This window comes from Neomonachus schauinslandi, chromosome 3 (assembly GCF_002201575.2).
Source record: "Neomonachus schauinslandi chromosome 3, ASM220157v2, whole genome shotgun sequence".
NCBI lineage: Eukaryota > Metazoa > Chordata > Mammalia > Carnivora > Phocidae > Neomonachus > Neomonachus schauinslandi.
This window is the reverse complement of record NC_058405.1, coordinates 55503830-55575918: the sequence shown is the minus strand read 5'-3', so window position 1 is coordinate 55575918 and position 72089 is coordinate 55503830. Positions and strand designations below refer to the sequence as shown.

The 72089-nt window shown below is 44.5% G+C and overlaps 1 protein-coding gene across 1 annotated transcript; it reads right to left on the bottom strand.

Annotated features, from left to right (window-relative positions):
- Positions 1-25121: 25121 nt before the first annotated feature.
- SLC25A30 (solute carrier family 25 member 30) lies at positions 25122-38353 on the bottom strand. Its single transcript, XM_021697859.1, has 9 exons — positions 38290-38353; positions 36961-37108; positions 33724-33818; positions 32390-32475; positions 30527-30622; positions 29725-29849; positions 27893-28031; positions 26437-26517; positions 25122-25273 (listed from the first exon to the last, which is right to left on the bottom strand). The coding sequence occupies exons 1-9, from the start codon at positions 38351-38353 to the stop codon at positions 25232-25234; spliced, it is 876 nt and encodes a 291-aa protein (XP_021553534.1). The 3' UTR covers positions 25122-25231.
- Between the last annotated feature and the right edge of the window lie 33736 nt (positions 38354-72089).

The following is a 72089-nucleotide window of genomic DNA, read 5'->3' as shown; positions in this document are numbered from 1 at the left end:
AGACATGACCACCAGTTGACCTGAGAGCTGGACTTAGGTCATCAAAGGCTCCTCACCTCTTCCCCTGTCCTTGGACTGTAACTTCTGCCCACCACTCCCACAGTGGGAGCTGTTTTCAAGGATGCAGCCTTGAGAGAGCAATATGTTTTTGAGACCACCTGGACTGAATACATGACTGAACCCAGTGAAGGTCTCTATATAAACTTTAAGATTCTGTCAGGCAGGTGCAGAGATCTACTCGTCTCCCGGCTGCCTAAGACAAGCCTCATATGTAAGTTCCCTTTCTTTTTTTTTTTTTAAAGTAATTTTCTTTTTTTTATTTTATTTTATTTATTTATTTGACAGAGAGAGACACAGTGAGAGAGGGAACACAAGCAGGGAGAGTCGGGGAAGGAGAAGCAGGCTTCCCGCCGAGCAGGGAGCCTGATGCGAGGCTCGATCCCAGGACCCAGGGATCATGACCTGAGCTGAAGGCAGACGCTTAACAACTGAGCCACCCAGGTGGCCCATGTAAGTTCCCTTGCTTATTGAGACAGCCACCTACTGACCTGGAGTGGCCTGCCACCGTCTTCGGTCTCTCATTACCCTCTGAATGTGGGTGCCAGTTTCTAATTTCACCTGCGGAATTTCTGAGGCTTCAAACCGACATAAAGGGATGCAATGCAGGTCACGGTACCCATGGAAAAGATTTGGGTCAAGGCTGAATGTTTAATCAGCTGCTGTGAGATCAAATGAGGGGAGAGGAAAATAGATATGCAACACGATAATGCTTGATCTATTCTTGAATCAAAGAACTGAGAGAGCTGAGGAAGCAGTGCCTGGAAGACCCAGCAGTCTCCAGCTGGCCCTGCAAGGGTGGGAGGGAGACAAGAGCAAGGAAACAGAGTAGCAGCAGTTTGCATGGGGTGTTTTAATTTTGCAGAGCACTAGCATAGAAATATACACTTGTAAACAATGCAGCGGTCGCTCAAACTATACTAGAAATGTGGTATACAATATACTGAATTCTTCCGCTTCAGACGATAGTGCTCTTTTCTGTATGGATAAATATTGTCTAGTCCCCCCTCCAAAAAAAGTACAAAATTCCTAAAATGAATGAACTTTTATACTCTGTATTACAAGTCAAGTCATTTCCTGCTTTCAGCTGGTGATTAGCTTATTCCCAGAAGCACTAGAGGCCATGACAAATACAATTACAGTTTTATAATTCTTACAATGTATTTGATTCAAGAATTGCTAATCGTTCCCATAAATCATTCAAATTGATAATAGTGAATGTATATATACATATATACATATAAGATACACATATGTATTCACAGTGCGTGTGTGTGCGTGCACACACGTGTGTACAAGAGAAAATAAGAAGACAGCATTGCATCGGCTATCTTGGGAAAAGGACAGATTCAGAGGAATTTCATACCCAAATGATCAAGGTCCCACATCACAATAGATGACATTTTGTGTTATTCAGATTTCACTTTTGATCTCTTGACTGAAATCCTATGAGTAAGACAGCATAGGAGTTATTCTCTTTCATTTAGAGATATAAGCAAATGAAACACAAGATGGTGAAGAAAGTTGACAAAGGCATTTGGGAGCGTGAGGGGAAAAGGCCACTTTTATATGCTCTTTCTAGAGGGAAATTTGCCAACCCCTATCAAAACAGAGGCTAGAGAAATGGAGAGAGAGAGAAAGAAGAGAGCTTTTTTTTTTATTAATTTATTTATTTGAGAGAGAGCGCATGTGCGTGAGCGTGGGTGCCTGTGAGTGGGGGCAGGGGCAGAGGGAGAGAACCTCCAAGCAGACTCCCCACTGAACATGGAGCCCAACACAGGGCTCGATCCCATGACCCATGAGATCATGACCTGAGCTGAAATCAAGAGTTGGACACTTAACCCGATTTAGCCACCCAGGTGCCCCAAGATAGCTCTTTGATCTAGCAATTCTATCTCTGAGAATCTATCCTAGAGAAATTTTTACATATGAGAAAAAAAAGTACATATAGAGGGTAGTTGGTAATGGAGGAAAAATGGACACAACCTAAATATTTTTCGATAAAGGAATAGTTTTTTCCTGTTATCTATTGCTACCTAGCAGACCAAACCAAAAAAATCGTGCCCTAAAAAAACCCACCATTTTGTTATCTTTCATAATTGCTTGCATCAGAAATGTCTACAGGGCACATCAGAAAAGACCTATCTCTGCTCACCATGTCTGGAGCCATAGCTGGGGTGACTCGAATGGCCACTGGCTGGACCGCTGGGGACTGGCTACACGTCTCTACATCCTCACATGTCTCTCCAAGGGCCATCTCCAGCATGAAGAGTATTTGGACTTCTTACAGCGGCTTGAGGATTGGAGAGACCGTTCCCAGAGGCTTCTGACCTCACCTCAGAAGTCACAGATCACTTTTGCGGCACTCTGTGTCAGGCGTACGCCAGAGTCTAGAAGGCAAATGGACTCCGCTTCTCAATGGAAGGAGTCGGGCAGGATTTTGAATCTACCACACGGGTCCGAATTTGGTAACCATTAAAAAGAATGAAATGTTTTATCAATTCTGATTCTATGCAACCTATGGATTATCTAGAGGCATGAAGAAGCTTCTGAAAGTGATGGAAATATCCTGCTTTTACCAAACGTTATCTTGTTACCTATTGTTAAATGTTTCATCTCTGCTGTGGGCGTGGTCTCACAACTGTACACATATGTCAGAACGGGTCAAACTGCACAGTTTAAACATGTGTAGTATACATATGCACATGCAACATATTCATTACACCTCGATAAAATTGGGGCAAGGGAGAATGAAGTAGATATGTAAGCAATGACATGGAAGAAGATTGATCACATATTGTTGAATTAAGAAAGCAAGTGCCTGGGCAGGTGGGTGGCTCAGTCAATTAAGCGTCAGACTCTGGATTTCAGCTCAGGCCATGATCTCAGGGTTGTGAGATCAAGCCCCCTGTTGGGCTCCACCCTGGGCGTGGAGCCTGCTTAAGGATTCTCTCTCTCCCTCTGCCCCTCCCCACCCACTCTCTCTCTCCCTCTCTAAAAAAAAAGAAAGAAAGCAAGCTGCTGAACAATATAAATATAATCCCACATTTAGTTAAAAAATCACACACATGCAAAGGGGAAAAAAAAGGTTTGAAAAGATAAGTATAGCAAATTGTTAGTAGTAGCTATCTCCTATGAGTTGGATTGGCAGAGCAAATAGAAGGGTATTCATGACTTTAAGATTTTTTTTTAAGATTTTATTTATTTGAGAGAGAAAGAGAGAGAGAGAGATCACAGAGGCAGAGGGAGAGGGAGAAGCAGACTCGCTACCAAGCAGAGGACCCAATGCGGGGCTCGATCCCAGGGCTTTGAGACCATGACCTGAGCCAAAGGCAGACGCTTAACCCACTGAGCCACTCAGGTGCCCCCTTAAGATTGTTTTTTGAAAAAGAATTGTTAAAGAATGAACACAGACTGGGGGTGAGACAGAAAAGGGTGGAGGAGAAGAGATTTACAACTGCCCTCTGACATGAAGAATATTGGCATAGACGTGACAGCAGCCTGGGAACTGAGCGACAGCTGGGGAACTGGAGGGGAAAATAGGAACTAGAGGCATGTTAGGCCTTGGGGTGGGGGGTGGGGGTTAACCAAGTGCTCGAAACCCAATTCCAGTGCGCCTCTTTTCCTATTAATTCCGCACACGTACTCACTCAGCTTGCATTTCCACTGCCAGGGACCCGATCGATTATAGGTGTAAAACCTGCAAAAGTTGTTAACATGCACCCGTGCTAAATCTAAGATAAATGAGCCCTGGCCCAAGGTCTGAAATGGGGCCCTCCTCCCCCAACACACACCAGAGCAGGTCCCCTCCTTGCAGGGGACAGTGGGGAGGGGAGGTCTTGATGATCTGTGGAGGACTCCTATGGGTGGAGACAGGGTTTGGAGCTCTCGGTATTTTAAAACTAACAGCCTGCTGGGCGCCTGGGTGGCTCAGTTGGTTAAGCGACTGCCTTCGGCTCAGGTCATGATCCTGGAGTCCCGGGATCGAGTCCTGCATCGGGCTCCCTGCTGGTCAGGGAGTCTGCTTCTCCCTCTGACCCTCCCAACCCTCCCCCCTCTCATGTGCTCTCTCTCTCAAATAAATAAATAAAATCTTAAAAAAAAAAAAACTAACAGCCTGCTATGTGAACCTTTCTGTGTGTGAATAAAAACAAAACAACAAAAAGCTAAAACATATGTGCTCTTTTTCGAATTAAAGAACTTTCATGATTACAGCATGGCATAACATGCAGACAGCCTCATCTATAGCCTGTATTTTTACGTTTTCGTCTGCAAATTTCATTACGTGTGGCTGGCATTTTGTTGACTATAACCGACAACCCCAAGCAGGGGAAGGAGGAGAAAAACATTTTTTTTTAAAGATTTTATTTATTTATTTATTAGAGAGCGAGCGAGAGAGAAACAGCATGAGAGAGGAGAGGGTCAGAGGGAGAAGCAGGCTCCCCGCTGAGCCGGGAGCCCGATGTGGGACTCGATCCCAGGACCCTGGGATCATGACCTGAGCCGAAGGCAGTCGCTTAACCAACTGAGCCACCCAGGCGCCCAAGAAAACCACTTTTTAAGCTTTTTACGTATTTATTTATTTTGACTTCCTTACTGGGATATGAGCTTACTAAAGAAAATTCCCGTGGCCCTCGGGGCCAGGGACGCGGCGGTTTCTGCGGCGCTGGGTCCCGGTTTCCCTTCCCTCGCGCGCTCCTAAGCCCCAATTCTGCGTACTTGGGGTTAGTGGCTCGGGCGGAGACGGTGGCGCTGGCGCTCAGGGGCGCCCCCAGGTGGCGGCTGCTGATCCGCGGGCTCCGGTGCTTGCGCGCCGGGGCCCGCCGGCCCTTCCACTCGAGACAGCCGCGGGGAAGAGCGCGCGCTCCCCCCAGACCCCGACTGCGACTCCGGCCCAGGGCGACCCCGCCAAGTCTGGGTGAGGCGCGCTGAGGTAGCCCTTGCACATCGGTAATGGGCTGCCTGGGGACACTCCTGTCCATTTCTGGCCGATTCCAGGCAGCCAGGGCTCAGCTCCCTGCTGGAGAACGCAGGCCTAGGGTCTCTTTCTTGATTCCACAACTGTTGCTTGAGCCCTACCATTCAGAGCTGCCAGGCCTACCCCAGGGTCTGTGGTCCAGGGTGTGGACCAGCTTTTGCCTGTCCTTGCCTCTGTGCCCACAGCCCGACCGCCAAAGGGTGTACCCTGGATCTCTTCCACACATGAATATGGGCAACTTGAACCTCTGTGCCTCAGTGTTCTGATAGGAGAATGGGCACTAAATGAAATAATAAAAGTACTTGCTGCATAGGGTGTGTGGTGAGGATAAAATGAGATGTGTGTATACATATATATATATCAGGAATTTAGAAAATTAAGATATGGAGAGATATATATATATATGAAAGCCTTAGACTCAAACACAGGATGTGCACAGTAAGGTTTAGTTGTTGAAGGAGGGAGGGGAGAGAAGGAAGAAGAAAGGGAGGAGGGAGGAGAAACTTTCAAGTTGTTTAGATTTTAATCCCTCTGGAATTCTCCACGCTGACCTTCCAAAGCCTCCAGGACTTGGTCACAGCTGTACCTCTCCCTGTGAGCATCTTCCAGAAATGCACCGAGCACATTCCAAGGATAAATTCCTCAGCTGCTTGCCAGCCATTTTTCTGTGCCACACCCTGGAGAGATCTGATGCAGTCCAACAGCAAAGGGGGGGGTCTATTTCAACCTGGTTCTCAAGTGGGGTGGGGCTCCAGACAGGAAAGCTCACTGGATTGAGAAGCCCTGATTTTGATGACCAACCCCCGCACAAGGAATCATCGTGGTACAACAGGGTGATCCAAGGTGTGTGCCTTGCCCCTGAGTCAACAACAGTTATGGAGGCCCCTTCCTTCCTCCATGGAGGTCAGAGTGGCCAGAAGCAGCCTCCTGGTGGTCTTCACGGTTTCTGGCTAAATGCACAGCGACTTCAGCCTTCATTCTCAGAGTACAAATAGCACCAGCCAGTAGTTGGCCGCGTTCCTGAAGGAGGGCTTTGACCTCTTAAAGAACAGAATTTACAGCTGGAAGAGAGTCTAAAATCGTATCATCAAACCCCTCCCGTTCCACACAGGAGCAAACTGAGGCGTACAGAGGTGAGATGAGCAGCCCAAAGTCCTCCAGGTGACTAACGAAACTAACGAACATCACAGCCCAGCTAGAACTTAGATAACCTGACTTCTGTGGCTGATGCTCTCCGTACTACCTCAGAGCTCCTCCAAGTTGAGTGATGTGCAAAGCCCTTTTAAAAAAATTAGATTCCCAACGTTGATGTAAATAGTTGTATGATGTTTCTTAAGTATGTACAAGAAGAAAACCTGACATGAGCTTTGTATGTTTACATCAAAATAGACTTACAAGTTTCATATCAATAAAAGTATAAAACCAGTAACAGTCCAAGGAGCATCACTAATGACATGGATGCCATTGTCTTCCCGGGAAACTGAATTGCCCCTGGCAACATGAAGATGGTGCGGACTGCTGCCACACAGCTGTTTTGGGGTTCCCTGTGCTTACATCATACCAGCAACATGCTCCATTCCCCTGCCATCTGAATCACCAAGAAGCCTTCAGTCAGGCGATCCCTAATATCATGTGCCCTTAACTGGCTTGTATCTACCATGTGTATATGAACTCAATCCCTGTTTTTTTAGTAGCTTTTTTTTTTTTTAAGATTTTATTGATTTATTTAAGCAAGAGAACAAGCGGAGGGGAGAGGCGGAGGGAGAGGGAGAAGCAGGCTCCCCACTGAGAAGGGAGCCCGATGCGGGGCTCTATTCCAGGACCCTGAGATCATAACCTGAGCTGAAGGCAGAGGCTTAACCCACTGAGCCACCCAGGCATCCCCTTTTTTAGTAGCTTAACTATAATAGTCTATATATACAAACAAAGAGGGTGCAACCTGAAATTACATGGCAACACTAAGCTATACAATAGTCATATTGATGATCCAGAATATGTATATATTTGTTTAAATATATGAAATGAAAACACACATTTTAAAATTTTGTTCACAGGCTCTAGTTTGAGAAATGTTGCACCCATGTCCTCCTGCCCTAAAGGCATAGACAGTGATGAAACTTCTCTGTCATCTGCTGCAAGAATCTGAAACTCTACATTCCAGAGCCATGCCTTTGCTTCTTAAGGCTTTTCATCCATTAGTGTCTTAGAATGGGCCGCGGATGATGGAAAAATGTCTAAGGGACAAGCAGCAGGGTTTTTCCAGGTCAGGGAAGGGGTGGGAAAGCAGAAGAGATGGACCTAGGATCCAAAGACCTCCTTAAAGTGGGTACTGCGAAGATTCACCTTGGTCAACCCCACTCAATTATTAAAATCTGAACACTGAAAAGGACCCCTGCTCATAACGCAACATTGCAAAATTAGCCCATGTTATAGTTACAAAGTACCTCTCATCTGCTTCTCACTTTAACTCTAGGAGAAAGTTGGTGGATATCATCTCCAATGAATGAATGAAGAACTGAACCCCAGCGAGGTTTGTGAGCTACTTAAGCTAATGATTGGTAGAGGGCAGACCTATCACTGCAACCAGGATACCTGACAAGACCTTTTCTCTCCCCTCTACACCAACATTATGAAAGTGAGTGACATGAGGACATACATTTGAACCAGTTAGTCCTTTTCTGTAATGGGACATTTTAGCAAGGATGAGTCTTAAGGGTGAGCATTACAAGTTCAAAGAAACACCTCCAAGAGGGAAAGGCTTGAAGCTTTGGTATGTTCTGTTCTATCGACTATAAGGCAGGAGTAGTTCAAGTGCTAAAACACTAAACCATGACACTGAAGAGGAGGAAGGATAAAACACCAGGCTTCTCAGATCATGCCCCATTTGACTTCTTCATTTACAATAAAAGTTGCAAAATGGAATCATTGAAAAGAAAATTTTCTTATGCACACCGGCAACTCCTTCTTGAATTTTCAGAGCCCGTTAATTTAGAATTGCTGAATTTCTTCATGTATAATCCTCCAGCCTATTAGAACCACTTCTCTTGGGATGGTATTTGTAGCTTTATCAAGTATTTGAAGATCTGTTTGCTTTTGCAAGTTATTTCCTTGCTTACTCACTTTATCAATTTCTCATTCACACATCAGTGAACTGTATAAATCACCTTAAACTTTGATAATTTATTTAAACAGTAGCTAAGGCTTTATTTCATGTTAAAAGAAGAATTGCTGTCCTGGACCAGACAAACAGTCCCCCACTTAGAATTTAGAATCAATATTTAGAGTCAAGTCATATTTGAAGACAGACATAATTGCCTTCAATATTTAAACCTCAAAAACCTATGAGCTGCAACTTTGCTAGTCATAAAATTAAAACAAGTGCAATAAAATCATTATCACATGCTGGTGAGGAGAACAAACATTGGTAAAACATCTTTGAAAATATCTATCAGTTGTCTTTAAATTTTTAGAACTACTTCTTCTGGGCTTTTTATTTTTATTTTTTAAAAGATTTTATGTATTTATTTGTCAGAGAAAGAGAGAGAGAGCACAAGCAGGGGGAGCGACAGACAGAGGGAGAAGCAGACTCTCCACTGAGCAGGGAGCCCGATGTGGGACTCGATCCCAGGACCCCGGGACCATGATCTGAGCTGAAGGCAGCTGCCCAACTGACTGAGACACCCAGGCATCCCTCTTCTGGGCTTTTTAAAAAATTGGTAATCTTAAATATTTAAAAAAACTTTATGTACAAAGATGTTCATCATGGGATACCAACAAACATTTGGAAGAAATTTAAGTTTAGAACCATGGTAAACTTGTTTGATGGCCTATTAGACAGTCATTTTAAATTTTTTCCATTTTACTTGTATTTTCTGTTTTTTTAATATTGTTAAATGAGTGTGCATTATTTGTCACGGTGTGCATATATTAATTACTCCTATGTATTTTTGTTACGCATGCATGTTGTGTGTGTGTGTGCGTTATAGTGTTAGGGATCTCAAAACAGAACCAATTCATTCATGAACTCATCCACTTATTAAACATTTAGTGTGTACCTACTATGTGTCAGGTGTTGTGTTAGCGAGTCTGAGTAGTCAATACTAAATAAGAACATTCCCTGCCTTCAAGGACCTTACAATCTAGTGAGAGAGACAACAAAGTACTGAAAAGTACAATACAATATATGATTGTACAGATCATATATATTATTCTAATATATCACTGGAGTAACATGAGATGATATTACATAAAGCACAGAAGAAAAGCATCTAATCCATTCTTGGAAGATAAGGTTTATTTCCTGGAGGAAAGAACATCTAAGCACTGTGCTTGGCATACAGTAGGTGCTCAGTAAATGTATTTTGAATGAATTGGTATCAGAAGGGCAATGGGGCAAATAGAGTAGGAGAAACCCTTTCAAGACAAAGGAAACATCATGTGCTCATGCCTAGAAGCGAGAATATAGAACACTTGCAGGAAGTCAAAAATTGTCCAGTATGGCTGGAATTTGGAGTTGAGTTTAGAAAAGTGACAAGAGATGAAGCCCAAGAAGTGCATAGAGACAAATCTATGAAACCCTGGGTGCCATGCTAAGGAAGAGAATGAGCAGGGAGGACATTGCCAGATGGGCCATGGAGAAAGGTCCTGGACACAAGGACACATGCAATGACAGGAGGCCCGTCGGGAGGTGGGGACGCAGTAGAGACTGTTTCAGTTGTCTAGGACTGAATGCAGGAGAGTCCATGGAGAAAGGAGGATGCCTGGAAGAGACAGTAGGATAAAATCCACAGGGCTTGAGGTTTAACTGAGTGTGAAGTAAAATGAACAGGAGGCGGCGGGGTGCCTGGCAGTGGAACGAGGTACGTGGAGGTGCTGTGGTTTACACAGGATCACATGCAGGCGCTTGCTGGAGGCAGGACGAGGTGGCTCAGCCTCCCTTGCATGGCTGCCTCGCCCTCAAGCCACACCCACGGCATCACTGGGATTGCCCTGTGGCCAGAGGAAGAGAAGACTTAGGCCAGTTAACAGATGGTTTGAACAATACACAGGCACCAGCTAGAAGTGAACAGCTGCCGTGTGACAACCCCAATCAGGAGCATCACTGGAAAAGAACTGGGAAAGAAAATCTTCGGACCACTCAGACTTCTAACAGCACCTCTATACTGCCAGGCCTGGAAGTCTTGAATCCACGATCCCAGCCCAGGTGGTTAGTCTTCATTTGTCCCCCAGATGTTTTCCATCCCTTGTCTCGTGCTGTATTTGAAGAAATGTCTTTAAATCTGGTTTCCAGTGTACTAATTCTGGAAATTAGTACAACTCTTCAACTATTTGCCTTCTATTTTAATTCCAATAATATTTTTTCCGTTTTAAGGATTATATTTTTAAAGATTATTTTTAGGTATTTATTTGAGAGAGAGCGAGAGCACACATGAGCAGGGGGTGGGGAACAGGGAGAGGGAGAGAGGATCCTCAAGCAGACTCTGCACTGAGCTTGGAGCCCAACGCAGGGCTGGATCCCACGACTCCAAGATCATGACCTGAGCTGAAATCAAGAGTCAGACACTTAACCGACTGCGCCACCCAGGCACCCCAAAGATTATATTTTTTAAATATGATCATTTTTTAAAACTCAGATTATTTTTATAATCTGCCTAGTTCTTTTTCATAGTTTTTCTTTCCCTGTCTGGTATACTTCCATTTCATTAATTTATATCTGCATAAGAGACATGCTTTTACCTTTCTCTGAAAATTATCCTTTAGGAAGGGGAAGTACAGGGTGCCACAGAAGCATATGACGGCAAGCTGGACTTCACCCAGGGAGCAGAGAAGCCCTCCGCAGGAAAGATAACATAGCTGAGCACTGAGGGGCACCCTGTCACTTAGAGTTGTATCCAAACTGCCAGACCCTCTCCAGGCCCAACTGTAGCTCCACGACTTCTACAACCATTGGATACAGACTATGTGATTGCACACCACCACCACCACCCCCTCCTGCCCTGCACCATGCAGGGGTCACTATGAGGAGTAGAAGCTGCCTCCAGGATTTCACAGCTCTTTCCACCCCATTGTCTAACACTGCTAGGGCTTGAGAGTACTCGAGGATTGTTCCATTTTCTCCCATCATACTTAAAAAACGAGAGATCGTTTTCCTCTGTTCTCAGGGCTATCATGAGCCATCCTCATCCCTGCCATTCATGATGGGCAGCTCAAGCAACATGATCAAATGCTCAGTTTCTGGGGCACCTGGGTGGCTCCGTTGGTTAAGCGTCTGCCTTCAGCTCAGGTCATGATCCCAGGTCCAGGGATCGAGCCCCGAGTCGGGCTCCCTGCTCAGTGGGAAGCCTGCTTCTCCCTCTGCCCCTCCCCCTGCTCATGCTCTCTCTCTCTCTCTCAAATAAATAAATAAAATCTTAAAAGGAAAAAACAAAACAAAACATTGTTTCTGTCAGAGGCCAGTAACAACTCAAGAGCTGTTTCACACAGAAAAAAATAGTTATTTGCAACAAAGGGTCTGGCTTTGCCCTCAAACTCCAGGGGCGTGCACAGCAATTCTCTACTGGGGGTTTGGAGTTTTTTGAACTCTCCATACAGCATCCCTGTCTGTCCCTGTCTGTCTTCAGGCGCGTTCATGTGATAGAGCAGCATGTACTACAGCCCAGATACCCAAAGACCTTCTCTTGCTCTGGGCCTCACTCCAAACTGGCAGCCTTACAAGTTCCTTCCTAAGTAAGTCAGAGCAGTAAATTCAAATGTGCTGGTTGTTGTTCTCCAAAGAAGCCCATGGTCATGGCTGTAGGTCTCTTGGGGCTTGAAGAAAGATTCTGAGTATATGCTTGGAGCAGTGTCAAGGGTTCCAGGTCTGTAAACCAGCTCAGACCTTGGAACTGGGTGAGAGGCCAGGACTCTATGATTGTGACCCAAATTAGATCTCTGCTTACCTGGCAAGTTCCGATTATGTAAATCAAATTAGGTTTTTAGCAGGCTGACCATCGATTTCATTGCTAGGGACTCCATCGAAGATCCTCACAAGTCAAAGCATTCTATTTGCCACTCTGGGCCTGCCACCAATTGCAGTGACCATGCCTATTGTCTCTGGTATGAAACACTGTCACTTGGCCTCTGAGATCAGGAAGTCTACTTCAGTGGCAGCATTGATCATCGTCATTTTCAGCCTGCAGAGGACACCCACTGCAAAGTTTCTGAACTTTCTGATGCGGCTGTTCCCATCAGCACATTTCACAATACCACATTGAAGGGAGTATCTTCTGGGCCCTCCTCAGGGGACACAGTCGGAAAGAATTTTTTACAATCTTGGTGTGGAGGCCCCCACAGGATGCAAGAGAATGAGAAGGGCTGCAGTAGACTGTGTAATTATCTCTTAAACATTCGTTTCCTTGCCTATGATGGCCTTGTCTGGATGTTCCTGCCCCGGGAGGAAAATGCATGCTGCTCTTGTTGAACTCAAGAGCGTCCATGTGACTTGCTTTGGCCAATAAAATGTGAGAAGCCATGTGCACCACTTCCAGGTAGACACTGTGAGCCAGTATGTGCTTTACTATGATCTCTTCTCTGTGCCACAGACCAACCATATACCAAAATAAGTTCCATCAGCTTGGGTCCAAGGGAAGACAATATAGAACGGAGCTGTAGTTGACCTTTTATGCACATGTGGTGTGTTTAAGATATAAATTTTGTTACAAGCCAATTAGATGTTGGCGCTATTAGTTGCTGCAGCATCACCTAATCTATCCTGACTGATACAGCTGTAAACATTTACATAGAGTTTTTCCTATGTGCTCTACCACTTTACATATGTTAACTCTTTTAATTTTCATAAGGACCCTATGAGTCAACTCCTATTATTACCCCACCTTCCCAGATGAGAGATTGAAGCATAGAGAGGTTAAGTAACTCGCCCAGAAACATGCAGCACTAAGATCTGAATCTGAGCAGTTGAGCTCCACAATCCATGTTCTTAATCTACTACACCACAAAAACAGAAAAAATAAAAAAATTTGATAAATATGACTACATAAAACAAAGTTCTACATGGTTAAAAAAAACCCACGATATACAAAGTCAAAAATATTAGAGCAGAAGGAGACTCCCCACCAAGCAGGGAGCCCAAAGCAGGGCTCAGTCCCAGGATCATGACCTGAGCTGAAGGCAGACACTTAACCAACTGAGCCACCCAGGCATCCCTAATTGCAATTTTAAAAGATACTAAGTTACTCTCCACAAAGCCTGGGCCAATTAACCCTTCTATATTCAATACAGTAAGTAGTATTAGCAAGCTCCCTCTGCCCTTCCCTGCCACTCACGCTTTCTCTCGCTCTCAAATAAATAAAATCTTAAAACAACAACAACAACAACAACACTGTGGGGCACGTGGGTGGCTCAGTTGGTTGAGTGTCTGCCTCTTGGTTTCAGCTCAGGTCATGATCTCAGGGTGGTGAGATCAAGCCCCATGTGGGGCTCCATACTCAGCTGGGGTCTGCTTGGGATTCTCTCTCCCTCTCCCTCTGCCCCTGCTCATTCTCTCTTCCTCTCTCTCTCTCAAATAAATAAATGAATCTTTTTTTAAAAATTGCAATTACTTTGACCCAGGACTTCATTCTTTGGAAATATTTGTGGATGTGAAAAATGATAAAAATACAAAGATTCTTCATGTATTGCTTTTGAAGTAGCAAAAGAATTGGAAACAATCTAAATATTCATCAATAGAGAATTCGCTAAATAAATATGGCTCAACCTCAGAGTGATTTATAAACTGGTCTTCAAAAAGAATAGGTAGTTCTTAAAATGTCAATATGGATAAATTGTTGATAAATTGTTAAGTGAGACTAAGGCACAGAACATTGTATGCTATTATTAGTTTTTAGAAATAATCCATTGGGGGCACCTGGGTGGCTCAGTTGTTAAGCATCTGCCTTCGGCTCAGGTCATGATCCCAGGGTCCTGGGATCGAGCCCCACATCGGGCTCCCTACTCAGTGGGAAGCCTGCTTCTCCCTCTCCCACTCCCCCTGCTTGTGCTCCCTCTCTCACTGTCTCTCTGTCAAATAAATAAATAAAATCTTTACCAAAAAAAGAAATAATCCATTGCTCTGGAAGGATACATACACACACACACATACACACAAGGTAACCAGTTGCCTCTGCAGAAAAAAAATGGTGAGGGGCAGGGAGCACAGGGCAAAAGGATTTTTTATTGCATAACTTTTGGTATCTAGACATCTACATATATTACCAAAAATGATTTATTTTTATGAAGAATACTCTTTGCACCCTCACCCACTAGATAAATATCAGGTTTGTTCAGTGTTATTACTTCAATTGTTGAGAATTAAAGACAAATTAACCTTGACAAGATTAACTTCTATTTGGGGGCGCCTGGGTGGCTCAGTTGGCTAAGCGTCTGCCTTTGGCTCAGGTCATGATCCCATAGTCCAGGGATAGAGCCCCACAAAGGACTCCTTGCTTGGTGGGGAGTCTGCTTCTCTCCCTCTGCCCTTCACCCTGCTCGTGCACATGCTCTCTCTCTCTCTCCCTCTCTCTCAAACAAATAAATAAATCTAAAAAAAAAAAAAAAGATTAACTTGTATTTAATCCTTCTTCCTTATTCTCCAGGTAAAAATATTGATTTCTACCTATAAAGAGTATGGTAGTATGGTATATGGCATTCAACTATAATATCACACTAGTTGTCCTCCAAGTGAGGAATAAGTGAAGATATTCCGAGATAAACAAAAACTGAGGGAGCCATGACCACTAGATCTTCCCTGTAAGAAATGCTCAAGAGAGTCCCACAGGTGAAATGAAAGGACACTGAACAGTAACTCAAAACCATATGGAGGGCGCCTGGGTGGCTCAGATGGTTAAGCGTCTGCCTTCGGCTCAGGTCATGATCTCAGGGTCCTGGGATCGAGTCCCACATCGGGCTCCCTGCTCCTTGGGAGCCTGCTTCGCCCTCTGCCTCTCTCTCTCTCTCTCTCTGTCTCTCATGAATAAATAAATAAAATCTTTAAAAAAACAAAAAACCATATGGAAAAATAAGATCTCAATAAAGGTAATACATGAGCAATTAAAAGTCAAGTGTTATTAAAAATTTTTTTTTAATTATTAGTGTAAGAGCTAGTATTACTGTAACTTTGGTTTATAACTCTGTATTATGTTTTATAAACGATTTAAGAGACTAATGCATTTTAAAAATCTTTAGTTTGGGATGCCTGGATGGCTCAGTCAGTTAAGTATCTGACTTTGGCTCAGGTCATGATTCCAGAGTCCTGGGATCAAGTATGCATCGGGCTCCTTGCTCAGCGGGGAGCCTGCTTCTCCCTCTGTCTGCCACTTCCCCTGCTTGTGCTCTCTCTCTCTCACTCTCTTTCTCTCTGACAAAGAAATAAATAAAATCTTTAAAAAAAATTTTTTTTAAAGTTTGCATTTGTTTTGGACACACATAGTATAAAGTAATTTGTGACCAAAAGACGGGACAGAGCTGTAAAGAAGCAGAGTTTTTGTACATTATTGAAGTTAAGCTGGTACAAATTCAAATTAAAGTGTTACAATTTTAGAATGTAAATGTAATCCCCATGGTAACCACAAAGAAAATTTCTATAGAATACACATAAAAGGAAGTAAGAATTTGAACATATTACTACAAAAAGTCAAGTAAACACAAAAGAAGACAGTAATGCAAGAAATGACGGACAAAAAATTATAAGGCATAAAGAAAACAACATAATGACAGAAGTCCTTCCTTAATAATTGCTTCAAATGTAAATGGATTAAACTCTCTACTCAAAAGACAAAGATTGGAAGAATGGATTATAAACACAAAATCCAGGGCACCTGTGTGGCTCAGTCAGTTAAGCATCTGCCTTCGGCTCAGGTCATGATGCCAGGATCCTGGGATTGAGCCCCGCATCAGGCTCCCTACTCAGTGGGGAGCCTGCTTCTCCCTCTCCATCTACCTGCTGCTCCCCGTGCTTGTACTCTCTCTGTCAAATAAATAAATAAAATCTTAAAAAAAATAAAACACAAGATCTAAATATATGCTGTATATAAGAGACTCACTTGAGATCCAAAGACCAAACAAGCTGAAAATAAAAAGAAGATATTCCATAGGAATAATAACCAAAAGAGAGCAAGAATGGCTATATTAACATCAGACAAAATAGATTTAAGTCAAAAGAACTTACAAGAGAGAAAGAAGAACATTAAATATTAATAATAGGTTCAATACAACAAGACAATATATAACAATTACAAACATTTACACACCTAATGACAAACCATCAAAATTTTTGAAGCAAAAACTTACATAACTGAAGAGAGAGAGACAGTTCTACAGTAATAGTTGGAAACTTCAATATCCCACTCACAATAATGGATAAAACAACTAAACAGAAGATAAATAAGGAAATAAAGGACTTAAAAAAGGACCTAACACAATAAAGCAACTAGATCTAACAGGCATATACAGAACACTCTACCCAACAACAACAAAATACACATTCTCTTTAAGTTCACATGAAACATTTTCCAGGAAAACCAGTGTTAGGTCACAAATTAAGTCTCAATAGATTAAAAAAAAAATAAATGTCAAAGTATCTTCTCTGGCACAGTGGGATGAAATTAGGAACCAATAACAAGGGGTGCCTGGCTGGCTCAGTCAGTGAGTATGTGACTCTTGATCTCAGGGTTGTGAGTTCAAGCCCCAAGCTGGGTGTACAGATTACTTATAAATAAAATCTTTAAAAAAAAAAAAAAAAGGAAGGAAAACAGAAAAATCCACAAAATTATAGAAATTAAACAACACACTTTTAAGCAACCGATGGATCAAAGAACTCAGAAGGGAAATTAGAAATGCTTAGAGACGGGGCGCCTGGGTGGCTCAGATGGTTAAGTGTCTGCCTTCGGCTCAGGTCATGATCCCAGGGTCCTGGGATCAAGCCCCACATTGGGCTCCTGGCTCAGCGAGGAGCCTGCTTCTCCCTCTCCCTCTGCCTCTCTCCCTGCTCATGCTTTCTCCCTCCCTCTCTCAGTATCTCTGTGTCTCAAATGAATAAATAAAATCTTAAAAAAAAAAAATTAAAAAAAAAAAGAAATACTTAGAGACAAATGAGGGGCTCAGTTGGTTAAGCAACCGACTCCTGATTTTGGCTCAGGTCATGATCTCAGGGTCATGGGATCAAGGCCTATGTCGGGCTTCATGCTGAAGGGGGAGCCTGCTTTGGATTCTCTCTCTCCCTCTGTCCCCTCCCCCTGCTTGTGCGCACGCTTACTCTCTTTCTCTCGGAAGGAAGGAAGGAAGGAAGGAAGGAAGGAAGGAAGGAAGGAGGGAAGGACTCAGATAGAAATGAAAGTGAAAATACAACTTGCCAAAACATGGGATGCAGTGAAGGCAGTGCAAAGGGAGAAATTTATAACTATAAACACATTCAAAAACAAGAAAAATCTCAGATCAACAACCTAACTTTATAACTTAAAGTTATAACTAAACTCAAAGCTAGCAGAATGAAGGAAATAATAAAGACTACAGCAGAGATAAATGAAATAAACTCAAAGCTAGCAGAATGAAGGAAATAATAAAGACTACAGCAGAGATAAATGAAATTGAGACTAGTAAATGGGGCACCTGACTGGCTCAGTTGTGGGAGTCGCATGCTTGATCTCAGGGTTGTGAGTTTGAGTTCCACATTGGGTGTAGAGATTGTTTAAAAATAAAATTTTAAAAAATTAATTCAAAATGGACCAAGGGCTTAAATCTAACACAATAAAGACTAAAACAATAAGACTAAAAAAAATAGTACAAAAGCTTTACCACACTGGATTCAGAAATGATTTCTTGGATAGGTCAGCCACAACAAAAATAGCCAAATTGGATTTCATGAAAATTAAAAAAAATTTGTGTCTCAAAAGACACCAGCAACAGAGCAAAAAGGCAACTCACAGAATGGGAGAAAATATTTGCATATCATATATCTGATAAGAGATTAATATGCAGAGTATATAAAGAACTCCTAAAACTCAACAACAAAAAACAAACAACCTAATTCAAAAATGGGTAAAGGATTTGAATAAACATTTCTCCAAAGAGGATATACAAATGGCGAGCAAGCCATGAAAAGGTATTTGACGTCATTAATCAGCAGGGAAATGCACATCACAACCACAAAAAATATCAGCCCATACCCAGTAGGATGGCTTCTCTTGAAAACACAAAAAATAGCAAGTGTCAGCCAGGATGTGGAGAAATTAGGACCCTTGTGTACTACTGGTAGGAATGTAAAATGGTACAGTCACCACGGAAAACAATATGCAGTTCCTCAAAAAAAACCAGAATTACCATATGAGCCAGCAATTCTCCTTCTGGGTGTATACCCAAAAAAACTGAAAGCAGGGTCTCAAAGAGATATTTGTACACTCACGTTCATAGCATTACTCACAACAGCTAAAACATGGAAGCAACCCAGGTGTTCATTGACAGATGAAAAGATCAACAAAATGTGGTCTACACACATAATGGAATATTATTCAGTCATTAAAAGGAAGGAAATTCTGCAATATGCTACGATGTGGATGAAACGTGAAGACATTATGCTAAGTGAAATAAGTCAGTCACGAAAAAACAAATACTCGGGCACCTGTGTGGTGCAGTCGGTTAAGCAACTGACTCTTGGTTTTGGCTCAGGTCGCGATCTCAGGGCCATGAGATGGAGCCTCCTCTCGTTATCGGGCTCTGGGCACGGAGTCTGCTTAAGACTCTCTCTCCCTCTCCCTCTGCCCTGCCCCCCATGCGTGCACACTCTCTCTCTCTCTCAAATAAATAAATAATCTTTTTTAAAAATGCTGTATGATTCCACATATCAGGTGCTTAGGGTAGTCAAAATCACAAAAACAAAGTATAATGGTGTCTGCTGGAGGGTGGGAGGAGAGGAGAATGGGGAGTTTCATTTAATGGATATAGAGTGTCCGTTCTTCAAGATGAAAAGAGTTCTGGAGAGGGACGGTGGTGATGGTTGCACAAGATGAATGTACTTCATACCACACAATTATACACTTACATGGTAAATTCATTTTATGTGTATTTTACTATAATGTTTAAATATTAATCTCAGCCTAAATGGAACACGAGACACAGAGGTTTTGATTTCTTTGAGCATCACAGAGACTCGGTGAATAAAGCAATCCACAGGAAACCCCACCCACTGTGTTCTTATCCCAACTGTCACAGGCTCTTTGGTGACCTTGGGATAACACACATAAGCATCCCAGAAGTAATAAGCAAATCTTAGAAGGTTGCTTCCATTTAACACAAGTATTTACTGAATTATCTACCATGGGCAAATTATCAGGTTAAAAAAGCACACAGTAGTACAGCAAATTAAAGCAGGGATGTAATTAAGAATGAAGTCTGCCAGTGGCCTTAAGCAGTCCTTGGATGTTTGGAACTCTGGCCCTAACTGTAGGATGTGGATACCTTTTAAGTCTAGAGTATTCATCACTCACACACATTCAGTGGAGACAAGCAGTAACTTATATTCAGTCGGCTTCCCTTCCCATAAAGTACTGTGGAATGCTGGGGCGCCCGGGTAGCTTAGTCAGTTGAGCAACTGACTTTTGGTTTGGGCTCAGGTCATGATATCAGGGTCCAGGGATGGAGCTCCCATTGGGGCTCAGCGGGGAGCCGGCTTGAGATTTTTCTCTCTCCCTGTGCCCCTCCCCCAACTCATGCTCACACACACACTCTCTCTCTCTCTCAAATAAAATAAATAGGGGTGCCTGGGTGGTGCAGCCCGTTTAGTGGCCGACTCTCGGTTTCCACTCAGGTCATGATATTGGGGTCATGGGATTCAGCTCTGTGTCCGGCTCTGCGCTCAGCAAGGGGTCTACTTAAGTTTCTCCCTCTTCCTCTGCCCCTCCCCACCTCTAAAATGAATAAATAGATATTTTAAAAAATAAAATCTTTTTTAAAAAAAGAATTGTAGAGTGTTTCAGAAATATATTTGCAATGTATTTGTAATAATATTTGCAATATATTTTTAATAATTAATTACAATTAACGAAGCAAAACCTCTTAAGAATGTAGTTGTCTCTACCATATAATGCAAAGAAACAGTATAACTTGAAAGTCAGTATGGTCAGAGAAAGACTAAGAATTATGTAAAATAACCCAGGAGTTTAGAGGTTAAGTCCACAGCCCACATGATGCACTCTTTATAGAGGTGTCCCCCCACTGTCAAAAAAAAAAAAAAAAAAAAGGCTGAATTGTTTTTTAATCACAGAAGTATTCAGTGTGTTGAATAGAAAGCAAGTAGTTAAAAACTGAAGTAAACAGCAAAAGTTTCCCATCATCCTTATTAGCTTAATTTTAAGTTTGACAGACATTTAATATACTTTTAGAAACATTATATACTTAAAATATAAATCAAATATTATATATACTGCAACTCCCACTTTCCCCCACTTGCCATAAATCGGACATCTGTATCCCAAGCTAGTCCTTTTTGCATTTTGGGTTAATATCTTGTTTTAAATTACAAAACACAGGCTTTTGAGAAACCAAAACCTATAATTATGTATAAGGAAAATATTTCTAATTCTTTCTACCCTATGATGGTCAAATTTTGTGTCAAGTTGGCTAGGCCATGGTGTCATCGTATGGCAAACACTAGATGTCGCTGTGAAGATATTTTGTAGATGTGAGTACCATCCATAATCAGTTAACTTTAAGATTACACTCCATGATATGGTGGGCCCCATCTAATCAGTTAAAGGCTTCAAGAGAAAAAAAAACAAAACAAAACTGAGGTTTCCTGAAGAAATTCTACTTCAAGACTGTAACAGAGGGGCGCCTGGGTGGCTCAGTCATTAGGCGTCTGCCTTCGGCTCAGGTCATGATCCCAGGGTCCTGGGATTGAGCCCCGCATTGGGTTCCCCGCTCAGCGGGAAGCCTGCTTCTCCCTCTCCCACTCCCCCTGCTTGTGTTCCCTCTCTCTGTGTCTCTCTCTGTCAAATAAATAAATAAAATCTTTTTTTTTTAAAAAAAGACCATAACAGAAATCCTGCCTGAGTTTTCAGTCTGCTGGCCTGCTCTCCTGATTTCAGACTTGCCAATCCCCCACAGCTGCATGAGCCTATCTCTTAAAATAAATCATTTATGTATACACACACAGACACATACACACCCTGCTGGTTCTGTTTCTCTGGAGAACTCTAATACACACTCTTTAAATCCATTCCCTACAAGCGTTAAGTTTGCTTTTTCCCTAAGAAACGAGTCCACGGTATATACGGGAGCCTGCATCTTTTAACTTTTTCCTACTTAATAACCTATCATGGACATCTTTCCAAGTCAGTAGGCTGAGATCTAACTCATTCTTCTCAAGAGCAACATAGTAAGCCATTGTATGGATTATTATTTAAGCAAGGGACATACAGACATACAGGTAGTTTCCAGATTTTTTTTGCTCTTCATTCTATTATTTGCATCAAGCTTTCAAGAAATCTATTTATATATATACACTGCCCTTGTCTTGTATTCCTGTTTTGTTTCAGAATGGATCTAGTTATAATCTACCAAATAAATTGTGTCTTATTTTCCCAGCTGCCAGTTTAGAAATAAATCACCTGGATTAAAAGCCAAATGTGTCTTAACAGGTACCATAATGCACATGAGGGTTCTACTGTCCACAGGCCTTTGAGAAATGCCAGCAGCCAGTGGATCTCACTAACCTTCATATGAAGTCAATCCTGTACATCATTTAATCTCTCAGGTAAGAGAACTGAGAAAGCGCTCCTTTTTCCCCGACTCTCTTTTTTTTCAATAAACCACCATGTTTAATTCAAATGTTAATAAGACAGGCACCTAGAAAAAAATATGTATGTTTTTTATAATCTTATGGATGAGGTTTTTTTATTTTTTAATTTTAATTTTTGTTTAATTAAGCTTTATGCCCAACGTGGGGCCTGAACTCACGACCCTGAGATCAAGAGTCACATGCTCCACCAAGTGAGCCAGCCAGGCACCCCAAAAAATATTTTTCAGTGAAAAAATTAATGACCTAGATTTGCGTGTCATCCCCTGGTTCTTCTATGCCAACCAGAGGTGCCTTTGCCTGATCCACAGTTAACAAAACATCCCAGCCCGTCTCTAGCCAACACCAAACACTGGAAGGACTGAGGGAACCTGAAGGCGCAAGGCACTCATGTCATCACCCTGGTGTTCTGCATCTCTGAGGGACCTTGCCGAGCCAGTCCATGAATCAAAGTCACTGGCCTCTACTGGGCTACAGAGGATTTCATATAGTGGGAGGTCACACAGGTGTCCAGGCAATTAAGATGATGATCCTGGGGCGCCTGGCTCAGGCGGTAGCGCATGAAACTCTTGATCTCAGGTTGTAAGTTCGAGCCCCACGTTGGGTGTAGAGATTACTTTAAAATTAAAAAAATAAAAATAAAAAGATGACCCCAACAACTTCTCCACGAGGAGAAATGTCTGTAGCCACCTTTACAAGTCCCATTTATTTCTACTCCAACCTTCTGGACTCTTTGGAGCTTGTCTTTGTTTAAAGGTCTCTCTCCAAAATAACCACAAATCATTTGGATCATTATGTATTATTCCAGTTTATTAAACAATGAACAAGGTTTATGCCACATATTCCAACAATGCTTAAATAAAGAGCTTGAGATATAAAGGCTTATGAAAAATGTAGTCTTTACATAATACATACTCTTTCCAGCGCATGAATAAATATAGAGAACAGGAGCCATTTTTATATCACAGATCAGCAACCTTCAGCATCGATGATCACACAAATCCACAAGCAAACAAACAAAATCCATTATCTTCATTTTAGTCATAAAAGCTAAAAATCCTTTTGCCACATTTAAGCAATATCCAAGGGGGTTGGGGGACTTGTAGTCACAGCCCCGAAAATAAGGGGACTGAGTCTCCAAGTCCTTAAGTTCTCTCTTGCGTGAACTCCTTCAGGAAGCAGAAAAACCAGAACAGGTTAAGATCCTGTTCTATAGAACATGTTTAATAAATCGACACTGGAGAAAGACTCCATTTTTGTCTTAAAAACATGATCAAGTTTTATAGTGAGGTTTGAGCTTCTTTTCATCCTGGTATGAACATGTACATAATTTGAATAAATTGATACAATGAATGTTGCATGACGTTGACTCTTTACGTGGTTTTCAAAATGGACTTGCTTCTACTGTTTTAGAAATTATATGTACACTTAAAAAATATAATGTTTTCATTAAAAAAAAAAAAAGTGGTTCTTCAAAAGTAATCCTTTAAACTCAAGGAACTCAAAAGTGAAAGCCTTTCTGAGAAAGCCCTGACCAGGTTAATGGAATGTTTTGGTAGGAAGAAAAAAAAAAATCTCCATCTAAAAATACGGTTCAGTACCAGGAGCAGGGCCCAAGAGAGCTCAGCTCTGCAGTCACATCTAGAGTGGGCCCAGGGATCTGGACTTTCAACTAAGTCTTTAATCAATTAACACCTAGACACCATTCTACCACTTCTTCCTTTCTCTTCTTAATGACTTTGTCTCTAGTGTGGAAATAACAATTCTGCCCCGCAAAATCTTTTTTGAAGTAGACATTAATAAAGAAGGCAACGTGAAAGTGATTGGCAGGAAAATGGCTCGATCCCCCCAAAAAACCTACACTCCTTCGATTCTGGGTTCAAGGGAGGTGGTGACCCATGGTGAGAACAAACTGGGAACCTGCCTGGCTAATATTGCAGAAGGGTCCACCCCAGAGCCATTGTCAGTGTGTATTCAATGTTCTCAAACGGTAGAACCGAAGGTACCCAAGTAACTATGTCCCCTTCCCGGGGCTGTCTTCTAGAAGTGTAAAGTTCTTCAGGCTCTTGGAGTCACTTTTTATGAAGGCAAGAAAGAAGAGGGAGAATGATTTTTGTTGTCTTTGGAGAAAGAAAGGAAGAGACTATATACCTCTTTCAGAAACGAGAAAACAGGTGCAGCACTAAAGAGATAGTTTCTAAAATTTCAAGCAAGTGTTTTCCATCCAAAACCAAACAGCAAGTCCGAGACAGGACATATCTTAATAGAACCCGAACTAAAGTAAAAACTGAAAAATCTGGAAAAATCAACTCTTCTATTCACTCGCAACATCTTGCTAAAGGAAAACATAATAAAACTGTAGCTTAGACTGTGTTCTCTCTTTTCACAAGGCCTTTGGCGAGAGCCTTTGCTGGGGATTCCAGCGAGAATCCTTTCATGAAACCACTCTCTTCTGTACACCAGGCCGTTGATGCCAGGATTCTGGCGGGACGACAGCACGGCTGAGGTCCAACGTCTACCCTCCAGGCAGGTACTAGCAGCTACTCTTGTCTTCATTTGACCCTCAACATCAAGAGGCGTTATTATCCCCATTTTACAGACTGGGAAATAATAAACTTTGCTAAAAATCGGAGCAAATTGCTAACATTACCTAAGACTGAACCGCAGCTGCCTCAAAGATCTTCCACCAACGTGGATCCTGCCATGTTCAAAGCCAACACATCCCACCGTCATGGGTTTAGAGATCAATACTTTGTAACAACTCCTCACAAAGGTCCAGCCTTCAGAGGCTGAAAATCACTTACTGTAAGCGAAGGATCCTGCCGAAATCGGAAATTATAAAGCAGTGCAATATTCCAAGGATCTATTTCCTCCTGCACTGTTTCCACCTGGAGTTGAAAGGTTGTGAAATTTCTTCAGCTGACAAGAAGCGACAGTCCCCCACAAGTTCAGGAACAATAACACCCTCTTGGAGGCTCCATTCCATGGTTCCTGTGAGCTTCTCCAGAGCAGTCTGGCATTCTCAGCTGTGAGCTGAGACACAACAGGGGCTCCTCTCCCCTGAAGAAAACCACACACAGCTCCTGATCTTCTCGCAAGTTTTCTTTAGCAAGAAACATGCGTTCCACACGCGGTCGTGGAGTCGAAGGGCACTTGCATGGTAAGGACTAGCATTCGGATGCTCGTTTCTAGCATGAGACATCTGAGGCACGGCTGCCCACACACAGCAACCGGAACTAACCCCATCCTCATCTGTTGCTCACGCTTCAGAATCTGCGATGAACCAAGCAGTGAGAAGCAGCGTGACACGCAGGAAGCTTTATTGTTTCGGAAGGGAGCCTTTGCAGAGCGCCGTCTCAGGCAGCCTTGACTTGTCACAAATCCAATTTCTTCAACTGCTCATATGTCACAAAGAACTGCAGTTACTGGTTAAGGCTGACAAAGAAGATGCTGTCTTAACAACATGGACACGTGAAAACAGACTCACAGACAGCACATTTAACAGATACGTCTGGGCAGACCACGTGCCTTGGACAGGATTGAACATGAGGGGCTCCATCCTTACCCACCTCAAAAGGTCTTCCCATTAGCCTTCCCAAGGTTAGCCTGGAACAGAACCACCACAGCAGAGATATCTCTAAATCCCCTCACACCAGCTCCCAGAGCCTCTTCGAAGATGACATTCCCCCTGACTAGCTCTGGCGATCGCTGTGCTGGGCAGACTTTCCAGAACAGTGAATTCTGTGTGAAACAGAAAGACAGCAAGCCCTGGGAAGCTCTCCCCAAGGGTCACGGCGAGGCAGGCCTTCAGCAGCGGGGAGGCGCAGGTAAAGAGAAACGAGGATGGTGAAAACCACATTCCCTTCTTTATAATTCTGCCCTTCCATGTCTCGTGAACCGCCGCTTCTTTCCTCCCTCCCACTTTGGCATACAAGAAACAGTGCTGGGCGCCTGGGTGGCTCAGTTGGTTGAGCGACTGCCTTCGGCTCAGGTCATGATCCTGGAGTCCCGGGATCGAGTCCCGCATCGGGCTCCCTGCTCGGCGGGGGGCCTGCTTCTCCCTCTGACCCTCCTCCCTCTCATGCTCTCTGTCTCTCATTCTCTCTCTCTCAAATAAATAAATAAATAAATAAATAATAATAAAAAAAAAAGAAACAGTGCTAATCGGCCAAATAATTCAGGAGCTAATTCCTGTTTATCTGCAGGCACTCTCTAAAATAAGCATTCTAGAACACTGCTGCCAAACCGCATCCTTCCCAAGGGTGGCTAGGGATATCAAATCAATCCCTGTCTCTCTCTCTCTACTCATAAGTATTCTCAGCTTCGAAAACTGAGTCTGAATAGAAATCTGTATTGATGTCAGTCCCTTTCAATAACACCAGCACTAAACCAAGAGTCATATAGCCGAGCACAGAGATTTTATACCTGCTGAGATAGAAACTGAATCATTATTTCTTAGAATCAGAGGAACTCAAAAGAATAAGACGCCACTTCTAAATTATCATTAATAACATGACAGTTTATACAATCCTCTTTTAGCTACATCTTTCTTCAGATGTACTGCGACAGAAAAGGATACAATGATATTCCAAGGACCAAGTCTCAACCAATTTGGCCAAAATCCTTTATACAGAGCAAAAAACCCTTCATTCTTCCATGTCTGTTATAAGGCGGGGGGGAGGGGGGTAAGGGGGGGAGACAAGTTAACTTCCAACTTTCCAATTAAGTCAAATGCATTCATAATTCATTAGTAGCCAGACTGAATGATCTACTTTTCTTAAAAATAAAATCCTGTTTGAAAGGACTGTCTAAAACCTCATTGCCCTCTGCCTCTTCTTGCTCTTTAAAGGATTCTGCATGGGAGAAGACAAAGGCTCCGTGTCAGACCAACCCACGCCAAAGCAGGCAAACGGCCACTGAAGGAGTGAGAAATGAGACTGAATCCCAACTGGAGTCTCTTGCCTCCTGGTCCCATGCGCTCACAAGCAGGTGGGAAATAAAGAAGTGAAGCAATGGTGGTAAAGACCTAATTCGGACCACCACTACTTCACGTCGCTGGGTGGATAAAAACACGCATCTCTGCTCCGCTGAAGCAGCCCTTGAAATCTAGGCTGTGCCAGCATCATGCCCGAGGGCAGGAACAGCAAAGCAGGCCCGGATCCCCGGCTGCCGGCAATCTAGTCGGGGAGACAGCTGCAAACTTGCACCCCCTCGTGAAGAGGAGGCCCCACTGTTTAAACTGAAAATTACAGTAAGAGCGATGTGTTCTTCTGAGAGATGTCTGAATGAATGATATTTGTTGAATAGGACTCGAGAGGAGGGAGATACACTGGAAGGAGTTCCACTGTGATGGCAGAAAATCTGACTATTTTCTCTCCCTTTACAGCAGAGCAGCGGTATAAAGGAAATACACTTTCATTTCTAAAGATTCATTTAGATTCTGTATTTATCAAAGCTAGCCCCAGGGTGGCCCAAACTGGGTACTATCCCAGGGCTTTAGAGCATCATTCATGTTCGTTATAATAGTCCCCAAAATTTAGATACTTCTCCGGTTAAATAGATGTATACAAATAAGTGTGTGTGTGAATATGTATGTCTATATTCACACACAAACACACACACACACACATTTGGGGGGCAGTTTCGATGATTGAAACAAACCACTAGAATATTGAAGATTAAGTAAAATAAACTTGCTCATTTCATAAGTGTCCCTTATTATTATTAATTATACTAACAAGGCTTACTACACATGAATCCAAGCGCTACGCTGTTTGGTAGGCATCATCTCAATTTTTTACAATAATTCTATGACATACATGCTATTATTGTCCCATTTCACTTATGAGGAAACTGAGGTATAGAATCTGGTATCTTGACCAGTCACACAATCACAAGTGACAAACCCACAGGTTTGTCTTGCTCTAACCCTTGTGTCTGTCATCGTGATAAGAAAACTCTTCAGAGGGGAACAAGTAAACTAAGGAGCTGTGAAAGGACTTCAGGACCCTACCCAGGGGCACACCCACGCTCACCTGTAACAAGCAGTCCAGGGTACCTGTGTGGCCAGAACACCTGCCATCCCGAAGGACTCTCTGATTCATCATCCGTGTTCTCACAACATCGACGGGGTTGGAGGCCAGCGCCCCAGCCAGACCACAGGTGAAGCTTGAACTATGAAAAAAATACCAAGGGAAAAACAAACAGTTCGGCACCGCTCAGCCGCAACCACCACCATCAGAAGCAGGAAGCGGCCTCCTCCCAAATGACGCCAAAGTGACATGTAACAAGTGGAAAGGTTTCCAGGAGAAGGTCCGTCACTAGAGTGCTGCACGAACTTCTTAAATGTGGCACTCATTAGAGTGGCCTACAAATTCCGGCCCCGACTAAGAACACCTTTGAGGTTCCGGAATGTTAAAGAATCGTAGAAACATGAAGGAATGTCCTCCAACGATGATCTAGTGCATCTATTTGCTATAAGCAGGACTCAGAGTAATTTCAGCCCTATCATAACCGTACCGCTCTTGGAGAGCAGAGAAAAAGACGTCGTCACTGTAATGCCCTCCAGGGGCCTCTGGGTCTACGAAACCTTCAGTCGCACAAGACTAAGACCACACCTGGTATCAATCAACTCAGGGCAGGGTTTCTCAACTTCCACACTCCTAACATTTTGGGACCAGGCAAGTCTCTGTCGTGGGGGGCCGACCTGTGCACTGTAAGCTGTTGGCTTCTACCCAGCAGGTGCCAACAGTACTCCCCAGTCCTAACAATCAGAACAGTCTCCAGAAATTGCCAAAGGTCCCTTGAGGGGCAAAATCAGCCCTCAGTGGATGAAACCATGATACATCCATATTAACCTGCAGCTATTTAAAAATACATGAAATTTGTTTGTACTGACACGGAAAGATATTTGGAATATATTATTGGATTTAAAAAAGCAAGTAAGAACAGCAAATACTGCGTGGTACCACTTATATGTGGAATCCATAAACAAAAAACAGAACCCGTAGAAACAGAGTAGAAAAGTGTTGCAAGGGGTGAGGGATGGGGGAAATCGGAAGAGGCTGGTAAAGGGGCATAAACCTTCAGCTCTAAAATGAACAAGGTCTGAGGATTTAACATATTACAGGGTGACTATAGTTGATAACACTATCATATAACTGAAATTTGCTAAGAGAGTACAAGTTAAATGTTTTCACACACACACACACACACACAAAAGGATAAATGTGTGAGGTGATGGATGTGTTAATGAACTCTGGGGGCAGATCCTTTCACATTGTGTATGCCTATCAAATCATTATGTCATACGCTTTAAATAGCTCACAAGTTTGTCAGTTATACCTCAATAAAGCTAAAAATTTAAAATAATATAAATAAAAAGAGAATGTTAAGCATGATCTTGCTTGTGTAACATGTACACATAATATACGTTTATAGACATATTTGCATGTGCCTAAAAACCAAGCTGTTGACCATGGTTACCTATGTAAACAGATAAGGACTTTCACTTTTTCTTGGTTCACTTCTGAATTATAATTTTTCAAGTATGAGAATACTTTTATAATAAAACTTAAAAATTTCTATATATTTATAGCAAATTGCCACCCTGAACTCATGTATCCCTAAAATATCATTTTTTTTAAATCTCTAAACATGGGCGCCTGGGTGGCTCAGTTGGTTAAGCGTCTGCCTTCAGCTCAGGTCATTATCCTGGAGTCCTGGGATCGAGTCCCGCATCGGGCTCCCTGCTCAGCAAGGAGTCTGCTTCTCCCTCTGACCCTCCCCCCTCTCGTGCTTTCTCTCTCTCATTCTCTCTCTCAAATAAATAAATAAAATCTTTAAAAAAAAAAATCTCTAAACATACAGGAAGTGGGTATACACAGTGTCTCCCATTAGGCCCGAGAGAATCAGATGCTTCTTGGTGAGGTCATAGACCGGTAGCTCCACGCCGACAACGATGGCAGCCCTCTGGGCCGTAAGGGACACGCCCTGGGTAAAAATACGAATACCAAGATTCAGACATCTCTCCATGGAACAGGCCTTGAAAAAAACTACAGAGTGAGAGAGTAGAAAAGACCAGAGGGTAAAGAACTCAGAAGCTCCCATGCCCAGTTCTGATCTGGCACTGACTGTATGACCTTGGCCAGACCCTGGCCAAGCCAAGTCGCCTCACAGAGGCTCCGGTTTCCTAGTACATACTGAGAAGACTCTACTGGATGACCTTTAGGGTCTATTCTGTGAACTGACGGGTGACTAGACTACCAGGGAACAGCACTCCATACCAGCGCCTGCCTATTAACGGTCTTCACTTAAGGATCAGGAAAACACACAGATCAAAAAATCCAGCGTAACTATAACCTAGAAAACCCTTCTCCAACAGAATTTTTTTTAAGTAAACAAACGAAAAAGTGCTCAATCTTCACAGAATTTCTTATGCATGAATTAGTCAAAAGGCACTTTAAAACTATGACATATTCTTTGTATTCCCATTTCACAGGTAATGAAATTAAGAAAGAAAGTAACTTCGAGGGCGGACGTCACTCTTCTTCCCGTACACCATTTTGACATTCGGATTAAATAAGAGGATGGAAATAGGAAAAATAAATTCAAAGAAGGAAAATGGGGAAGAACTAAGTAAGGAAGTTGGCTCTGTTTTGCAGACTTACCTTCCACAGTCCCCTTGCTCCCTCTTGCTGGTAAATGTTAATGAAGTTGCCTATCATTCCACCTTGAAAGGTGCTGCTTTGTGCCTGCATCCGTATCTAGAGATTATTTTAAAGATGAACATGAGAAGGAAAGCACATTTCTCTCCGAATGTAGACTTCTGAAAATCATTCAATCCGTTGTTTACTAACCATTGAAAGAATCGCAGTATAAATAGGACTGTAATGCTAGTTTAAAATGCCCTTTGTAGGATTTATAAGGATTTAACATTCATAAGGATTGGTTCTGAGGCACTTTGGAATCAAAAAATGGATTTTTAAAAGTAGTCTTTTGAAAAGGAAAGAAAATGACATATTTCCTTGTAAGTTACTGAACAGGAAAGAGAATGTGATGGTATGCTAAGATTTCACATAACTGATAAGAGTATCCAGCACACTTGGCAGCACTAAGCATGGACAAGTATATTTCTTAAATTAGTTACTTCAAGCCACTACTATTTCCAACCAGCTGAACCAAAAGGTATGCAGGCGAGCAGAGCACGAGATGACCACATGATGCCCGTCACACTCTGTTACACTTGAACTTACAAATAAACTTGACAACGGCCGTGGAATTCAAAGGACCGAGATTCCAACATAAAAATAATGTTTGATGTAGCTCTCTACATTTTTTAAAGGGTTTTTTCTCACTAAAAATTGGTACCTTATTTTTGTTTAGGGAACAATTATCTCTAACTTCTAAAAGAAAGTGTTACTGCCATGCTAACATGGGAAAATAAACCAAACTACGGGAACTGCCTTTCTATGAGCCCCGACAAATGTTTCAGGTATTAAGAGGCGTACGGATATTTTTCTCCACTCTTCCCCAACGAAATCCTAGCAAAAGCACCTTCACCGTGCCGAGGTGTAGCATACTCCGCATACTGCTGCAAAAAACTCGGATGTTCGTCAGAATCTCCTATTGGAGTGAAGGCTCTGAGGGCAGGGTCCTTATCTTACTCATTTTTGGATTCTAAGCATGTAGTACATCAACTGTAGAAGCAGTGAACACTGGTTAACTAATAGGAACAAAAAAGGAGAGGGAAGGACAGAGACAAACATCCTAAGAGCACTGAAAAAGCAAATCCTGGGCACCTGGGTGGCTCAGTCGGTTAAGCATCTCCCTTCGGCTCAGGTCATGATCCCAGGGTCCTGGGATCGAGTCCCGCATCGGGCTCCCTGCTCAGCTGGGAGTCTGCTTCTCCCTCTCCCCACTGCTCATGCTCTCTCTCTTTCTCTCTCTTTCTCTCTCAAATAAATAAAAATTAAAAGAAAAAGTAAGTCCTGCCTAATTTCTATTTTGTTTAATTAGTTTATTTCCTTGTCTTTTTCCAGAAAGGATCTAAGGAGGCTGTATCCCTGGTATATCGGCAACAAGGTTGTCCAATGCGTTATATCTAACTGTGGTAAGGACATATTTCCATTCGTATTTCCTGAAATCAAGTTAACAGATAACATCACGCGTTCAGAAATGGTCATTAGGGAGCAGATTTGTGGAGAACTTGCAGCCCATCCATTTTTAATGAACCAATAAAACCTGGAAGATTTTCAATGAAAAATGAAATTCAAATGTATCCAAGCCCAAATTTTTTTTCTGCTTAATCGCCAAAAACCTTGTCTCCACAATGAGCTCTACTTTTGAGTTCCTCTGTATCAGTGGGAAATCCATCCAGTGGATGTTTCTAAGTTAGAGTCTTCATGGCACTTAAATTATAAACAAGTTCACACATACAGTGTATGTTATATTTGCAGCTTTTCATTATCTGAATGTTGTTCTCAATAAGAAAATGTGGGGTATGCCTATAAGATATGGATCGTACTGCTTACTTTCAAAACATCAGTTGGATTAGCGATGGTTGAGGATACGACTCCAGAGAGAATTCCACATACCACATTTATCAGTAGAGTTTCATCTATAAACAAACACATATTATTCAAATTTTCGTATACACAGAGCTTTTCATATCAGTCACTCAAATATAGGTGTAACTCGTTTACATGTCACTTGTACATCTTTAGAGAAAAGTAAAATTTCTGCTTTATGAATAAAGCAATTTTTTAAAGATTTTTTATTTTTTTTAAATAATCTCTATACCCAATACGGGTCTTGAACTTAAGACCCTAAGATCAAGAGTCGTATGTTCCACTGACTGAGCCAGGCACCCTTGAATCAAGCAATTTTTAAAATATCAGGAATTTTGCTGGCTCAACAGGATTTTGCCTAGCAAAATGACTTAATATCCAAAAAAGGAATGTGAATTATCATGCAAAGTGAACAACCATGTACCAATTCACTTTTGTGTGTGTAAATGCAGACCACTGTAGTAATTAAGATGAGGTATATCCCGCAGGAGAATAAAAAAGATACACTCCTGGGGCCCGTAGGCGGCTCATTTTGGTTAAGCGTCCAACTCTTGATTTTGGCTCAGGTTATGATCTAAAGGTCCTGGGATCGAGCCCCATGTCAGGGTCCATGTTCAGTGGGGAGTCTGCTTGAGATTCTTTCTACCTGCCCTTACCCCCACTCGTGTGTGTGCGTGCTCGCTCTCTCAAATAAATAAATAAATCTTAAAAAAAAGAAAAGAAAAAAAGGATACACTCCTAGGAGATACCGAGAAGATAAAAGTTTTAAAGCACACTGTATATATTTAATGTGAAATATACTGAAGTGCTAAAGCATCTTAGCTCCTGTTGACCACTCTCATATAACAGCTGACTAGCACTCATCCCATTGTAAAAAAAAAGAAAAAGTTCTACGGATTAAAGCAAAGTCACAGAGACAACTAGCAATAGAGTATTAGAATTCAGTTCTTAATACTAAGAAGGGTATTCACTGCTTTCCTGAAAAAACAGGTTATAATTCCTGATTTTAGAAATTTTTAAGTTGGCTCAAACTATAACAACACACCCTCTAGTCTGGGTGTTTTGGAGATGAGGATAACTAAAAATTTGTTAAGATTGCTCTTTTAACTGTCACTCCCCTAAGTTCAGCTAAGAACGATGTTCTTTAAGCACCATTCATTCAGACTTTACGTCCAGAGTTCTCCTCAGCAGTAGTAAAGTCCCAATCAGGCTCAAGAAATTCTGATCTCGCCTTGACTAAAAAGACACACAACCCCCCCACCTCCTGTCCACAAGTGGAAAAGAGATTCCCCACTCACCTTCTGGGTGTTCAACAAACAGCCGCTTCAAGCTCTGGTAAATGCCTATCTTGATAGTGCCGTAGGAAGCCTGGCGTAACATCGCAGGGGCAATTCTGTCAAACCAACGTACAAAAGGACAAAGTAATCCTAAAAATCACTTTAAATCCTCTAGACGCACACACACACACACACACACACAGAAGCAACCACATGTGCCTTCCACAATCAAACTATGCTAAACCAGATTTCTCACGATTCAAGATCCAACAAAAATACAGCTGGGTTCAGTTAAATTTGTGCCAGTTATTAGTTCACGAAGTGAAAGCTCAGCCCCTTGTAGTCATCCTTAATGAAAAGTTAAGTGAATGTGGAATTCTAATCTGCTCACCGGTGTTCAAGGGAAAAGGCTCTCCTTGCTCGGGACAAAGCGCCCGGTGAAATCTGCCCTCTGCAAGCATCTAGCATGCTTCCACTGCTGCTCTGGAGCTCATCTCCCACCCTGCTGGAGGCCCTGTTCTGGCATTTCCTCTCCCTCTCTTAGCCTTCGGGACACCAGAACCCCCCTGGGGCGTTATCCGCCTGCTGTTCCTGCACTTCCCACGTCTTCTCCAAATGCAGTCTGCCTTCCCTCCCCCTCTCTCCATCAGAACTGCCCTCAGTTGAGGTGACCGGGTGACATCTCTGTCACTAAAGTAAATGACGTGTTGCACTTAGTACCTTACACAGCCTCTCTGTGGTATTTGCTACTGCCCACCCTCTGTCCTCCACACAGCGACCTCCTCCCTGAGCTCCGTTAACATCCCCCTCTCCTGTTTGTTTCCTTTCCTCCACAGCCTCCTACTTCTGCCATCTGGGGGATCCCCAGAATTCCATCCTGTGCCTCCTTCTCTCCCCACTCTCCACACATTCGCATGCTTCCACCACCGTCAGAGACTCAGGACGCCTAATTCCTGCTTCCAACTCGGATCCAACGATGCACTTCCAACTGCTCCGTAGATTTCTCAATGCGCGTGTCCTATCCCCGGCCCACCTCTGGATCCAGAGTCCCACATTGAACTGACTATCCTCCCGCTCCAACCAATCAGCTCTCCTCTCTGTTGCCCAGACTAGGGAACGGAAGCTCCATCTACATTTTGGCCCAAACCAGAAATCAAGACATCAGCCTTGTCCCCTGCTTCCTCCACACCCCCCCACATATTAGGTCCCATAATGTGTCGACCCTACGCCCTAAACAGCCTGTCTTCTTTCTCTCTGTCCCCAACACAACACCTCTGTTCAGATCCTGCTTCCAGCGTGACAGCCTACTTCCAGTGTCATCAGTCTTTCATCCCGTCTCCCCGTGACAGGCCGGCTTCTCTTCACCATGGAAACCCTATCCTGTCAGTCTCGCACTTAAAGCCCCCCCCCAGTAGCTTCTGCCCACCACAGGCATAGCAAACTCAAGTGCCGACAGCGCCAGGCAGATGCCTTAAGTGAGTGACGCAGGCTGGGTCCAACTGCACACACATACACCGCGTGAGAGGCAGAGGTTTCAGGAAACCAGAGAAGCCCTCCTTGATGCCTGCTCCTATTATCCGAAGTGAATGAATGTGGGCCCAGATGTTGACTTTTTCCAAGAAAATGGAATCCCAGGTTTCTTTTTTTTTTTTTTTTTTTTTTTAAAGATTTTATTTATTTATTTGAGACAGAGAGAATGAGAGACAGAGAGCACGAGAGGGAAGAGGGCAGAGGGAGAAGCAGACCCCCTGCTGAGCAGGGAGCCCGATGCGGGACTCGATCCCGGGACTCCAGGATCATGACCTGAGCCGAAGGCAGTCGCTTAACCAACTGAGCCACCCAGGCACCCGGAATCCCAGGTTTCTGTGTGCAATTTCTCATAGCTGAAATATTGGCCCAAGTGAAAAACAAAAACCTTTGGTGATGGCGGGTGGGAGGGCTGTGAGGCCCGGATTTGGGACCTATGGTGTAGCAGAGGAGATCAGGATGCTTGGCCTGTCCCGAGGCTGTCCATGTCCTGACCCCTCATTAGGGCTCCAACCCCAGCTCTTACCGCTCACCAGCCCCCACGCTATACCCATGCCGAATTACTTGCAGTTCATAGAACGTACTGTGCTTTCTTGCACCCTCTACTGGCTCTGTATAAATACAGTTCCCTTCTAACTTCACCTGGCTAACTCACTCTTCTTGATCCTGCAAGCTCAGACCGGGCGCCGCCTGCACCAAGCAGCCTTCCTAAAACCCGCCCTCTTTCCTGTCCCCACACTCTGGGCTTGACGCCCTGCCTCTACCAGACTCTAGTACTCATTATCAGACTCCGCTGTATCCCCCGTTCCCATGTCTGCTGTCCCCACTAAATGACAGCTCCTTCACAACCGTGTGTTGCTGCTGATCCCTTATCTGTCCTCCCAGATCCAGTCTCTCAGCCTTCTCTGTGACGCTCTGCGCGCCGGGAGGGTGGTGCCCGCGGATTAGGTCATTCAGGTTCCCCTGCCAGCTGACTTCCAGGTGGATTCCACCAGTAGACGATGGGATGGAGGGAGGGAGGAAGAAGAGGGATTCTCCTCTCCCTGGGCACTACCGAAGCATCCCTCCACAATGACTGTTCGCTCCTTCAAGGCTCCAGTCTTAACAGGCTCTGCTAACACCATTCCCGTCCTTGTCCTTTTGGTCCTAGGGTTGGTACCAATTTCTCACTTTGATAGTTTCTAGGTACCTCAATATCCTTCCTTTGTTCCCTTAGCCCTTAAGCAGCCCCTTCATTAAGGTCTCCTCACTGAAACCACCCAAGCAAATTCTGTTTTCTGCAGGGACTCGGGCTGACATACTCACTTTCCCATCCCGCACCTTCACACTGTTCGATAAATGTTGGATTAAAGGAAAGTTGTTCACAACCCTTACCCATACAGGATACTCTGTCATTTTCCTTATAGCAAAAACCTCAGTAATTCAGAATAGCCAAGGGGAAGGGCTTTTTTCGGAGTGAAACACTGAATTATGGAATGTTTTTTGGAAACAAATGTAATTTTTGCATTAGTATTTGTATTTGAATATAATAAAAACATACGTTCACCACAACGTTCATTACATAAAAGATATATAGAAAATAAAGCTGAAATGAAAAACGAAAAACCTGCAAACTACTTTCTCTTTTCAAATATATCTCAAATTTCTAATTTTTCTCCATGAAGTCTTAGTTTTCAGTCTATTCATTTGGAAGGTCAGTAGTCAAATATAAAAACACAAAGGTCTACTTACCCTGAGTACAGAGCTTTCAGCCCTTCTTCTCTGCCTATCCGCACTAACGCATGCAACATTCCTCGATACCTGATTTCTTTAAAGTTTGCATCATTTGTCTGGCCTTGAATCTGGAGCCGTGTCTTCGTTAAGTCAATTGGAAAAGTACCTTAAAATTTTTTTAAAAAGAAATATTTCACTTGATAAAAAGAAATTCCACTAAATAAAGGATACATGGTGATCTATTACCGAGGAAACATTTTAACTATAATGTAAACTAAGAAATGGAATTAAGAAATAGCAGATACTTTGCAATCTTTTCTCTATTTAAAAAGAATTAGAAACCAAAACATTAAAAAGACCCCTATTTTCCTTTCTTTACATTTTTATGTAGTTCCCATCCTACTCTACCTAGGATCTCAGAAGCTGCACTGCTGTGAAAGACAGGTACACGGAATGATTTACACAAACAGGAAATTTTAAAATATGTTACTGTTTTTTGCATCTGTGAAAGCTAAAATCAGGTTCAATATGAACAAAGAGAGAGAAGTTCATTTTCCAAAGGAGCATTTCACTTTGTGTTCTGCAGTCTAAAAGTAAATCTGTTCACGCAGCTAAAAATGTTTACCAGTGCCCCACGGAGAGTCCACCCAAATATGTAACACTCATTCTCAGCACACGTGATCCACCGTGGCAATGGGAGAACCCACCTGCACGGGCAACCAAGTGGGTGGGTGGTTCCTGTGCCTTCACCCCTCAGCCCTGCTGGCTCCTCAGGGGCAGCCCCTGTCCCAGGACAGCAGTGACCGAGCCCTGGAAGCCCACGACGTGTCCAGCCTGGCACCTGGCACTCGGCAGCTGCTCAAGGAGGATTTGTTGAGTGAATTATGCCAGGAAATAGACAAAGATAACCGGGATCTGATGTGGCACTCCACTGAGGAGGAAGTCACAAATACGGTATGGCTAATGGGCAGGGGAGGACCTGGGAGCTCCTCCCAACTCTCGACGGCCCCAGGCGCTAACAGGGGCAAAGTGGGGGAAAGGACAAGGAGCACAGGGACAGATGTGATCTAAAAATGACTGATAAACCTTCTGTTTGACTAACAGGTTCCACTTTCCCCACACTGAACTTTGAACTCTAAACGGCTAGGCAGCCAAAATGACTCTGTGTTGGAAAAACATACCAAAAGAGGGCAATTTTGAAACCTGAGATTAACATTTCATGCTCTCACATGCTGTGCTCGAACCACAGTCACATCAAACTCCAAATAGCGACCCTAACTTCTCATCGATATCCCGACATCCCGAGCAGCAAGCAAGCGACCTGAGTCGGCCCCTTGGGCTCCTTACCGCATTCTGCTGTAATGGAGGCCAGCCCCCCGTACACAAAGGGCTTCCAGTTGAGGGCCGACATCTTCACCACAGTCCCTTCTCCTGGAACAGAGAAACATAGCCTCCGATAGGGTTTTTCCTGGACACAAAAGGAAGGCATGTCAAAGTTGTAACTCCGTGCACAAGCAGTTTCTTCTTTAAACTTGTGTTCCATTCGAAGAGTGCCATCAGATGCTATTGGTGAACAACGCCCCCCACCCCCACCCCAATTCCCCAGGGGAGCCTTGGCTTCATAAAGCAAACCTCACTTTATCACTTGCCTTAAATCTCATTCAGGCCTTAAGTAAATGCAACATGCTGGTCTGGTGATACGGTGAATGTATTTAGTGGAGCACAATGGAGGCTATTTTCTGGGTAGTGCATTTTATCTAAAATCCATTCATTTTCACTCAACAAATATTTGCCATTTGTTTGCCACTGTCTTAGTGAGTCCCTCGGGTGCACTAGAGCAAAAAAAAATGTTGCAACTCCGTGTACGAAGGCAAAATGACAATTACTTAAAAGTACCAAATGTACTTCTAGTTCACACTCTATAAATGTTAGTTTTCTCTTCTTATCCATATGCCATTAATAGCTGGGAAGCAGCTTGGTACAAAGGAAAGAGGAGGACTCTGGGGTCAGAGCCACGCCGCATCCTTCCTAGGGAAGTGCCTATTAACCCCTAAGCTTTTTCTTCATCAACATCATCACCATCGAAGCAGCCAACACAACCAATTAGGGGTGGAGCCCATACTTTTATTGGCTAAGCTAAATAAAATGCCTAGCTTTTACTCCTATTGTGGGGATTTTTTTTTTAAGATTTTTTTTTTCTTTTTTGACAGAGAGAGACACAGTGAGAGAGAGAACACAAGCAGGGGGAGTGGGAAAGGGAGAAGCAGACTCCCCCTGAGCAGGCAGCCCGATGCGGGACTCGATCCCGGGACCCTGGGATCATGACCTGAGCCGAAGGCAGACGCCTAAGGACTGAGCCACCCAGGCGCCCTATTGTGGGGATTAAATATACACTTTTAAACTAGCACAAAAACAGACACTCAACAATTGTCGTCTTCCATCTTCCTTTCACCTAAAAGGTGCTCACACATTCTGCAGTTTTATGCATTTTCAGTTGGTAAATCTGGCCTCTGCCCACTAACAGGAGAAACATGCAAATTAACAAAGATTTGCATATATACTATCAGCCATAATTATTGTGGTTTGAAATAAAATTTCTAATTTATTATAGTCATTACTGGTGAGCAATACGCCCAGGGTTTTTACTCTGCATGTTTTAGGAGTTTCTCAAGACTACCTTTCTCAAGAAAGGCCTGCCACAAGTCATTATTGCCAAAAATGTCAGTTTGCAACAAGGCCCAGGGGCTTGTTTAAACTAAGAAAAAACACAAGGAACCCAGAGGAGATTCTAAATACATCTACCAGTGGCTATTCTCATTTACAGACATTAACCGAATTCAGACTGGTTACAAGTGAGTATGGAACCTCTATGAACATGGAACCTGAAAAATCTTCATTTGCTTTATGTGTTTCAGGACCAAGAACAAGCCCTGCCCCCCAAAAATCATCTCAGCTCCCTATCATCCTTGCAAACATTTAATAATATCTGTATATAACTAATTCTTAGCCTTATAAGATTCATAATATAATGATTAATACTATAAGTTATATAGACCGTTAAAACACATTAATACTAAATCCAATAATTCATTAACTGTCCGCTAGTACCTTCCTTAATCTACTTTTGGATTCTGCTGAATTCAAGTTAAAAAAAACAAGGCAATAACTACGTAACAGTGACCTGTGGAAGCACTATAATTTGCCATTAGAAGAGTGTCTGATACAAATGATTTCCGTGGATCCCCCAACAAGTTTGGGATAGGAGGACAGAAAAACAGACTAGGAAATGGAGTCTCAGCAAGGTGCCTTGCCCAAGGCCACACAGCTGATGGGGCATAATTGGGCCTCCAACCCAAGGGTTCTAATTCCAAATACAGTGTTCTTTCTGCCACCACCTGAGGCTGTATGTGATCATAAAGGAGTAATGGTGTTTTAATTAAGGAGAAAATATTACTAAGCAGCTTCGAAAAAGTAGTACTGATAAGCTGCATCTTATAAACAACAAAAAATGTGCTTAATTTAAGAGAAAAGTCTTAAGAGAATATAATATTCAGAAGGTAGACAGTCAATCTAAACAGCAGTGATTTATTTTTCCAATACACAGTATACAAAGATAGTGTTCAAATAAACTTTTGGAGTTGTTCACAGTGGTGAAATTCACATCCTATAAAATAAGCCATTTTGGTGAACAATCCAGTGGCACTTCACACATGCAGGATGTCGTACTACCACCCCCTCTATCTGGTTCCAAAATATCTCATCACCACAAAAGAAAATCATTACCCAGTTGATTCCCCACTGCCCCCTCCCTGCGGCTTCCATCTGGTTCTTATTTCCTTGGCTGTGAAACTATGTAAGCATTAAGCATCTGTGTGGCACATAGGACTCCTTATTAATAGTTCCTAACCTGACTACAGGGCTTCGGAAAAGTACAGACATTAGGGTCCCACCTATGGAATGAGGATCTCAGGGACATCACAAGCATCTGTATTGTTACTATAAATCAGTGAGTTAAATATGTGGTGGCCAATTCACAATTTGGAATACTTACCACTTAAATTCCCATTTTAAGTACTTAATTCTCAGAGATGATATTAGAGTTGACCCTCCCTCTTACTCATCTTATTTAGTAGTGACTTTTTTTCTACACATACATATGCGTGTGTGTGTGTGTGTGTGTGTATATATATATATATATATATGTGTGTGTGTGTCTGCATATATAAAGACACACACACACAAGGTTTCCTGCAGAATGTCAGCAAAACTTTATGGGAAATGGAATCATAACTGATCTCTAATTTAAAAACAAAACAAAATATTTTTTAAAGACTCTATTGCCATATGGCCTCATGCCATCTCACTGATTAACTCTCTGGTTTCCTGCCACTACTTACTTGTTTTACTAGCTTAGTTTTTGGTTTTTGGTTTTTTTAAGATTTTATTTATTTATTTGACAGAGAGAGAGCAGGAACACAAGCAGGGGGAGTGCGAGTGGGAGAAGCAGGCTCCCTGCTGAGCAGGGAGCCCGATGCGGGGCTCGATCCCAGGACCCTGGGACCATGGCCTGAGCCCAAGGCAGACGCTTAACGACTGAGCCACCCAGGCGCCCCTACTAGCTTAGTTTTAACGGCTACTTTTGGTGACTTTGTCTTCTGTTTTTTTCTTTTTTTAAGATTTTATTTTTAAGATTTTGAGAGAGAGCGACAGTGAGCCAGCGAGTGGGCGAGTGGGTGAGCACAAGTGGGGGGTGGGAGGGGCAGAGGGAGGAGAAGGAGAAGCAGGCTCCCCACTGAGCAGACACCTGGCCATGACCCCGAGAGGGATCATGACCTGAGCCAGGATCATGACCTGAGCCGAATCAGACGCTTAACCAACTGAGCCACCCAGGTGCCCCTATCTTCTGTCAGTTTTGATATTAACTTTTCAGTTAGATCAAAACCCAAAAGTTCTGGGTTCAAATGCAAATACTCAACTAGAGCTCAAAACTGCGTGGAATTGCCTCCCCCAGGATTTTGAATCAAGTGGACAGAGCACACACCCATTTGTCCCTATTCAGATGTTCCCCCGGGGTTTTCAATCAAGTGGATGGAGCACACATCCATTTGTCCCAATTCAGATGTACCACCGCCATAAACTCATCTTCCACAAATGAGTGTCCATTCCTGCATCCCTGGTTAAACTGTATGAAAGTACCTTCTATTCAATTACAATTTTTAAAAGTTAGATAGGAATAGGGTAAAAATTACCTTCGGGCTCTTCTCTTTTCCTTTCCCAAAGCTAGGACTAGATTATTGAGCAGTTAAGCCTAATGCCCGCCTTCCCAGGTTAATGTTTGCTGGGTCAAAGAAAGAATACTTTAGGGGCGCTTGGGTGGCTCAGTCAGTTAAGCATCTGCCTTTGGCTCAGGTCATGATCCCAGGGTCCTGGGTTGGAGTCCAGCATCCGGCTCCCTGCTCGGCAGGGAGCCTGCCGCTCCCCCCTGCTTGTGCTCTCTCTGACAAGTAAATAAAAAGAAAGAAAGAAAAGAAAGAAAACTTTAGCTAACTACCACAGAGAGTATCAGTAGTTGGTCAAACATGCAAACAAGAAAAGCTTCTAGCTAAGGCTGCAATAGGAGACGTTATGTCCAGTACGCCGCGCTGGCCACAGCAGGCTGAGACAGGGCTCCGGCTATCTCAAGCTGAAATCTCTGTTCAGTAAACTGAACCATTTCTTTGTTTTGGAGTGCTCTTTAGAGGGGTTTTTCTCAAACACATTAAATTCCTAGCACCATTTTTTGGGAAAATTCCAACTCTACTCAAGTCCCAAGAATGACAGACCAACACAGTCAGGGAGATCTGTGTCCTTAGCAGTCACTAGTGTCTGGGCGACATCTCAGCCTGAGATCCAGGGAAGGGATTATAACCTTGCAAAAATGCCAGTGTCAGGGAAAGCAGTGCCTGGGGATCACTTCCCACTTTGCACTCCTCTTTAGGCCATACCCTCTAGCCAGACTAAACCTGGGGACCACTTCTCTGCTGCGTTATAAACACAATGCTAATAACCACAGCCATCGTTATTGAATATCTTATATGTCAGGCATTGCTATACATTTTCCACATTAAGAATTTTATTTAATCCTTACAACCCTATGAAATAGGTACCATTAGCCACATTTCACAATTGAGAAAAGACAACCTCAGAGAGGAAAAGTGACTTTTCCTAGTCACACAGCTACAAAGTCTGCAAACTAAAGTCTCCCTGAGGGAACCCATGATCTTTCCTCTAAGTACTACAAAAGCCAGACACTATTTCCCAAAGGCTGTTGAAAAATATTAGCAGGTGGTACTGTCGAAATTCTGCACATTCAGAATAAATGTACGATTTTCCTGCAAAGGAAACACAAACTTCCCACCTATTTTTTTTAAGTGTTTCCTGAGTGGAAATGTCTATACAAATTAAGGATTCCAAAAGATTCTCCCTACATTTAAGATAGGTACCATAGCCTCTCTCCTAAATATTCTCTTAATCAGGAGTTATTTTCTCTTTACCTCATTTGCACAGCTGCAAAGGGAGGTAAAATATAGTACAGTAATTGCTTCTGGAACTTCGGAAAGCTTTCCAAGTTTCTGTTATATATTTAATTCTGGATAAGTTCTTTCGAATTTACTTGTGTTTCCTTTTCAGTCTGCAGTCTTAAACTGGAATCACAGTCTCTAAACTTCTGTGACCTCTTAAATCTTTGTTCCCCAAATGTCTGCCTTTCACAGACTCTTATTTCCCATTCTCTTTAAAAGTACAGTATGGAAAATAAGCTCATCACAGACTTATGAAACGTGGAATTTAAAAGGAATCTTAGAAGCCATTCCTCATTTCATACGAATTAATTGAGCCCACGACCACAAAACTTGGCAAAGGCAAAGCCAAGACCACAATTCATGCCTTTCAACTTTTTTCACTACCTGAGGAAGATGAATCTAGAATCTGTAGGACAGTCCCAACACTGTTCTGCTACTCTTGCCCAGGAGCAACAATGCTGAACACTGCAAATGCTTTACATGAACTTAACACCTGGAAAGACGCTAAAATCCAGAGCTACATTAACCTTCCAAGCAAATGAAGTGCACCCGTCCCTACAAACCTGAGCCAACCTGGCGTGTCCCAGGAGCAATTCCGAGTACAGTGTGCCCTCTCCCAGAGTAGGAAGCTCTCGGGGACCCGGGCTGCGCACTCTGAATAAACCGCGAGTGGAAGGGATGCAGAGGCAGGAAAAACACACCGTGGGGGCCGGGGCGCACACGCTGAGATGCCACCCACACGGGTCACACTTGGGACCTGTGACGCTGGGACAGAAGTCACCCCTCGCCACCAAGTGATGAGGCCCTGGAGCCGGCGCCCCTGCCGGAAGAGCGCGACCCAGCCCCGGAACCTCGCGCCCCCGGGAGCCGGGCTCCGCACGCGAACCGGGGAGCAGCGGCAGCCCCCGAGCACGCCCGGCCGCGTCGGCGCTCTCCCGGGCCGCAATCCGACCGCAGTCCCAGCCCCGGCCGAGGCCGACCGGAGGCGCAGCACCGGCCGCGGCCGGGCAGGGAGTCCCACGCCGACCGGTTCCGGACGCCGCGGCGAAAGGGGGGCGGGCCGGCAGAGGGGCGACCCGGAGCAGGCACGGAGCTGCCAGAGCGACCGCGGCCCGGTGGTCAGACACTTACCGGGCGGCGACGGCTCCGCCAGTCCTGCTACTGCGCCCCGCGGCACTCGAAGCCGGCAGGCACGGGAGCTGGATAAAAGGCTTCTGAGCAGCGGGGGCGGCTCAGGAGCCGGCGCGCGGCCACGCCCCCCGCCGCGGCTCCCATTGGCCGCCCCGGCCGCGGCCACGCCCATGGCGGCCGGCGACTGGCAGGCCTCGGAGGGACCCGGGCACTGAGTAGCCAGCTCCCCGCTGACCGGGGTGGGAGCTGTGGGAACTCGGTGATGCCTCCCACGGCCTCGGGCAGGTTCCGCAGTGAAAGAGAAACTTTAGGGAACGCACCGAGAGCCTCGGAATTGGAGGCTTCTCCGAGTGCTGGTTCCCTATGGCCATGTGAACCTCCGCAGAGGAAGAAAACTCGCGCTTTTTTTTTTTAATCCCAGCTTTTTAGTTTGAAAATTTACGAACCGACCGAAGAGTTGCAAGAATAGTACTATGAACAGTATACCCTTCATTCAATGCACCATTTCACATTTGCGTCCTCTCTCACTATATAGGTTCCCCCCCAACCTTTGGAAAGTTGCATGCAATGCTGCTTCACCCCTAAATATCTCACTATTATCACATGCAATAAATTCAATACCATTTCTGTCATATCATTCAACATACCGTCTATATTTAAATTTCCTTTATTGTCTCAAAATGTCATACAATTGCACACGTGCACACACACGTCTTTGAAAATTCAGGATCTACCCAAGATTCACCCGTTCGGTTTAACACCGTGCCTCTCTAGAAACTCCTTTTATCTACTAGAACTTCCACTTTTTCAAAATCTTTCGTAACTTTGACATATTTGAAAAGTCCAGGCCAATTGTCTTGTAGGCTTTATCAATTTGGATTTATCGAGTTGTTTCCTCATAATTAGATTCAGGTTAAACATTTTAATAGGAAAATGGGAGGTGTTGTGTATTTCCATGAGAAGGCACAGTGTTCTTTTAGCGGTGCTGCCAAGTTGGATCACTTGGTCAAGGCATCTGGCAGATCTCTCCACAAAGATATTGTCAGAAGCTCAGAAATGATAGAAGTAAAGCGAATGAATCACCAAACCAGTAATCAGTAAAAGTTTATTGTGCACACATCAGAAAGTTTGCAAACTGGGAGCACTCAAACCAAAACACGGAATGAGGCTTAGGAGTATGTTATAAAGCAGCTTATATAGCAAGAAAGCAGTGACTGTTTGTTCTTCATGGGGATTGGTTATAATATTAGAATTTTCTTAAATGACAGGGAACTGGTCAGTGGTTACCTCATATCAACCTTAAGAAACAGTTCAAGACTTGCTTATGATTTCCAGAGGCATAAGCAAGAAATTACCCAGGTCAAGTTAGTCTTGCAAATTAAGCTTTGTATGATTAAACTGGTTTTTTGTCCGTTCAATTTTCAAAGCTGATCTCCGTTTTTGTTTTTTGTTTTTTTTAACAATATCCTTCTCCCGCTGCAGCAGAGACTATCTGCAGTGACAGGTTGAACTGGGCGAATATTTTTCCGGGGGGGGGGGGTGTACCACACACTGATGAACGCTTATAGAATTGGTTATAAAGTGGTGATTTTTTAATGCTGTCATTCCTTCTACCTGTCTACCTTTTTCTCTTTTTTCCCCCCTGCTTCTCATTCTTCTTCCCTTCACAGCTCCCCTCCCCCACCTTCTCCTTTTTGAGTAATGGTGTGTGGACGCCTGCATTTTTTAAATTCAATTTAATTCAGTTACTATAAACAAATACCATTATTGCTTTTGGTGCTCAAATTGCCCATATTTGGCCAGTGGAAGCCCCCACACCTGGCTCCTTTATTCTTTATATAATATCCTATCAATCTTTGAGCACTTCCTTGTTTTCCGACCCAAGACCTGCTAACGCTTCATTGAATCTTCTCTGCCCTAGGCAGGAAAACCCTAGTTGCTTTTGGGAGGAAATGGCACTTAGAAAATTAGATCTGAGTACTTGTGCTCATTGCTACTGGGATGTCATTCTTCCAGGCCCTTACAGGGGATGAAGCATATATATATTTATGGAGATATAGATGTAATGCAGTAAACAGTATACCCATCACTCAGATACAGTTTTAAATCATGAATTCATACCTCCAAGTCAAAATTCAACACCATGGGATTCATTCTAGTCTTCCTCTTTCCGTATTTATATCTTCCTTCTCCCTCAATGAAAACCCTAGCTCACGACAGCATCAATACATTTGCACATTTATTCGACAATATACAGAAACTAGATGAGACTCACATACCGGTACTACCACCGGCAACAAACCTAAGCTCAAGATTTCTTGGCAGTTCCCTGTATCTTTATAATACATCCTTCTAAATGGTGTGTTCAAAGAGTACTGTGTTCCAAGTTTACTTGAATTCATTGGGTTTTGCTATGGTTATGTTCTTTATTTGATATATTGTTAGGTTGGTTATTTTTATTTGCATCAACTCTAGAGTTTGCTTTTTTCATCTTTTTTGTTCAATTTCATTTTTTTTAAGAATTTTTTTTTAAGATTTTATTTATTTATTTGAGAGAGAGAGTGAGAGAGAGAAAGAGCACAAGAGGGGGGAGCGGGAGAGGGAGAAGCAGACTCCCTGCTGAGCAGGTAGCCCGATGCGGGACTCGATCCTGGGACTCCAGGATCATGACCTGAGCCGAAGGCAGTCGCCTAACCAACTGAGCCACCCAGGCGCCCTCAATTTCATTTTTTGAATGTACAAAGCATCCACATGGTTCAAAATAAAATCTTACAAAGGTTAAACTCCCTCCCCATTCCCTGCCCTCCGGTCCCACTCACCTCCTAGCAGTAACCACTTTCCTTAGTTTCTAGTTTATTCTTCCACCGTCCCCAAGGTAAAAATCTATAGAACTATATATAAGTATATTTGTTAGTTATCTATTGCTGTATAACTAAGCTTACCAGCTTAAAACAAGCGTGTATTAGCTCACAGTTTCGGTGGGTCAAAAATCCAGAGGGGCTCCGGTAGGCACCTATAGCTCCAGGCCTCCCAAGAATGCAGTCAGGGTGGCACCTGGGGCTGCAGGCACCTCAGGCCTTGAGTCGCAGAGAATCTGCTCCCTCTCCCAAGCACACTCAGCCTGGCTGTTGGCAGGCCTTAGGAGATCCTCTTTCAAGCTCACTCACATGGCTCTTGGCAGGCTTCAGGTCCTCACTGGCCACTGGCCAGTATTCATTTCCTGGGGCCTAACAAATGACCACAAACTGGACGGCTTTAAGAAACAAGAATTCATTCTCTCACAGTTCTGAAGTCTAGGAGTCCAAAATCGAGATGAAGGCAGGGCCACGTTCTCTCTGCAGGCTCTAAAGGAGAGTCTTTCCTTGTCTCTCTCCTAGCTCTGAGCCATTGCCAGCCACCCTTGGCATTCCCTGGCTTGCAACCGCATAACTTCAATTTCTGCATCTGCCTTTACATGATGTTCTTCCATCAGTGTATGTGTCTCTGTATCCCAGTTTCCTTCTTCTACTGACACGAGTCAGGGGAGTAGGGCCCACTCTAATCCAGCATGACCTCATCTTCACCTGATTATATCTACAAAGACCCTATTTCCGGTATGGTCATATTCATAGGTACCAGTTGGGTTAGAACTTCAACATATCTTTCTGGTGGGCACAATTCAACCCAGAAGAGCCAGAATTAGGTTTCTTGCATTGTGGCCCCTCCATGTAACTACTCACAACATGGCAGCTTGCTTTGCCCTGGAGAGGGAGTAAGAGCGGGGAGAGACAGGGAAATTGATCCCAAGATGGAAGCCAATCATCTCTTTGTAACCTAATATAACACTTTTCCTAGATTCTGTTTGCTAGAACCAGTTGATAAGTCCAGTCCAGATGCAAAGGGAAAGGATTACATACGATTACACGGAAGAGGCAAGGATCATTGGGGACCATCTTCAAGGCTGCCTGCCATAATATATATATTTTTTCTTACTTCCCCTTCTTCCTTACATGAAAGGTAGCACACTTTATTCCACCTTGCTTTTTTCATGTAATGGTGTATAATGCATCCTGGAAATCATGCTAGAGCAGTTCACAGAAGCCTCTCTCATTGCTTCTTACTACAGCATCGTTCTTTGTCATGTGGATGGAAGCAGCGTATGTATTCAGCTTCCTATGTGTGATGGGCAGGGTCCTAAGATGGGCGCCAGGATTCTTGGCCGCTGGTGCACACATACCTTCTCCCAGCCATTCAATCAAACACTCATCTAGGTATGGTAGTGAAAGGATTTTGATGCATGTAATAGAATCCCAAATCAGTTGATCCCATGATAGCGAGATCGTCCGCAGTGGGCTGACCTAATCACACAGGCCCTTTAAAAGCAGAGTTACCTCTAGCTGCTCTCAGAAGGGAAGTCAGAGCTTCAAATCACAAGAAGGATTTGATGCACTGGTTTGAAGGTGAAGAGGTGCATGGCAAAGAATGCAGGCCGCCCTGAGGAGCTGAGAGTGGCCCCCAGCTGACACCCAGCAAGGAAATGGGATCCTCGGTCCTGCCACCACAAGAAACACTTTGATTTCGCCCTGTGATACCCTGAGCAGAGAACTCAGCCACCATGTCAGATTTCTGATGGAGAGGGCTATGAACTAATACATAGGTGTTGCTTTTAGCTAAATGTGTAGTAATGTATTGGGCAGCAATAGAAAACTAATACATATGACAGGCAGGTTGTTTGTAATACTTTGCTACGGCAAACAACGGCATAGTGAATAAATTTTTGCATGTATTGTTTTTATTGGAGGAGACAGAGCTTCAGGGTAAACTTCTGGGAGAATCGTTGGGTCAAAGAGTAAACACATATGTACAGAGCCTACATCTATTGTTGCAAAGAGGCATGGCAGCGATCTTTACATTCATGGGTTTATTCGGGCCACAGAGGTGTCACTTCCATTTACAGATGAGGGAATGAGATTCCCGGAGGTAACCTGCCTCCGCCAGGGCCCAGGGCTACCCCTCTCTCATTCCCTTTTCCTGTTTCTCCAGCAGCCCCGGGCTTAGGCTTAAGCATTCTTTTCTTTACTCTCCAACCTGAACTCTAAATGAATCCTTGGAGTTTTGTCCACAACCATTTTGTTATTGATACAGCTTGGACATGCTTCGGGTATCACCCGAATCCTGACATAAAATCAAGCACCATCCCCAGCCTGTGGGGGAAAGTCATTGAAATACTCCTTTCCCAGGGCAGAGAAAGAAGTCCACGATGTTTGCTACCCCATGCTCATCTCAGCACATCTAGTCCTTCCGGACTCACAACTCTATGGCATCCGAATACAAAGTTACTGGATTTCCCCCTTCCTATTGATCTTTACACGCCCAAACTCCCCTGTTACCCTATGCCCCACCACCCTCTGCTAATATACACACATAATATCTAGTAATTTATATTTAGTATTTAGTGATACACAATTCCCAACCTTTCAAGTATGAGGATCCCTTTGTAATGTAAGCTAAATTTTTAAAAACTTTGGAGTCCCTATAAAATAGATGGTAGTATTTTCAGTTTCCATCAAGAAAATGCACATTGAACCTGAGGACCCTCTGAATAATCGTGGGTCCCCCAAAGGGTTTTGATCCACAGGATGGAACTCACTGCTCTGGGGAACAGTAACTTGGCTACATCATCATGATTAGTTTAGAAACAAGTGTACGGTGCTGACAATACCGACTCCATCTTTGGCCCTCCATCTTGTTCATATCCATGCAATGACCTCCCTTGGGGCTTCATGTTCTAGACCTGTTGGAGGTTAATGTATGCCCTGACCAGAATGTGGGAAGGCTTGTTCTGGTCTTCCCTAACATTGTTTAGTTAACTAATAGAGATGATATACCTCACCCCCCACCCCATCCCCATGCACAGATAGTACCATGAGGTCTGTTAAATGTTAATTATCAATTACGTGTATGCAGACCCTTTGACCTCATCACAATGCCTGCTGTACATCCCCTCGCTGTATACAATCTGTAGATAAAGGTCTGGACTTAGCGGAGAATATCTGCATAGCATCTGGATTGTCATCCGCCTGATTTCCCCGTCAGTAAGTTATCCTGAATAAAACTCTGTGTAAACTTGTATGGAGTCGCCTGCTTTGTTATTCAATCTCAAAATGCCTTCTCAATTTGGAGGATACTTTACTGTCCCTCCTCCACCACCTAAAAACAAGAAGAGCAAAAAAGAAGCGGTAAGCCTCGAAAAACATCTACTAACTACTCAGCGCCAATCCAGGCTGGGCACAACTAACTTTTCTTCTGTTCTTTGCCTTCACGTCCCCTTACCAGCTCTTCATGTATGGTGTTTATCTAAGTACAGTAAAAGCACCCAGATGGCAGTGCAGAAATGAAGACCTAGGTTCTACTCAATCCTGGCCACAACTTTATTAGCTCTCTGAACTTGATTAATTAATAATGTCTCTAAGTCTTCATTTGCCAAATGGAAATAATACCCAACCTACAGAACGTTAAATGAGGGACGTGTGCACAAATGCACTTTGTAAAATGTAAGTGCTCTAGAAATATATTCTAAATTCATCTGGCTATGTCACTTACCAGCTTACAGCTCTTCATTGGCTCACCAGAGTCTTCAGGATTAAGGACAAACTCTCAGTCTGGCACAGAGACCCCTCACTGTGTGGTCCTCACTGCTCCCCAGTCCAAGAATCTGGTTCCCCATCCTCCTCACCGGTCATCTTAAGTAGCTGGACTTTCATCCTTATTTCCAATTAGGACTTTTATTAGCACACCTGGCTTGCTGCTGTTCAGAGCAGTAAGGTGCTCAGAGTCATAAGCCAGCACAGCACTCCATGAAGGGACTATCCCAGTCTGCATGAAGAGCCAGGCAGGAGGGTCCAGCCCTCACCCACATTGGGTTTCTTATCATCTTGGCGATTGCGTTTGCACTGTGTCCTAATGAGGAACAGATGCTGTGGAATCAGCTAGAATTTAACAAATGTGTGTGTGACGACAATCAATGACAAGAAAGATGCTGATACATTGTTCTGTGGCCCTCGATCTTGTCAGGAAAGAGTCTCTTGGGTTCTTCTGTATGCTTAGTGCCAAGCAGAATTAAAGGCCTGAATCAAACCACTTTTAGGGATAGACTTCACTGGTTGGTGGGGGGAGGAGGAGGAGGAGGAAGAGGGGAAGGCTCTATCTGAGACATCTGGTTACCTCCCCACCCACCTTGGCAAAGAGAAGCAGTAAGGAGCCATAGCTCCTCCTACCAAGAACACCTGGATAGGCAGGCATTCCCAGCTGGGATCCTGGGAACGAGCCAGTACAATTCTTTATCATTGTATCTTATACCGCTGGTTCTCAACCAGACTTTGCCACCTCAGGGGACACTTGGCAATGTCTGGAGTCATTTCTGCTTGTTACAACTGCATGGCTGCTACTGGCATCTATCTGGTAGGGACCAGGGATGCTGCCAAACTTCCTACGATGCCCAGGAAAGGCCTCCGGCAACAAAGAATGATCGAAATGGCAACAGTGCGGAGGTTTGAGAAATTCTGTTTTGTGGGACTGTGGCTTTTGGCATATGTTTTTCTTGGTCACAGGGGTTGGCTTACATGGGAGTGTTTGTATGAGATCTTTGCAGCTCCCCAAACATGCCAGGGCTCCCTTTCCCCTCTGGGACCTTGACAAAGCTCAACTCTTCCCCTTGCTAATTCCCTTTCCTCCTTCAGGCCTCAGTTGGAGGTCATCTCCTCCAAGAAGTCTCTCCTAGTCTCTCCTTTCTCCAAGAGGCCACTGTGGTAGGCAGAACAATGGACCCACCCCCCCCCAAAAAAAGGTCTATGTCCTAATCCCTGGAATCTGTGAATGTGTTAGGTCACATGGCAGAAGGGAATTAGATTATAGGTGGGATTAAGGTTGCTAACCAGCTGACTTTTAGGTGGGGGTTAATCTTGGATTATCCAGAAGGCCCAATGTAATCACTGGAGTTCTTATTAGTGGAAAAGGGAGGCAGAAAGTCAGAGGAGGAGGTAGGACTGTGGAGACAGGCCAGAGGGATTTAATGTAAAAACTCAACCCTCCATCGTTGGCTTTGAAGATGGAAGGAGCCATGAGCCAAGGAATGCGGGAAGCCTGTAGAAGCTGGGAAAGTCACGGAAACGGATTCTCTCCTAGAGCCTCCAGAAAGGAGCACAGCCTTGCCCAACACCTTATTTTGGCACAGCAAGCCCCATCTCAGACATCTGACCTCTAGAGCCACAAGCTAATAAATGTGTGCTGCTTCATGCCACCAAGTCCATGGTCCTTTGTTCTAGCAGCTATAGGACACTAATGCACTCTCCCTGACTCCCTGGCTGCCCCATCTCCCTGCCATCCTCACTGGGGCTGCACCGAATCTTCTCTCACACAAGCCCCCTGTCCTCCCCTGGCAGCCCCACATCTCAGGCAGGCCCATACCTGGGTCTTCTGGGGCATGCTCCTGGGAACCTGAACTTCACTTCACCTGGTCTCCCTGTAAGCACTTAGGAATAAGGGCTGAGTTTTCACCCCCCTGCAGTTATTTGCCCCCGGTGAGCTGACAGGAAACAAAAAAGTACAACCCCCTGCCCCCCCGGGGGAAAATGGCTGACAGGGCTCCTCCGGGCTAACTCCTCTCCCTCCACGGAGAGCCAGCCTGAGGATCTGGCATATTACTATTGTAATATGTATCTTCTTGATAATTCTCAGTGTCCTTAAAAGTAAAATCAATGTCATGCTGTCTTCAGAGTATTTTTGTAATAATTAAAGGAAATAAACGAAGTAATGAAGATGGTACCCTCCATATAATAAACATTGCTATCACCACTGTCCTTAGCATCATCACAATCGCCATTGGTCTGAACGTCTCTTTCACCTTATACACAAAAGGCCCACTGCCTTTAGGTAAAACCAGTATTGCTAGATAGTTAAGAGTCTAAAAGTCAAGCCTTTAACATCTCTTAGCGATTTTGTCCGAGGCTTCTACTCAGTACTTTCAATGAACTTTTATTGAGTAATACAATTTCAAACTACAATAGGAACACAGATGACTGGCTGGCTCAGTCGGAAGAGCAGGCAACTCTTGATCTCGGGATCATGGGTTTAAGCCCTATGTTGGGTGTAGAGATTACTTTAAAAGAAAATTTAAAATACAATAGGAACAGAAACCAAAATGGCTACTTACTTGCTATGATGGCTAGTTATATCTATGGGACGCTAAGAAAATGAACCAATTCAACATGTAAAAAAAAAAAAAAATCAAGCTGAGTTTTGATTGGAATCGTCTGCATTTTTTTTGTAGTCATTCATTTGACTAAATATTTTACCTAATTTTCTGGGTTGTCTTCATGTAGACATTGCCTAAGAAAATTATCAGATTTAAGTTTATCAGAAGCAAAATAAAAAAGGCAAAGTACAATCTCCAACAAATGCAAGGGCACCTGGGTGGCTCAGTTGGTTAAGTGTCTGACTCTTGGTTTCAGCTCAGGTCCTGATGTCAGGGTTGTGATCTCAGAGTCCTGAGATCGAGTCCCGCGTCAGGCTCTGCACTCAGCGTGGCTTCCTCTCTCCCTCTCCCTCTGCCCCTCCCCACACTTTCTCTCTCTAAAATAAATAAATCTTTAAAAAAAAAAACAAACTCCAACAGATGGAATAGTGGCTTTTCCATGAGAAAGCGTTTGGGCCAAGTGATCTGGGACACCTAATGCTGAGAGGCACACGTATAAAAGGAACTAAACAGGTGGCTTCTGCAGGATAATTTTAGCCAGAGCACTCTGCAGCATGCTTCTTAGGAGTGTAAGGGAGGTCAGTACCCTGGCCTGTGGCTCTAGAAATGCCCTAGAATGTTCAAGTACATTCACAAAGTAACCAGGGACAGCAAAGCCAGGACCGACCCTGTTCTTACAGTTGAAAAGTTATACAACCCTCCAAGGGCTATGTTCTCAGTTCTTGGAACTTGCCCTCAGTGCAGACTGTCATGCTCCATTTTTGCCTCTGATAGAGTGCACATAAACTTGGCACAAGGGCTCTGAACACACCCATTATCATCCCGGTATTTGAAGGGTCAGGGCAGCAGGTGAGGCCTGAGGCTGGCCATGTCTAAATCTGAGCAGATCTGATGGGACCATAGTCATTTATGTCCGTAGCTTTCAAACTTGTTAAACTATAACCTACATTAGGAAACACATTTTACTTCATGACCCAGTACACACATACACACACTACTGAAGAAAACATTCCAGGAGAAAATACTTACTATGAGCACAGTGTACTCTGATATTTATTGCTCTGTTCTCTCTCATTAGTTATTTCCACTGTTCATAACCCCTGAAATTGAAAAACATCAGTTTAAAAAACACTGGCGTTGGAAGTCAAATCCAACACACTCCTTCCGAGCTATTCTGTAATTGGAGGGGCCTGTGAGGCTCTCCCCTTTATCCTTGTAGAGTTAGAGAGGGTGGGTGGTCAGGAAAGAGGCAGGCAATGCTCTTGGAGTCTCTGGTCTTATAGGATGACCATACCTGCCCTGCCTCCTTCACGGGCCTGTTGTGAGGATCCAACGGGCTGATTCTGTGGTAGTGCCAAGGAAGGGGAAAGGGCTTTGCCATAAAACTTGTTGTTGAGGTTGAATAGTGGCCTGGCCCTCTGATAATTCATCCTGAAGCCTTAATTTGCAAAATTCTTCTCCCAGTAAGTGAATGGGAGGAGAGACTCTATTTTCATGTCAGAACCAAACCACCCACGGCTTTGCACCTGACTCAGTTTGGTCATCATTTGTTTGCTTTTGTGTGAATTTAACTGCTATCTAAGCCACCATAAAATGATTAAACAATAAATCCTCAGCCAACAAACAGCTTCTCACTGTGTCTTCCGCAGCTGAGGGACATTTGAGAGAGGGCAGGCAGGTTTCTGAAAACTGAGAGAGCTGCCTGGTAACATTGGTCAGGAGGGTATCTTCTTACGTGAAGTCTATAAAGAAGCGTAGGTCCATAAACACATAGCTCCTGGGGTCAGTCTTTCTTTCCAGCACAGAGGACCGGCTCATCCCGACACTCGCACACTTTCGTTCAAAAATAGATCACTTGGGTCTGGACAGAGGGGATAGTTACACAGCATTGTAAATGCACTAAGTCTACTTTACAATGGTCGATGTAGGAATGCACCAAAGAAAACTTCAAGTTGGGTGCCTGGGTGGCTCAGTCATTAAGGGTCTGCCTTCGGCTCAGGTCACGATCCCAGTGTCCTGGGATCGAGTCCCACATCCGGCTCCCTGCTCAGCGGGGAGTCCGCTTTCCCCTCTGCCCCCCCCCCACCCCCCCATCCCCCGTCTGCGGGTGCACACGTGCCTCTCTCAAATAAATAAATAAAATCTTAAAAAAAAAAACTTAAATTATTGTCTTAGGTGAATCTTACCTCAATTTCTAAAAAACAAAAACAAAAAAACAATACATAGGAACACATACCACCAGAACAATGAAAAATGTAGGGGTTTTGTTTTTTTATTCTAGTTTTCTGACACTCTGGATAGTCAAAGCAAAATACTTTTAGGGCTTTAACTTTGAGCAAATGAGAGAGAACTCTTGATAAAGAGTAAAACAGCTCACCGTCCCCCCCCCCCCACCACCACCAAATGGCCAGTTTGACACAGCGCAGCAGATAGCCTAGAACGAGGGATCCAGGACTGGACACTGTTTCATTACTTCCTCTGTTGCCGCAGGGAGCCTACCTCACCCACTCCCCCCTCACCCCCGGGGACAGGGACGGCTGTCCAACAGAGAGTCTCTCAGGACATTTGCTATAAGACGCAAAGAGAAAGTCTGCCAGTAAAGGCAGGAGCGGTAGGTTTAGAAGCAAAAGCTCTGAGTCACGGGATCCACAAGTGCCCTATTCTGAAGAGCCACCTTCAGTGTCCCCAGAGCTGGAGCGCTGACCACAGTCCAGACTGTCCCAGAGGTGGGACCACGTGGCCTGACACAACCTCCTGTCTCCTTCATTTCCCCCGTAGCCTTATAATTAGCCCTCCTAAGAGTGGAAGAACCCGAGCAGGTGTCTGCAGCCTGAAACCGAGAAGAATCTAATTCACGTAGAAGTGCCACAGAAGGAAGCCGTCGAATGCATTCTGACTGCTCCTTGCTTCCCTAAAGGAGGGCTGGTAGCTACTCTTCTGTTACTGGTAGGGAGGCTTATTCCCACTTCTCCTCTGCTTCCCGGTCTCCGCCAGGGAAGCTGCGAGAGCCAGGTATAGGTACTTCTTGCTCAGTCCCTCCGCAGCGAGGCATGGCCACGTGACAGGCTCTGGCCAATGAGACAAAGGGGGAACTCTTGCGGGGCAGGAGGGGTAGCGTCTGGGGAAGCTTTTACTTTGATGTAAAAGGACCAGGTCCCGGAGTAGTGGCCACTGGCCCTGCCCCTTCCCATCCTCGTACCTATAGTACAGACAGGGTACCGGAGCTGTGACAGCCATGTCACCATCACAAACCCAGAGGCCTGATAAAAGCCCCGCCTGCTAAGAAGGGCGGGACCAAAAGGCAAAGACAGAAAGGGTGCATAAGGCATTGTCGGGCCGCTCAAGCAAGGCCAGCAGCTTCCTGCCTCTAGACTTCTTTTTTTTTTTTTTTAAAGATTCTGTGTATTTGAGGGAGAGAGAGTGCACCTGGTAAGAGGGGGGAGGGAGGGGCAGAGGGAGAGGCAGGCTCCCCGCTTAGCGGGGAGCCCCGTGCGGGGCTCGATCCCAGGACCCCGGGATCATGACCTGAGCTGAAGGCAGAGGCTTAACCGACTGAGCCACCCAGGCGCCCCCAGACTTGTAGTTCTATGAAAGAAATACCACTTTGAGTATTGTTAGTTTTCCTAACCGATACCACTGACCATGGAAAACGGGTAACGAAATAAGGCTTACAGATCTATCATTTCCCTCAGTAAACTTCGCAGCAAGCCTGGCGGTATTCATTCCACAGTAGAATCCTGTCCTTCCAACTACTTCTCACAAAATCTCCAGTTTAAAAAAATCACTTTGGGTTTTGTTAAGGAGAGAAACTCCAGGGACCTAACCTCCACAGGGGTCAGTGCCCGGGCCCTGTGGCAGCACCTGGAAGAGACGGGTTCATACTGGAGTGCGCCTCCCCTCACACAGAAGCTGCTGCTGAACGGAGTGTCATGCACTGAGAGGGAGAAAATCTGGATTACATCCCACAGTTAAGCGTCCTTCATCACTGCTTCTGTGAAAGCGCTATTATAGAACCCATGCAGCCCTACATAAAAGGATCAGGGCATGGTTCTTGGAGAAATACACAGCCATACACATATTAAACATTTTCCCCAAATGCTCAATAAATTCATGAGCTAAGGAGTACATGCTTAGCTAACTCACATAACACCAGCTCCAAACCGGACACGCAAGGAATATGGGTTAATTAACGAATTCCTTGGCAGAAGGAAGAACAAGTAGCGGCCATATTCCAACCCCGTGCTTATGTTCAAACTGATAACAAAGTCCTGTCAGGTTTCTTTTATCACCACTGTCCTTCACCTCAGGTCAAGGCCAGTTTTCACTTTGGCTTGAGTCACATGAACATGCACTCCTCTTGGAGGAGAGAAATGCCAGGCTTGTTCTACTGACACCACAGAAGGGTTTTGAATTGATAGAAGTCTCTTTATGACCAGGAGCCCTGTCCTTAATTTGGATTTTCCAGCAGCCTGGGAAAAATGCTGCAGCCAGAGCTATAAGGACCCGCATTACCACCATCACCCTTTCACCTACTTACCTAAAAAGGGATAACTAGACTTTGACTGGGGCATATTGATCTATTCAAGAGAATGCCCTCCACACTTTGACCGGGTATCTCTTTCAAATTAAGAAAAAAAGTCCTACATAAACAAACAAGATAACCCTTTCCCCAGATACGTTTCCTTTAATCAGAGTTCACAGAAAAATTAAAACTAAAGAGGGCGCCTGGGTGGCTCAGTTGGTTAAGCGACTGCCTTCGGCTCGGGTCATGATCCTGGAGTCCCTGAATCGAGTCCCGCATCGGGCTACCTGCTCAGCAGGGAGTCTGCTTCTCCCCCTCCCGCTCCCCCCTCTTGTGCTCTTTCTCTCTCTCACTCTCTCTCTCAAATAAATAAATAAAATCTTTAAAAAAAAAATTAAAACTAAAGATAATTTGACAAATTGGTTTGCATGTGGTACTCATTGTCCTCTTTCCATTTAGGCTATAAAGGAAAAAATCTTGATGGGATGGCCGGATGGTTTTTCCAGTTACGAATATATCACACACACACATGATGTGAGTGCTTAATAAGTGTTAGGTAATATTTTTTAACTGAAGTGCAAATTGACAAGCAACATTATATTAGTTTCAGGTGTAGAGCATAATTATTCTGCATGTATATACATTGTGAAATGATCACCACAATAAGTCTAGTTACCATCTGTCACCCTACAAAGTTACAAAAAAAATTTTTAAGGGCGCCTGGGTGGCTCAGTCATTAGGCGTCTGCCTTCGGCTCAGGTCATGATCCCAGGGTCCTGGGATCGAGTCCCACATCGGGCTCCCTGCTCAGCGGGAAGCCTGCTTCTCCCTCTCCCACTCACCCTGCTTGTGTTCCTGCTCTCGCTCTCTCTCTCTCTGTCAAATAAATAAATAAAATCTTTAAAAAAAAATTTTTTTTAATGTTAGGTAAATTATAACCAGTGAATACAATCTGGAAATTTATAAGATTAGGCTGAGAATTATTCCCTGTCCTTCATTTTCTGTGGGAATACCATGATGGAGGTCTCCAAGTTTGCACTTCAATACTTGGCTCTCACACACTAACAATAATTTGCCTTAAAATGAACCATAACAGCTGACTCTCCAGCAAGAACAGGAGGGAGGTAAGGTGACTAATGGCGGTGTTTCCACAGCCAGCCATGGGAGGGTTGTGAAGTGACTCTCCTATGCAAGACAAGGGAATTTCCGATGCCTAATTTTGTCTGACTGCAGTTTATAAATTTTAAACTTCCTTTGAAGATGCTTTTTCACTTAATTTTCTGGTCCAGGAAACTAGATTGAATTTCCAGCCACTAGTGTGTATCCTGAGTCTTGAGTCTTGTTTCCTTTTGTGTTTAGCAGAGAATGAAACAGAACAAGAGAAAATATGCCCAGAAAAAAACCTGATCAAAATCTGTGGAGCATGGTAGGCCAAATGGAAACACCCATGTTTGACCATGAATCCCACATGTGGAAAATAAATATTATTACCTCACTTCATTCATTTGTATGTTTATGCATCCATGTGATTAACAGTCACTGATTAAGTGCCATGCTGGGCACAAGGGTGGGGGGAGTGTCTTTGCCTTTAGAGATTTATGGTCTGGTGGAAGAGAAAAAAAAAGATAACCCATCAATTACATAATAGTCTGAACAGCCTTTTGGAAGGCTTCCTGGGGGAGATGACACTTGAGCTGAGCAAGTCTTGAAGCATGAGTGTAGGTTCTCAGTAGAAGAGCTAAATTAAGATGGTGATAGAGGGAGGGGGGAGAGTAGAGTCAAGAGAGATGAAGGAGGTAGAATCCAGAGAACCGGAGTGATCTGCCACGGCGGGGGAAGAGAAGTGGTTGAGGAAGACACCTGGGTTCCTGGCTTATACCAAAAGATGTCTGGTGGAGCCACTCACAGCACAGAGACTGTTGGAAAGGGGTTGGGCCAGACATTAAGGTGGTAATTCTGAGATATGCTGGATTAAAGTGTCTGAGAGCCTTCACGTGGAGTGTCCAAGAGTCAGTTTGCTATATGGGTCTAGAGCCCCAGAAATAGATAGGAGCTGGAAATGAATGTAGAATCACTGAAGTTATATGAGCAGTAGGTGAGTCCATAGATCTGGCTGAGGTCTCTGGGGGCAGGGAGAGGAGCTAAGGTGGCTAAGGACCTACCTCAGGAGATGCCCGCTGGGAGGCAGGAACCAGGGAGCCAGAGAGGGGGTGGTGGCCGACATGTCACCTGCCAAGGGGACAAATGAGACAAACTTAGAGGTGGGGGAAACTACCTTTTCTTCTGTGAAAGAAGTGAAGGACTCAAGGAGGCGTGATTTGAAGAGGAAGAAAAAGGCAAATTATCGTGTCAGCGACACATGGAAGTTGAGATCACCTAGAACTGTCCATGGGACACACTAGCTTAGGAGTTAAACAACATCACACTTCCACGAAAGGCAACAAGTGTGGTAGACATCTGGGCTGGCTCTGTCACTAATAAGTCAGGTGATCTTGTGCGTTCCACCATCTTTTAGCAAAGAGGTGAACCTGGGTAGCCCCTAAGTTTCCTTCTTCCTCCAGGATGGGCTCCCTTAACTCAAATGGTGCCGGGCCCTCTCTCTGGCCCTTCTCAAAGGCTCCTCCTGAGCCCCAGGGAATGGAATCATACCAGGTGCGGTGGTGGGTGCAAAGGAGTCTATTCACAGAGGTCTCCCACCCCTAATGAGAGCTGGGCTCCTGGCATCCTGGTTAGAACAGGAAGTGCCGGGGCGCCTGGGTGGCTCAGTCGTTAAGCGTCTGCCTTCGGCTCAGGTCATGATCCCAGGGTCCTGGGATCGAGCCCTGCATCGGGCTCCCTGCTCAGCGGGAAGTCTGCTTCTCCCTCTGCTTGCCGCTTCCTCTGCTTGTGCTCTCTGACAAATAAATAAATAAATAAAATCTTAAAAAAAAAAAAAAGAACAGGAAGTGCCAGCTCAGCAGGGCCACCGCTGCTCCAGAACGTGACACGTCTCTAGGTCCCCGTGCCTGTGGGTCTGCAACGCTGCAGAGGGGTCTAGTTCAAGCGGAGGCACATCTGTTCCCACAGTCCTCTTGGCTTTCCATAACTGTGCCCCAAGCTGGTCCCAGACCTTTATCCCCTATGTCCTGCCAGGTTCCAGCACAACAGGGGCTTTTCCGACCAGAAAGTGAAAGTAACAGACCTCATTTTGGAGGGCTCAGAGCTGCTCTACCAAAAATTAAGCCTCGGGGCGCCTGGGTGGCTCAGTCAGTTGAGCGGCTGACACTTTTCCACTCAGGTCATGATCTCAGGGTTGTGGGATCAAGCCTCGAGTGGGGCTCCACACTCAATGGGGAGTCGGCTTGAGATTCTCTCCCTCTCCTCCCCCTGCCCATCTCCCCACTCTCTCTCTCTCTCAAATAAATAATCTTTTTTAAACAATTTTATTTATTTATTTGACAGAGAGAGACACAGCAAGAGAGGGAACACAAGCAGGGGGAGTGGGAGACGGAGAATCAGGCTTCCCGCCGGGCAGGGACTCCAATGTGGGGCTCGATCCCAGGACCCTGAGATCATGACCCGAGCCGAAGGCAGTCGTTTAACAACTGAGCCACCCAGGTGCCCCTAAGTAAATAAATCTTTAACAAAATTAAGCCTCTTAACAATTTCCTTTCATAACAGCTATTGAAGGGATCCAGGTCCAGCTGATCGCTTTGGAAGAAATTATTCCAACGATTTACTCATGGCCCCCTAAATCTCTCCTGGATTTTGGTGTCTCTGTTCACACCATCATTTCGTCTTTCCTCTCTTGAGTTAGAACTGAAGCTGGGTCCTCTAGGAAGCCGGACTAAGTGACTTGTTCACTGCTACATCTCAGGGGCTAGGGCCACGCACCTTATGAATGAATGACTCTGACTTCATAAAAGGTTCTGTTGATGCTATTACTCCACTAACTGATAGCATCAACAATCAACCTGTCTTGGTATTTCTCTTGTATTATGCAACTTTTCACAAGTTTATAGCTTATCTCCCAAATCTAGGGTTAATATCGTGTTTTATGCTTCTCCTTAGCATCAGTGTGCACAGCATTGTGTACATAACAGCTGCTCAGTAGTCATTTAACAGAGAATCTAGAATTTCGACAAAGGGCTTCCTGCCCCTCAACTCCCTCCGGGCTCATCCTTACTCCGCACCTGTTAAGCCTCTGACTTTACACACTGCCCTCTAGTGCAATTTCTCCTCTCCAGAAAAACCCAGAACAGTCAAGAGAAAACAGCAAGATTCATGGAGGGCAATTAAATGGAGTTAAGGTCCCTGGGAAAACATTCCATATGACTGAAGAAAACATGCTGAGAATAATTCTTCCAAGCTGAAAAAGTCCTGAGGCCAAATAACTACTTTGTACTATGAACTGAATCATGAGGCTCTATTAATTGGGAAGTGACCTTGACATAGGACATTGTAAGAGCTGACAAAGGCAATAAAATGCAAAAGCTACAGTGGGATTCATCTAATCAAGCTATTCTTCTATTTTTTTTAAATGATCTTTCTTTCTTTCTTTTTCTTTCTTTTCTTTGATAGAGAGAGAGACAGCGAGAGCAGGAACACAAGCAAGGGGAGTGTGAGAGGGAGAAGCAGGCTTCCCGCGGAGCGAGGAGCCTGATGCGGGGCTCGATCCCAAGACTCTGGGATCATGACCTGAGCCGAAGGCAGACGTTTAACGACTGAGCTACCCAGGCGCCCCGCTATTCTTCTATTTTTTTAAAGATTTTATTTATTTATTCATGAGAGACACAGAGAGAGAGGCAGAAGCAGAGGGAGAAGCAGGCTTCCCGCGGAGCAGGGAGCCCAACTCGGGGCTCGATCCCAGGACCCCGAGATCATGACCTGAGCCGAAGGCAGACGTTTAACCAACTGAGCCACCCAGGTGTCCCAGAGCATACATGTTTAAAGGCTGGAGACCAAGAATACAAACACTACACCAAGTAAAAATATTACTGGTAGGAGGATTTTACAGGACAGCTTTGACTGACAGCATTTACCTCCTGTATTTTATGTGTGACCTTTGTTAGCTACTTCAGAATTAACCTGGGTAAATATCTTGGTCAGTGTGGGCTGCTTTCACAAAACACCACAGACTGGGTGGCTTGCAACAGAAATTCATTTCTCCCAGTTCTGAAGGCTAAAAGTCCAAGATTAGGGTGCTGGTAAAGCCATATTCTGGCTGAGTCCTCACATGGCAGGAAGAGGGCAAGATAGCTCTGTGGGGTCCCTTTTATAAGGGCACTCATCTCATTCACGAGGCCTCTGTCTTCATGCCCTGATCACCTTCCGAAGGCCTGCCCGGATGACCTCCTCTATCCTCCATATCCCAGTCAATAGGGCTTTCAAAACAGAAAGCCTGCCCATCTCCCTTTCCTTGTGGTTCCCTGCTGCCTTCAGAACAAAATCCAAATGCCTCGGTATGGCACCCAAAGCCCTTCTTGATCCAGCTCTTAGCTTCAGCCCCTCTATTCCACGCCAAGGCATGCTGAGCTTCGGCTCTGGTAAAGGAGAACAGGTTTGCCATTGTCCAGTACCTATGCCTCCCCATCCTGGTGCTCAGTGCCCCTTCTGCTTTGTTCTGCTAACAACCTGTGGTAGATTATTTGCACAAACTGCCCCAATCATTCCCCTCTCAACATCCATTTCCCCTGCAAGATACCCTTGCAGCGTCTCTTATCAAGAGGTGGCATCTATTTCCACAACCACTGAAGCTGAACTGGCCCGTGACTTGCTTTGATCATTAGAATGCTCTGGAAGTACACTGTGTGGTTTCTGAGCCTGAACCTCAAGAGACCTCCAGCTTGTGTTCACTCTCTTGGATCCTTACCCAACCACTGTGTGAACCTGAACTTCATTGTTGGTTGTAAATGAAACACCACAACCTGAGTCTTTGGGGTATGATTTCCTAAGCCGCCTCTGAGGAACTGGATGGAACAAACTAGAAGTTCAGGGCATTAACCCCTGACCCTGAATGAACCTCGACCAATTGGAAATGAGAAACGGGAGGGAGCCAGACAGGTACATCCTCCCTCCTTTCTCTCTCTGTGGACTACTCTGAGGTAGGGCCCCTCTTTGCAACTCTCTACATGAGTAGATGTGCCATTGAGGAGTGTCTTCACAGCTCACGGCAACAACCTATCTCAGAGCAAATCTATGCATCATTCCTTGCTTTGTGTCCCTTTTTGTTCACCCTCCTTGCCCCAGGCTTACACACCCGAAGAAAGAGTGAGCATCCTAACGTTTGTCTCAGGTTCTGTTTTCTAGAAGATAAGGCTTAGGCAGCAGCCAAGATGCGCATGTCAGAGCTAGGAAGCTCGTTCCTAATTCAGATGCTCTGGGCAAGAAGCTAAGAATTCCTAGTAAGCACAGGTAGTCATTTCTTGTTGCTGCTGTAACAAGTCATCACCAGCTTAGTGGCTTAGAGCAATGTTCTCTCTGAATGTTCTCTCGGTCGCAAGCCTGAAATCAGTTTCACTGAGCTGAAATCGAGTTGTTTGCAGGGCTGGTTCCTTTTGGAGGCTCTGAGAGCTAACTGCTTCCCTGCCTTTTTCAGCTTCTAGTGGTGGCCTCTGTTCTTTGGCCTATGGCCCCTCCTCCACCTTTGAAGCCCTTCGCTCTCATCTCTGCTGCTATGGTCACATCACCTTCAAATCACCCTCGGCCTCCCTCTTACGAGGACCCTGTGGATTACATTGAGGGCCCATCCAGATAATCCAGGATAACTGTCCATCTCACGACCTTTAATCACACCTGCAAAGTCTCTTTTTTTTTTTTAAAGATTTTATTTATTTTTTAGAGAGCGAGCGAGAGAGAAACAGCATGAGAGGGGAGAGGGTCAGAGAGTGAAGCAGGCTCCCCGCTGAGCCGGGAGCCCGATGTGGGACTCGATCCCGGGACTCCAGGATCATGACCTGAGCCGAAGGCAGACACTTAACCATCTGAGCCACCCAGGCGCCCTGCAAAGTCTCTTTTGCCATATAAGTCAACATCAGAAGTTCTGGGAATTCGGACCTGTATATCAACCTAGCACACGACATAGAGTCCCCCTGCCCCCATTTATTCACCCCCGAGTGTAACAAAGCAGTTACCTCGCAGAGTCCTCAGGAGTTAGTTTCTACCACAGTTTCAGGCCCTTACTTCATTTTTAAATGAAAGGCCAGGTTTATAACATAACTCATCATTAATTTGGACAGATATTCTATCCCATTTTCTCACTGCTTAAATAAAGGACGCCTTTGAGAGTTTAATTGCTTTTGGTTGTCACAACATAAACAGACACTTGGCAATTACCTAAATAATTTGGCCAATTTGGATGTCAGATGCCCCCTAATTTTATCTGGATAGGTGTTCAACCTCTACTTCCCTTTGTGCTGGCTAGACCCAACTGGTTCTGAAGCAGTAATTTCCCATGGTTTCTTTTTTTTTTTTTTTTAAGATTTTATTTATTTATTTGACAGAGAAAGACACAGCGAGAGAGGGAACACAAACGGGGGGAGAGGAAGAGGGAGAAGCAGGATACCCGCCGAGCAGGGAGCCCGATGTGGGACTCGATCCCGGGACTCCAGGATCATGACCTGAGCCGAAGGCAGTCGCTTAACCAACTGAGCCACCCAGGTACCCTTGCCCATGGTTTCTAATGAGAAATTGGAGCTAATACATCAACTGATATCATACTTAATCTCCTTCATGGCCTGTTTCTATGACTCACAGGAAATTGACTACGCATCAAGACAAGAAATGGATGCAGGTGAGTAGATCACCCGATTGTTCGGGTCTCCTTTCCTTAATGCTTTATTCCCATAAAACCTTATTCTTGGTTTAAACTAATTTAAATATGTAGAATGGGGAAAAATGGTGATGACAGCCTAGTTCTATGACATTCATTTGGCTGTGTTTTTAAAAAGTATATTTTTTCAGGGGCGCCTGGGTGGCTCAGTCATTAAGCATCTGCCTTCAGCTCAGGTCATGATCCCAGGGTCCTGGGATCGAGCCCCACATCGGGCTCCCTGCTCCTCAGGAAGCCTGCTGCTCCCTCTCCCACTCCCCTTGCTTGTGTTCCCTCTCTCGCTGTGTCTCTCTCTGTCAAATAAATGAATAAAATCTTAAAAAAAAAAAAAGATAATAAAAAAAATTTTTTTAAGTATATTTTTTCAGATAGATGATGTGTTTGTCCATTCTGCTGATAAATACTAATTTCATTGATATGCCAGATGCTCTACTGGGCACAGAGCTTGCAGCAAGGAGCAAATCAGAGTCCCCACCCTCTTAGATCTTCCACTGTGCTTAGAGGGGGCAGATAATAAACACACATACAAGTGCACAATGTCAGGTGACATTGACATTTTAAAGAAAAATGAAGCAGGGCAAAGAGAAAGAGAATGTCGGGCGCAATGTCAGATGGGGTGGCCATGTCTGAGAGGAGACTTAATGAAATGAGACCACAAGCTTGCACACATCTGGCATAAACGCAGAGGGAACAATCCATGTAAAAATTTGAGACACGGGCAGCAAGAAAGGCAGTGGTCCTGAGGCTAGTGCGACTGGCTTGTTTGCAGAACAGCTTGGGCTCCCGGGTGGCTGGAAATGGAGCAATGACAGATGTTTGAATGTTTGTGTTCCCTAAATTCATATATTAAAATCTCATCCCCAGCGTGATGGTATTAGGAGATAGGGCCTTTGGGAGGCTCTATGAATGGGACAAGAAAAAGAAAAAAAAACCCCAGACTAATACAACATTGTGTGTCAAGCATACCCAAATTTAAAAAAATTTAATGGAAAAAAAAAAAAGAAAGAAAGAAAAGAAAAGAACACCAGAAAGTTCCCTCACCCCTTCCGCTATGTTAAGACACAGTGAGAAGGGACGCCTGGGTGGCTCAGTTGTTGAGCGTCTGCCTTCGGCTCAGATCATGATCCCAGGGTCCTGGGATCCAGCCCCACATCGGGCTCCCTGCTCAGCGGGAAGCTGCTTCTCCCTCTCCCACTCCCACTGCTGTGTTCCCTCTCTCTCTGTCTCTCTGTCAAATAAATAAATAAAATCTTAAAAAAAAAAAAAAAAAGACAGCGAGAAGACATCTATGAACCAGGATGTGGGCTCTCCGCGGTACTGGATCTGCCGGGGCCTTGTCTCAGACGTCTCAGCCTCCAGAACTGTAAGTAGTTAAGTTTCTGTGGTTTATAAGCCTCCTGGTCTGTGCTCTTCTACACAGCAGCTCGAAGGGACTAAGCCTGGAGATGAGATCAGATAGATAAGCTCGGGGAAGAGCAGAAAGGCACTTTTATCTCCTAGCCTAATACCATCCCATGCCCTCTGGTTTTAAATTATTTTACTTTGCTGAGACTTCCTTGATCACACTTCACAGGTTCAACAGCAGGACATGTGTAGGGTCCATGGTCGGTCACTGGTCACCATATGGCTCAGAAAAGCGTCCACCCTACCTTCATTATCACACGTCTCACTGCTTTCTGACAGCGTGTGCTGTGGGTACGTGCATGTGCCACACCCCTGCCCAGCTGGCCAGGACCTGGGGGGCTCCTGCAGGTGGGGCCACGTCTGCTCAGGTGTGCATCCTCCCCATCCCACACCACGCCGCCCATGTTAAGCCTCCATAAAATTGGTCTACTAAAAGGTGAAAGAGACTGCTCCGTTTCTCCCAGCTGGATCTTCATGAACCAAACGGCAACTCAGAAACGGTAGGTCTTGTGGCCTGAGGGCAGTGCAGGGCACACTTGTCCCCTCAGGCCCTTGACTCGGGGGGGGGGGAGAGGTGTAGAAGGGGTCTCTTCAGAAGGTGCTTCCAGCAGCCAGGGTAGGTTCAGAAGGTCTGGTCCACCAGAAAAGTTCAGTGTGATGGTTAATTTTATATGTCAATCTGACTGAGCTAAGGGATGCCCAGATAGCTGGTAGAACATTCTTTCTGGGTGTCCGTAGAAGGTGCTTCTGGAAGAGATTAGTGCTTGAATCAGTTTGCTCAGTAAAGAAGTTCGCCCTCCCCAACGCGGATGGGCTTCATCTAATCCACTGAGGGCCTGAATAGAACAAAAAGGCAGAGGGAGGGTGAATTTGCCCTCTTGCTTGAGCTCAGACATCCACCTCCTCCTGCTCTCCGACATTGGTGTTCCTGGTTCTCTGGCCTTCAGACGGGGACTGAATTACACTGGCTTTTCTGGTTCTCCAGCTTACAGAAGACAGACTATAGAACTCCTCACCCTCCATAATGACGTGAGCCAATTCCTATAATCAATCTCCTCTTATATATATCTATGTAAATATCCTATTGGTTTTGCTTCCCTGGAGATCCCTGACTAATGCATTCATATATGACTAACACTACCTTGATCTTCTAGACTCCTTCCCATCTGACTGCCTCTGATCGAATAATAGTAGGCGAGGCTCCTCTCTGGCCTTTTGGTCTCTGGATGGGAAATTATATCCTTGATCTTAAATTACTACTTTCAGAAACCAATAACCATAATTAAGTGTTGCACACATGTCTGGCTACAGAAAACCACATAGAATTCACTTTGGATCCTACAATTTAAGGGCTGAAATTGAGTTGGGTTTTTACATTATTAGAAAGCCATGACTGAATAAGGTAGCTTTTGTATGTTCACATTGAAGGGGAAAAAAAGAAATTAGAACTGAATTTCTGAGCCTCATTTATCACTTCTAAATTTACCTCACATTGCACATTGAGTGAATCAAGAGGAACATTCTATCAAATATATTTGCCATGACCATTTTAGAGATATGCCAATATTCAACTGTGAGTCTCTGAACACGAGAAGACACAACTCGAGTTTAGCTCTGACAGAGGGAAAGGGAGGTCCCATACAATGAGCATCACACCCATCTCCTCCCTCCTGGGCACATGTGTCTTGGTCAGCCCAATCTCCCTGAGTCGGCAGGTGCCAGAGCTGTCTTTGGGTCACGCTTCTCTGTGACAGTCTCTCTGGCCTGCAGCCTTCCTTTCAGATCGATTCCTGACCTCTCTGGTGGGAGGGGGGCAATTGGGGCCCAGTGTGAGCCCCCTGGGCAAGGGGCCCCCAAGGCCAGAGAAGCAGAAGGAGAGCTTTAGGCACAAGGGTTGGGTTCCTCAGCTGCCACAAGTTAAAAGCATCACTTCTATTTTTGTTTGGTATTTTTGTGAAACTGGATTTGTAACAATGGCTGATAAAAACAAAATAACTGAACAATTAATCATCCGTACTGATTGTCATATATAGACTCCCAAAGTGACAAATGTGCATTAAGAGAACAAATACAGCCAATGTAAGAGCAAACCATAAAACGTAGTATGTCCCTGGAAGATGTCCTGCTGTCCTGCTGTGGATGTTTGTGTCCCACCACAATCCCTATGTTGAAGCTCTAATCCCCAGTGCGATGGTATTTGGGGCTGAGACCTTTGGGAGGCAACTAGGTCATGAGAGTAGTGCCCTCTTAAAAAAAATTTTTTTTTTTAAAGATTTTATTTATTTATTTGACAGAGAGAGACACAGCGAGAGAGGGAACACAAGCAGGGGGAGTGGGAGAGGGAGAAGCAGGCTCTCCGCAGAGCAGGGAGCCCGATGTGGGACTCGATCCCAGGACCCTGGGATCATGACCTGAGCCGAAGGCAGTCGCTTAACCAACTGAGCCACCCAGGCGCCCCTCTTTAAAAATTTTTAAGGGGCCGAAACAGATAGCCTGTGCTTTTCAGTCAATAGTGAAGCAGTTTTTGTTGTTCTCATTTGGGGATGAATAAGGCAGTCATCTTTCACCTCCTTGTCCAACTTCCACCCCAGGCCTTGGCACAAGTTTCCAGGAAGTGGGCTGGGGGTTCAGGGTCCAGGGATCAATATATGAACAACATAGCTACATCACACCCGAAATGGCTTCTTCCAGCTGACATGCAACCAGGATCTGGTCTGTACCAGCGCCCCCAAGCCTCTACCCTTCAGGTGAGCTTCCTGCCCATGCAGCAGACCGCGGAGGAGGCTTTTCCTCACCCACGCACTCACCATGCTGCATGCTCTTCATGCCTTCCTGAGGATCCAAGCTCCTGTCTGGCATCATCTTCCTTCAGCCTGAAGAACTTTGGAATTAGTGTTTTCCTGTATGTAAAGTGACATTTTGCTCTAGCTGCTTTCAGATTTTTTTGTGTTTGGTTCTTCACAGTTTGACTCTCATGTGCCCAGGCATAGTTCACTTTGTATTTATTCTGTTTACTGATCTTCTCGTATCTATAAATGGCTTTCACCAAATGTGGGAAATTTTCAACCATAATTTCAAATATTTTTTTCTGTCCCGTTTTCTCTCCTCTTCTTCTGTCCTCAAGATAGGAGCCCTAAAACAGGACACTCCCCCCAGTACCAATCCCTCCTTCGGAGTATTGACTCCTACAGAATCTTCCTGCTTTTGACCACACACGGCACCTCCAGATAGTTTTCCTGGCTCCCAGGGTTTGTAGTTGTTGCCTATGGGAGGGACAGTCCTTGGCTATTCCCAGAAGTGGACCCTGTTCAGGATGTTTAGAGGAAGTCGCTTGATAGCCCACGTTCGCCCAACCCCCCCCCCCGGCGCCCTTCTGACCTCCCAGGAAGTTCATCCAGTCAGTGCGAAAACAGAACTTCTCTACCTGAACAGTCCCAACCCCAGCAGTGGTCATTCAGAAAAAGATTCCTTCTGTTATTCTCATGTAAACATGATTTTAAAAATTAATGAAACAGTTTTTTAAAACAGCCCCGTCCTGAATTCATCCGTTCTAAAGCAAAAGGATTATGATTCTAGAGGAATAAACACCGAGTGAAAAGGCCTGGGTGAGGCCCAGTTCCTCCAGGCCCCGGCTGGGTGGCCTTGACAGCTGACATGCCTTCTCTAAGGCAGCTACCTACCAGGAGACCATGGTAACCGCCCTCCCCCAGCCCCAGAGGCTGAAGACCAAATGAGGTAACACACGGGACGTGATTACAGACTGTCTGACATGATTATTCTACTGTGATTGCCCGAAGTTCCAAGTCTGACTTCTAACCCCTGGGCTTGTGTAAATGTGTGGACAAATGGTGTAGATCTGATCACATTCTTCCGCAGGCGGTGTCTAAGGAGCAAGCGAGGGAAATGACCCCTCATCTAGGTCCCAAAGAGAGGGGGGCCAGCTTTTCTTTTTTTTGACAACACAAAACTGAGGTCCTTTATTCGTAAACTCCAGATGACATACAATCCTAACTGACTAGTGTTACTAGCTGTGCTACTGAGGATGCCCCCCGCCCCTCCAGCAGCCCCTTTGGAAGCCTTGGGAAGCAGGAGCCCAGGGACCACAGCCAGGGAACTGGATGGGAGGAGAAAGGGACTCTGCTTACACTATAACAGCCGTTCCCACAAAAGGAGGCTGGCCTTAATTTTGATCAGAGTAAGGACCTGAGAATTAGGGATGATACGAGAGCCCCACTGCAAGCCCAGTGCTGAGCTAGGAGAGGTGGTGGGGCCACAGGACACCCAGCGAAGGCCGAGGTGGGCTGGGGGGAAGGTAAGCCACAGGTATACAGAAAGGCAGGAAAACTAGAGGCATGGTCTGGAAGGAAATGGGAGCGAAGCCACCCTTCCATCTCCCCCGGCTCAGTGCCTTCTGCAGGCAGTGAGTGAAATATACCCACCTCTTAAAGTGGTGCAATTGTTTTCCAAAAGTCTCCCCCAAAGTCCTCC

Excerpts from the sequence above, each read along its gene's own strand:
- SLC25A30 (XM_021697859.1), bottom strand. The coding sequence starts at position 38,353 with ATGTCGGCCCTCAACTGGAAGCCCTTTGTGTACGGGGGGCTGGCCTCC. Across the intron at positions 33,819-36,960 it reads CTGAAAGCTCTGTACTCAGG|AATTGCCCCTGCGATGTTAC; the intron begins GTAAGTAGACCT and ends TTGGTTTGACAG. Across the intron at positions 26,518-27,892 it reads CCCTGGACTGCTTGTTACAG|ACATGGAAGAATGAAGGGTT; the intron begins GTGAGCGTGGGT and ends GCCTTATAACAG.